At 38.9% G+C, this 71,816-nt stretch overlaps 3 protein-coding genes across 9 annotated transcripts; 2 read left to right on the forward strand and 1 right to left on the reverse strand.

The window, feature by feature from the left end:
• Nucleotides 1–12,243: 12,243 nt before the first annotated feature.
• On the reverse strand, nt 12,244–16,710 carry LIG4 (DNA ligase 4). Of its 3 annotated transcripts, none has more exons than XM_005507810.4 (2): nt 16,415–16,710; nt 12,244–15,848 (listed from the first exon to the last, which is right to left on the reverse strand). In XM_005507810.4, the coding sequence occupies exon 2, from the start codon at nt 15,830–15,832 to the stop codon at nt 13,094–13,096; it is 2,739 nt and encodes a 912-aa protein (XP_005507867.3). In that variant the 5' UTR covers nt 15,833–15,848; nt 16,415–16,710; the 3' UTR covers nt 12,244–13,093. The 3 variants fall into 3 exon arrangements, with proteins under 3 accessions (XP_005507867.3, XP_064914417.1, XP_064914409.1); XM_065058345.1 differs by having other exon boundaries at nt 12,244–15,765; nt 16,415–16,701; XM_065058337.1 differs by having other exon boundaries at nt 12,244–15,808; nt 16,415–16,701.
• A 64-nt stretch (nt 16,711–16,774) lies between these two features.
• On the forward strand, nt 16,775–28,809 carry ABHD13 (abhydrolase domain containing 13). 4 transcript variants are annotated; one of them, XM_065058370.1, is made up of 3 exons: nt 16,849–17,047; nt 18,746–18,781; nt 23,655–28,809. In XM_065058370.1, exon 3 carries the CDS (start codon nt 23,690–23,692, stop codon nt 24,701–24,703), a length of 1,014 nt encoding a protein of 337 aa, XP_064914442.1. In that variant the 5' UTR covers nt 16,849–17,047; nt 18,746–18,781; nt 23,655–23,689; the 3' UTR covers nt 24,704–28,809. The 4 variants fall into 4 exon arrangements, with proteins under 4 accessions (XP_064914451.1, XP_064914432.1, XP_064914442.1 ...); XM_065058379.1 differs by lacking the exon at nt 18,746–18,781 and having other exon boundaries at nt 16,775–16,943; XM_065058360.1 differs by lacking the exon at nt 18,746–18,781 and having other exon boundaries at nt 16,809–17,047.
• Nucleotides 28,810–31,354: 2,545 nt separating this feature from the next.
• On the forward strand, nt 31,355–49,951 carry TNFSF13B (TNF superfamily member 13b). Of its 2 annotated transcripts, none has more exons than XM_021295003.2 (7): nt 31,355–31,555; nt 36,742–37,154; nt 37,239–37,344; nt 45,951–46,007; nt 46,289–46,401; nt 46,499–46,649; nt 48,340–49,951. In XM_021295003.2, exons 2-7 carry the CDS (start codon nt 36,828–36,830, stop codon nt 48,450–48,452), a joined length of 867 nt encoding a protein of 288 aa, XP_021150678.2. In that variant the 5' UTR covers nt 31,355–31,555; nt 36,742–36,827; the 3' UTR covers nt 48,453–49,951. The 2 variants fall into 2 exon arrangements, with proteins under 2 accessions (XP_021150678.2, XP_005507869.2); XM_005507812.3 differs by having other exon boundaries at nt 31,357–31,606.
• Nucleotides 49,952–71,816: the final 21,865 nt, after the last annotated feature.

The following is a 71,816-nucleotide window of genomic DNA, read 5'->3' on the forward strand; positions in this document are numbered from 1 at the left end:
ATGGATTCACAGAGCCTTTTCCTCATAGAGACCATTAATGCTCTCTCTCTCTTCTACTCAAGCACCTATAGCATTGTACCTTACACAGAATAGTGGGCAGAGAGAGGGATATCACTACTCCTTTGTGAAATTTGGTTAGAACTGGCTGCTTAGTTCAGAAGTTATTAGATACAAATAGACATGGACACAGACATCCACACTTCCGTTGCTCAATGCTCTTTCTTTTCAGACAACTTGATTTAAAATGTTAAGGGATGCAGAGGCAACAAGAAAATCATCTGCTTTCTGTGTGAAGAGGTCCGACTCTTAACAAGTTGCAGCTTCCTTCAATTTGACTCTGATTTCTCACTTTATGGTTAACATAAAAATCTCCTATTGAGGGAAGAAAAAAAACAGTTGCGGAAAGCTGATTTTACTACACACAGCACTTAATGCATGAAGCTTTTTTCCGAATTTATTCAAAAAAAGTGGTTGCTTTTCATATTCCGTTAAATATATACATGTTTTATGAATGTAGCCCTTTTTTATCTCCTTCTTTCAACTTTTTCTCCCTCCTTGTAGGATTTCTGCTGTGATTCAAAAATCCAAGGCTTGGTTCTGGTATGGAAACCTGGCTCAGACTTCTGAGGAAATTGCTAAGTTGTGAGAAAGAAATGTGACATCTTTAAAGCAGAGCTGTGTGAGATAAGAACGGTAACATCAACAGTGGAGGTAGAAATATGGGAACTGGTACTATTAGTTAGCTCAAGGATTCATATGAAAACCACCAACATGGAAAAGAAAAAACCTCTAAAGGAAGAACAGGGAGGTGGAAGTGAACAGCTCAGGAAGAGCTGAGACCAGGGAGCAGCAGAGACCAGCCTTTGTGACTTTACTTGACTCAGCATCATCCTGGCAAAACCTCATTACTGACTCCTGCCTGGCTAGCAAGGAGTCTCCAAGTGTCATATGTGAAGGGGCATCCTGGTTTCAGTTAAAACAAGACCAATTCTCTTTTAGTGATCTTCCCTTTCAGCTAGGTTCTTCTAAGTGTGTTTTTCTGAAGGTGGTTGCATGTAAAGAATGGGCATACTAATGTGTAGCCTAATTCTTTATTATGTAGGTTTTTTATGTGCCAAACAATGAATAATTGCTATATAGTTTAAAGCTGTATATATTGTGCTGTCATAGTATCTTTGCGAACAGCTAAAGGTGTCCAAAGTGATCAAAAAAGTTATATCAATTGGTATCAACAGGTATTAACTTAGTCATGCTGAGTTTCTGTGGATGACATCAAAAACAAAAGAGGCCAAAAGCAATCAGTTGAAGATCTTGAAGAGGGAGGGACTTTTGAGGTATAGTTTCTAAGACAAAAGGTGTTAAACAATCTATACTATGCATTGCATCGTCCAGCCTTTGAAATATGGCTGTTAAAAGAGAAATTCTAATTTTAACTGCTCAATAGTGCTAATCTGTGACCAAGGAATGATCTGGTGTAAAGGGCAAGAAGGCCCAGCTGTAAGAAGGGCTCAATACAACACAACACTAGAATGGCCCTCTTGTTCCCATGGAACACTCAGGCAACAGACTGTAAACAAAGTGGATTAAATAAGAGAAGGGTTAAAGCTCTATTAACTGCTCTCCCAAAGTGTGGATCCATGCAGGATTATAAAAGTCATGGGAAAAGAGATGCAAAAAGCCAAAGGGAATCAGATTACACTTTGATCAACTTTTTTGGGACAGATAAAACAGGGTTTCTACTTCTGGATTCCTGGGGTATATGTTGACCATTTTACTAGGAAGCAGTCCTGGGAAGAGGACCCATTTGATCTTAGAAAATATTAATAGAGTGCTAAGTTTACAGCTCCAGCAAACTGCAAGGTACCATGGAAGTGCTTAAATTTTCTGTGCAAGTAACAGGAAACAGGTGGACCTGTTTTCTCCGTGCAGCTTTCCAGAGGCTGCCGAGTGAAGTTAAAGCAGTTCTGCTAAGCAGCCTGATCACCATTTGGAGCTAGATACATGTAATATTGATAGGCCAACATTTAAGCTATAAGGATATATTGGCAGAAATTATTTCTTCCTTGAGATGCTCTTGAAGCTGCTCACAGTACATTCATGGATGTAACACAGGCAATCTACTCTGTTATCCTTGTACACAGAAATTCTTTCACACCATTTTCAGCACATATTGCTTAATGCCAGTGAGCAAACCCCTTTTTTGCATTTAGGTAGCTTCCAAGTCATCCTGACAAATATCTGTTAATCGAAACAGCCTGTCTCCCTTTTCAACAGCATTTAAAACCAGACCTAGAATAGGATTCTACAGGGTACAACCCCACCTAAAGAACATAAGTAGAGGATAAAAGAGAGGGGGGGAGGTGGGGGAGAAAAAAAAGGAAAAAAAAGACAACCCCAAACCACAAACAAGCAAACAAACCCAGGCTAGGCTGACTAGCAATGCAAAGACTGTTTCTGCTTGAATACTGATGAGCCAAGTTATCTGTGCTGGCCACATGCCTATTTGGTTCCTGCCAGTGTTTCATTGCTTGTGCTGATCTTTGGGGAACTGCTATTTTACAAATGTTGCTAAATTATTTTAATCATTATTTTAATTCTTGTTAGCTTTTAATATAATTGTAGAAGATAATTTGTGATTTGTGCGTTTTCTGATTGCTAAAACCTTTGTGAGATAATAAATTAATATTAAAATTCCCTATGGGAATCCTGGAATTTAGTCCAAGGGCAGACAGCTGTGGGTGAAGGTTTATTGAACAGCAGCAAAGCCCTGCCACTGCCTTTGCTCGACATTCACACCAATTGCTTTGGCTGCATCAACATAGTGTTCTTCATCTCTCCTCAACAGACATAAGAGGCAGCTACGGTCTTTTTTTCTTGACCATGGGCACTCATTCTGTTTTGATGTTACCTATAATTGCACAGACAAGAATGAACACTTACAACTCTTTCTATGAGCCAAAATTCCCATAATAGGGCTCTGCCCATGCTGAGGGCCCGTGAAACCCTGCCACCTCCCCATGTTTCCTCTCTGCTCCTGAGCATAACCCGGGGCTTAGCATGGATTTTCCATGGTCCTAGGGCTCCCCTCCATGTCACTCACAGAGCCCAGGCTCAATTCTTCATCCTGGATAGACAGAGCCATGGCACAGACCTGCCACTACCATGCTAATGCTGCCTGTTTGGCCTGGACCAAACAGCATTTTCCAAAATAGTGATGAAGCACCAGCTAGAATGGCCTGGCCAGGGCTAAGGGTGCAGCTTTTACATGATCAGCCTGAGTTGAGAGATGAGAATGTTTACTGTATGAATGAGAAATAGTAGGGTCACCAGGACCAGGGGACAGTTCCTGGCACTTTTTAATTACTAGAGCAGATGTAACCTAGAGGAGACAACAACTACAAGCAGACCTGGTCCTATAAATAACCCCTAGCCTATGTTCTCACCAGGTCTTCATCCCTTGTTTGGTAGCTTGCTGCTTGGTAACTTTCCATCTGGCATTCAGGTTTGAAAGAGCAGTTTCTCTATGTTCCAGTCACACTGGGGCACTCTGAGGGCAGAGCACACTTAGCTGGCAGCTGATGTTACATATTAAAGAGCTCCAACTGAAAACCACTCCTCCTGTTCAGTGTGTAGGCAGAACACAAGAAAGAGCAACCACAAAACCTTAAACAAGACCAGTTATGTTACATGTGTATTGCTGCCTTTTACTTTAATGCACCTATCTATCCACAAATAGGCACACATGACCCATTTATCCACCTGCTGTTGATCAGACGGTTAGTTCATTTACTGCAGGTGTAAGACACAAAGGTTGAAAACACAGATTTGAACAAACACGTTGCCTCTGGTTGCTGGTGTGGCAAAGCCTGCTAAGGGAAGGTGGGCTGTGGGGTATCGGTTGCAGGAGGAAGCTGCCATGTGCAAGAGTATGGAGAAATCCTATGTCTTCCTTCAATCCCTGCTTGCCCACAGGGACTCAAACTATGATTTGGAGTAGTGTTTATGTTTGTAAAGTCTACTATCACGAGAAAGAAGCTGTAACTTAAGCACCTCTGCATCGAGGCTGGGCAATCAGATGAAAGCGGTTACTGGAACATGTTTTCACTTCCAAAACTCATACAACTATGTATCACCTCAAATTGAAAGCAAGCCCTTCTTGTCTCTCAGATATGGCTACTATTTAAACATTTACACACAGTGCTTAGAGAGTTCTTTCCACTAATCATGAGACTTTGAATAACCTTGGTGTTCATGTTCAATATAATTTGATTTGGTGTATGCTTTGGGTTTTTTTTTTTGTTTGGTGGCGGGTTGTTTGGGTTCTTCAGGTTGTTGTTTTGCCTATGGACTCATTAGTTTATCACCAGTTTTACAGTACAGGATTAAATAAATTCTATGTTTTTCCTTCAGCTTAATGGGTAGCTGTTACTATCACACTGATAGAAGTGTTAGCTATACTAATACCTCTTGTACTGCAAACATAAAAAAAAAAAAAGGCATTAAGTTTGCAATGTATAACATGCCACCATTTGACAGTTTGCCGATTCATGAGAATTCATGAGATACCAGAAATTAGACTGAGAAGTTCAGTTCAGACCTGACTCAGAGAATCACACAACAATTGAGGCTGGATGGCACCTCTGGAAATCATGTAGTCCAACTCCTCTGCTCTCAAAGGGCCAGGTAGAACATCTTGCTCAGGACTGTATCCAGTTGGGTTTTGAATGTCTCCAAGAATGGAGACTCTACAACCTTCCTGGGCAACGTGTTCCTGTGTTTGTCACCCTCACAGTAAGGAAGTGTTTTCCTAGTTTTAAACAAAATTCCCCGCTTTTTCATTCTGTGCCCATTGTGTCTTGTCCTATACCTGGCCTGCTGATGACAACTCTTCAAGCCTGGCAATTAAACCAGTTTTCAGTCCACCTCCCTGTCCATTTATCTAGCCCTTACTTCATCAGCTGTGTATGAGAATATCACATATGAGAGTTTCAAAAGCCTTCCTAAAGTTGAGAAAGACATCTAGTGCCTTCCCCTTGTCCTTCAAGCTAGTCTTATACTACAACAAACCCCATAATGCTACACAAATTAAAAAAAACTTAAATCAGAATAGTTCTATGAAATAAAATCCCTTGTATCTGAATCCATCCAAAAAGGCTAATTTAAACTTCAGTAAAGTGATAGTAATATCATAGTTAACCTTTTCTAACTTACTAGTACAATTCTACACAGAACCAGACAGTGTAAATTGGTTCTGTTCTGGGAAAGACTGAGGACAAGAGTGTGGAATATATAACCCCTCACACCATATGAATTCATGTTGTGTGTAACAACCCTTCTTTTTCCGTGGGTCTCTCATTTCTGGTAACTTCTTGAGATTTGAAAGTCCTGAAAATTGCATTTTACTTCATGTATGACACATGACACAGGAGAAAACTGAACTCTGGTTTAATAGATTTACACAGTGCCTCTATCTGCAGTATTAACAGAAGAATGAATTTAAATGTGTTTTGTTACTAACATAGTGACAAACAAATGTGTTGAAATACTCATTATCTCAGTTTTCAGATACAATCACATGCTTAGGTATTCTATGTCTTTTTACATTCTTTTAAGAAAAAATTAAGTACATTAGTGCTTGCAATTTGAACTTGAAATTATCTCTTATATATTATTTCAAAATAATCTTCCCCAAAAATACAAAGAAAGAAAAAGTTACATCTGTTGAAAACATCCCAATAAAATGCTACATATATTTTATCTAAAAGAAAATAATTTCAAGAGAGATGCCTCTTTATATTCCTTGCTTCTCAAAAGTAACATGGAGAAACATTTTAATTATACATACGAACTCCACCATCACTGTTAGGTTTGTACAATAATTCAAACTTACATACTGTTTCCTCATTCCTATCCACTCATCACAAAAAATAGTACAGTAAAATTTTATAAGCCCATCTACTGTTTTGTGGTACAACAGCTGTTATCAGCTGGAGATGCTGTATGCTTGGTTGAACTGACTATGTTAAAAGGCATTTTGCTAGTCACTTTCAAACAAACATTTTTTTTCTCCTTTAAAAGAAATTTTATTACTTACAACTTCAAGACCTTCTTTTGAAATAATTCAAACTGAAATTTCATATGGATTGGAAAGACTGAATGACTGCTGGGTTTTTTTTTAACCAGAAAGACTAAAACTGAACGTTATAAAAAACAGTGCATTAGCCTCACTTGCAAACTAATGAGCTTTAAAAAATCTGTCAACAGATCATTAAATCAGGGCACCATAAGCAGAATAATACACCTTACCTGTCATTTACCATAGCTGACACAGATTTTGACTGATTTCTTTTCATCTGAATAAATGGGCCTTCTGCTTTGTGAAATATTCATGCAGACTCTCTCAAAACATACAGATGTACTATATCAGGGAAGAGTAACTGGAAATTGAGCAATCAGGACTACACAGTTTTTAAGTGTTTCACCAAACAAATGTAAAAATTTATAAGACTCCCACAATTTTTGAATTCGGTCCTGGAAAGAAAATCACATCCAAACTAAACATGAGGTGACTATCAGGGGGACAAGGAAAGAAGGTTCTGTGAGGGGTGAAGATTTCCATAAAGGAGAGAAGTGAGGAAGCTGGGTTTCCTTTATTCAATTCCCTGTGGTATAAAGAGATGCAAGCAGGCTGCTCCACAAGGGGAAGCGTGGTGCAAGCCAAAGGGACAATAAGGTGGGCATGGGACAGTGTCCTCACCAACAAATGGCACAGCTCCACCATACAAGTCCCACCCAAGAAGATGAGCAAAGCAGACCTGGTGATGGCAAGCTTGGTCAGCTAGTGATGGCTAGGTAAGCCCGTAGTGATGAAGCAGGTCCAACATCAAGTCAGTGGGTGAGGACTGGGACCAGGGAGGTACAGAGCCAAGCACAGCTGCAAGATAGTTGTGGTGAGGACTAAGACCAGGGCCTGAACTTAAACACAGCTTCCAAGTTGATGGAAGGAGCGCCCTAACAAGGCTTGTCGCAACTTCTTTTGCACACAGCAATTTTAATAACTATCTGAGCAAGGTAACACAGCTACACCACCAAAGAGGTGGCCCTGAGCACAGGCAGTCATACCCCAGGAGGAGGTGGGTGTACTGAGGGTTTTGAGAGCTCCTTCCCATCTATGAAGTTCTTGTACACTAGAAATCCTATTCCCATTTGTGGTTGAAATAGTTTGGAAGTTATCGTTGTTGGTGTACACCAAATATAAAAATGAATTGATGATATAATTTAGCTAGACAGGCTAAATATGTGAATTACCCTCATTCTTCAAAAAACAAAGAAAATAGAAGCTGATTAACTAAGAGGGGATGGTTTTCAGTAACTGTTTAAATAATAATTATTTTTCATCATATTTTATGCAAAACACTATTTATAGTCTCCTGTCTAATTAAAGCATTAATTTAAACAGTTAGTGATCATTTCATGCAGTTTGTATAAAGACCAGTGTATAAGTAGATAGTGTTTTGTGTTGACTCACTGCAGCTTCCTGCCTTTTCTTTCTCCATTGATTTATCTTCCTAAAAGCAGGAGAGAAATGTAAGAATTTTATTCTGATATTCACTACACTCACAATAGAGCTGCATAAAGAGACCCAAAGCTACCATGATACCACAGTTAAGTTGTAGGAAAAGAGAGTGAAGCTTTTATTCATCCACGCAATTGACTTTCCTCAGTGTTACTATTCACAATATTTTAAATGTGAAATTGCTACGATAATGCATCTTCAGCACAGAGCCAGCAGGTTGCAATCTATTGTATATGCACAGTTACCTTCAGTGTTATTAGCTTTCAGGTCTTCAAAGTATAACTAAATAGTTAATAGTACGCTATTTTGCAAGACTCAGTAGTTTAAATCCTATATGCAGAGTCAAGAATAAGATCTTTTTAGGCCCCTTAAAATAGCAAGAACGTCAATTAATTATTTTCAATGTACAGGCAAAAGCAGAGGCCATGTGAAATAAAGCAAGAGGGTTGATTCAGGTTGTGCTGACATGCAAATGCCTAACAACTCATCACGTTTTTCTGTCTCTCCCATTGGTGCACAAACTACTCACTTTCTAGAAAGCAACCCTACCCTTCCCCTCTCCAGTGAATAATTTTTCTTCTATGTTAAGGTTTCAGCTTATTCACATACTAGTGGTTTGCTTAAGATGGGTACATTCCAAGTGGAATTAGAAGAATTTGGTAAGTTATCCTAGGAATAAACAGCCCTTGCAAATAACATATTCCAGTGCCTTCTGAATGTCAACTACTTATAATTTTGGCTTCTTATATTCTCATATAATGACATATTTTCATCCATCTGCATATAAAAAAGCAATGACAGCACTTGGCACTTACTTCACACCTGGCATAAATGTCTACAGTATTAGCAAGTTATACACTTTCATTTTACATCATTAGATGTGAAACTGACGTGTATATTCTAATGTATGAGCACATCTAAGATTTCACCAGTGTCCTGGTTTTGTTAAAACCAAGTTTCTCTTTTAGTGAATTTGCATGTCAGCTAAAGCCGTCATATTAGCTGCATTTTCCTGGGAAACCAGATACATGTTTTGGTAAACATAGTAATGGAATGTGAAGTTATTGATAAGCATGGATGCACCTCTCGCGAGAGGGCAACAAGAAACAGGTGACCAAGAAACTGACCAACAGAGTATAACATCCCATTCACGTGAATACTTCATATAAAAGTGGGAGATCACGAGGATCTCGTCCCTTTTTCCTTATGGCCGACATTAGGAGAGGACATTGCTAGTCATCCCTGCGAACTGAGGCCTAGTGACAGACTGAATCCAGCTCCGGTTGGCTGCAGAGTCCAATCCAGGACTTTGGGTGCCAGCTCTGCAGTTGCTGAGACTTTCAAGATTGGTTTTGTATATTTTGTATTATTTTCTCTATTCTTATTAGTAGCATTAGTAAAACATTTTTAATTTTTCCAACTCTCTTATCTCTGTCCTTCTTTCCCGCCTAATCACCTGTCCTTAGTGGGAAGGGGGGAAAGGGAAGGGCAAAAGGGGGAAGGGGAGAGGAGATTAACAATACATCTGCCAGTCGACAACCAGCTCTGTATGATTAATACACACTGTGTTCCCACTGACAAGTCAGGGAAATCATTTGAATAAAAAAATATTTCTCCCTGGCAAGATACATGTGATACTGTGTGCAAGCTGCCCACAGGCTTTTAATTCCCCAATTGCATTACACAAGTTTGAGTTTATGCCTTTCAGAGCGGAAAAAAAGCTTGTCATGAGCCTATTTTATTAAACTCTTCAACAAATATAGTGAACCGTGGAACATTTTCACAGGCATCACACAGTTTATTGCCTGTGCAGAATGGCCTTTGTAACTGGCCAAGAATTCAGACCATTATTCCCCATCATACACCTGCAGACAGGATGGGTATGTATGAGATGTTCTGCTACACCAGGTCCTGAAAGTTGCTCTCTGCTTTCCCCATCTCTGGCAGCATTTTTGAAAAGTGCCAGTTAAAAGACAGTGAATGTAAAGAAGACCAAACTTTTCTCTATTTCCCCCAGACTGCAAGGCCTGCAGGCTCTTTTTCTCTCCTTTCTTCACTTCTTCAGGAACATCATCATAAAATAAACTTAAACTAAAAACTTAATATTACTAAGCAAACTGGAAGGCTTGCTCTTAAGACAAGTGTCTATTAAAAAAAAAAAAAAAATCAGCTTTACACAACATGTAAATAAGCTAAGAAACCTTCACCTACAAAAGCTCTATTTTCAAAATCTAAATGTAATCAAGAAAATTAGAGTATTCATTGCAGTAAACAACACAATAGGCTGATGTTTTGTTATCAGAGGGGGTTTTCTGGAACTTAAATATCAGGCTAATGTTTCAGCCTTTTGACTCCAGTTTTTCCTCCGTCTTGAACACTGTTTTTAATGGACTATGATTACCTAATAGTAAGGCTAGTTTTATATGTCAGAACAAAATAGATAAAAGACTTATTTTGGTACACTGTTGATCCACATCAGCTCTTACTTGTCTTATATTGACCCGCTGACATCATGCATGAAATTTTCTGTATACCTCCTGTGCTGGTTTTGCTGGGATAGAGTTCATTTTGTTCATAGTAGCTGATATGAGCCTATGTTCTGGATTTGTGCTGAAACAGTGATCATAACACAAGGATGTTTTAGTTACTACTGAGCAGTGCTCACACAGAGTCAAGGCCTTTTCTGCTCCTCACACCCCCCCACCAGTGAGCAGGCTGCGGGTGCACAAGAATTTGAGAGGGAACAAAGCCAGGACAGCTGACCCCAACTGACCAAAGGGATATTCCACACCATAAGATGCCATTCTTAGCATATAAAGCTTAGGGAAGAAAAAGGAAGCAGGGCACATTCAGAGTGATGGTGTTTGTTGTATTCTAGATACATAGTCCAATAAGAGCAATTTCATCCACAGATCCATGCAGCTGCCATGCAAAGAAACATCCCAAAAAAAAACCCTGACCTTGAATGCCTGTTATTTTTACAGTGTAGTAGTAACTAAAGATTCCTTTTATACACTGACACATGCTGTATGGCATTTCTTATTCAGCATTTTAAAGTACATGTAAATTTTCAAACAGCAACCAAAACAAAAAAATACACGCCAGCTTAGTTACTTGACATTATCCAGTATGCTAATTATCATGTCCCATACAAATATGCATGATTAACAATTAATTACTAGTTCTAACTAGAACTGAGGCAAAATGCAAAATAAAACAAGCTAAAACAGCATACCAAGTCCATGACGGGTCTTTCTGTGATAAAATAAACTTTCAGTTTAAATAAATATAAAAATAAACCTTCAGTGAACTACATACTGAGGAGTCAGTAAAAAGAATAACAATTTTGCTGATAAGTTACTAGTTCTAGTTTCCCCAGCATTGCATAGCTTTGAGAGGACAAAAACACAATGTGGAATTAATGCTTCTTAAATACATCTATTTAAATAACATTTAGATCTCAAAGTAAGATATTTGACAATGTCTCAAGAGTCAGCTGTAATGCATATTTGCCTTTTTGTTTTCACTTTTAACTTTCCTAACCAGGATCACCTAAAACATGTATTTGATTAAAATCCATTTAAGACAAATCTGTGCGAGTAGAAAGACAAACACTCTTCATTTTCTATTTATAAATTTGAATTTATAACATCACATAAACCAATTTAATATTTGAATTATTAGAAGGAAAACAATGCACTGTCTTTCAGTATATACTATTTTATGTATAAAAAATATTGTGCCTTTTAACAATTTATATGGTGGCTTAAGAACAGTGGTTATTACATTTTACCTATATAGTACATGTCAAATAATAAAGGAGTTCCTAATGCTTACACCAACTATAAGAATAAACTTCCAACAATTAGCTTTTCATATAACATTTTCTAATTCTTCTAGAGTAATTTTTTATATGAGCACGACTGTTAGCAAACAGGACGCATAACCACAGACGTAGTTATATGCGGTGCTTTCATTTCAGCGCTGGGAAACCAGGGGTTCGCACCCAAAGCCGGCTTCGACCACTGATTCGAACTCCACTACATTTATACAATTTGGTTACATACATATTCATTAGGGTTACAACTTATGTATTGCATATTCATCAGATTACATTATTATTTCACAATATCAGTTGCAACACCTTGGAACTACTCTAAGCATGCGCAGTGTCCTCTGGTGGTCGTTCAGGGCGTCTTCAGGATGAAGTAAGGAGTCTTCTTCACTCGTGAACTTTTACCTTTTGTCACTGCACATGCGCACTATTCCTATATTCATTATAAAATCATGTAAAATACTTAGGTTTCTTAGATGCGCATCCTCAGCACATTCTATCCGTTCAAGATAAGATAAGGACTTACTGAGAACTAACAGAACTAATTTTCAGTTCTCTACTCTCAAACTAAGAGATAAAAACTTGTATACCACCTGCGAAATTTCAAGATAAGGTGAGAATCTTGGATACAGTTTACAAAAGCAAAATACAGCCAACTATAACATGACCACAGAGAGCACTGAAGAAATAAGTCAGCCAAAACCTGGTTCTGTTTGATACCAGTATTGACATAACAGGAACAGAGGCTTGAACCTTTGTCTCCTCAAAGTTAATGCATAAATCATCTAAAAGTTATTTCCCAAAAAAAAAAAAAAAAAAAAGATACCAGGCAGACTTTAAAAATAGATTTTATTTAGTAATTGAAAAAAATATCCATTGAACTGGATATGTGGAAATTAATATTACATCACTGAAATAGCTTATGAAGCATTTTTTGAGATAAAACTGATAGTTAAGTGTAAAAGCCTAGCTCTGTCGCACTTCATGGTTTAACTGCAATGAGCACAGGAGGTCATTACAGTTTTTAAGGAACTGATTTGTATTTTACAGATATGTAGGTCATTATTAATTCATTAGCACCTCAATCAGAAGTTTAGGTTCTCCTTTACAATGGTTATTTATACAAAGAAACATGGTATCAATGCAATACCCTAAAACCAAAGTGCTACTGCGGCTTGTGGGGCTCTGCTAAAAGCAATGTAAACAAATTAAAATAGTATAGCTAAATTTTATAAATTAATGAATTCTGTAGCATACGGAATATACACAAAATTCTACAAAAACATGAATGTCATTATAAAGTAATAAATAATATGTTAAATAGTAGAATCTCCATAAAATAGTAAATTATTGTCTCCATTTTGAACAACAGAGGCAAGCACCATTAATAGCTAGAAATTCTCTTACATAAAATATTAGATCTCTCCTGACACCTGTTTGTGAAGTAAAAGGCTTTCATTACTTATCTGGTGGTAGTTTTTTCTCCTCCAAATACCTTAGCATGTTCTTCCTTCCACAACAGTGTAACTAAAAGTCTTCCTCTAATTTTAACAATAGATTGTTTCTCTTTAGCCAGAGAAAGCTTTAAACAGGCATGAAAACACACAACTTAAGGCAACCTCATAATATCGAAGTTCAGTCATGCCAACAAGAATGCTTTCACTCCAAGCTTAAAAACCATTTTAGATTAAGTACTGATTTTCATTCTTTAGGACTCCTTCCTCCACTGACTCAGTTACCCACAGCTCAGACACGATTTTAAATTTTATCCCAAATGTTCTTCTGAGTGATTTCATCTCTTTTACCCGGGAACGATCATCTCCTACAACAACATGGGAGATGCCCTCTTCAAGGTGAGAGACTACTATTGCACCATAAAAACGGAGCTCCAAAGCTCTAATTGACAGTGTAGTTCCCTGGATTTTGGTTCTGGGCTCATTAACAACAGCATAACAGTCCACATAAATAGTGTTTCCTCTGAATATACTGAGCCGACAGCTGTTCCACGAATAACGTTCTTCTAACTCTGCGATCATGTCAGAAGGCATCACCTCATTGTCTTTCATTCTTGAGAACACTTCCTTGAGTTGTGCAACATCTGTGTCTGCCGTGTAGCTGTCTCCGTAACAATCATACTCACGAGCAAAATGTTCTTTGGTGTCAGGAGACATGTGAATCATAAAGGCTGGTTGCCAAGGCACAAGCATTTTGGTTTGAAAACACTGAAGAAGCCACTCTGCCCTCACTACATCGTATTTGTTGGAAGCAATAATGTTTTTCACTCTGACATTCTCAGCTCCTACAATAACACAGTAAGTCTCTGGCCCTGGGTTCTGTACAACGCTGCCACCACATTCAGCTATCCTGCTTTCCAGTTCAGACTTTGTGTATTTTCCCATTCCTGTCATAACACAAAACTCAACATCTTCAAACATATTTGAAACCTTGCTTACATTAGAAAGATCAGGAGCTTTGAACTGCTCAGCTATTCCAATTATCTTCCTCACCTTTGATACAGTTTTCCTTTTCTTCTCTTGTGGCTCATCATACTCCTCTATATGAAGGTGTTTAGATGCCAGCTTCCCTTCTGCTTTGCTTCTGAGATCTTCTAACATGGTTGAAGTCATGCACTCATACCATTCTTTGTCCTCTCTTATCTTCTCAATTCGGGGGAATCTCAAAGTACAGTCAGTTCTGTACATATCACTGTTAACAATCTCGGCTGCCTTGATCTGAACTATGACAGAGTTGCAAGGTTCAATGTACATTTCAGGTTTTTCAGTTCCACATAAAATATTACCAGGAGGGTCCCTCCTATGGTAGGGCTTCCAATGTTTAGCCAGTTTCAAACCTAGATCGTATAATTCCTTCATAGTATAGCCAGAGCCAACACGACAAATAGAGTGGAAAATGGTAGGTTTTTCATTTGGAGGAGGCGTCTCTGCAATAGCACACAGAAAATGAGACATCATTCCACCACGAGAGCCTTTCCCCCAGTAACCACCAACAATTAAAAGGTCTAGTTCATCCATCAGCCCATTAACGTATTCTGGCTTGATTTTTAACCAGCCTTCCCCACGTTTGTCAGGCTTGTAGGTGGACATGGGATCTTTCACCATAATCCCTTCCTCTCTGTTATCTATTGCTTCATTTAAAGCATCAATTACTTCTTTTCTTGTTCTGGCGCTTTTTTTGTGTACAACATGTATCCTGCCTGCTAGGGGAGTAAATACGCTACTTAAGATTTCATACCTTTTGGTCAGTATTTCATGAGCCAACTTCTGATCGTTAACCATCAATACGTCAAATACACAGAAGCAGGTCTGCAGATCAGAGTCCTCCACCATTCTTTTTATGTCAAATCTGTTTCCTTTTTGCATAAAGGTTTGCGTCTCAGGATTGTAAGCCATCATTTCACCATCAAGAATGCAGTTTTGTATATTGCTCTTAAATACATTATGAATAAATGGTGTTAACGAACCATCAAGGGGGGAAGCGCCGAACTGCTGAGTATAGTCAAACCCATTTCGGGAAAAATATTTATACACATCTCCATCTTTGTGCAGCTGCATACGTTCACCATCCAGCTTAGTTTCTATGTAGAATATCTGGTTATTCATTTGTTTCTCAATTTGCTGGACATCAGCAATAGCAGCAAGCATTGGTTTAAAGGCAGAAAATAACGTGATAGAAACATCACTAAGAGAGACAGAGGGATCATGCAGTTGCCTGCAAACTTTTTCCAAATCAGTTGTGACGTTGTGTAATTCAAGAGCATCAGGATGAAAAATTGAAAATATAGTTTGTTGACTAATACCAAGCTTCAGATCCTTTATAATCATCCGGATAAGCCATTTTTGTTCCAGTGCTGTGCTCTGGGTAATTAACTGAAGAAGACTTTTCTTTAACAGACCCGTGTTTTTAGCAGCATTGTTATTAGCTATTGTATCTAAGTGTTCATTGACTTGTTCTATTGTCAGTCTGCCTTGTTTTGGGCTCCTAGGTTTTAACACAAAGTATGCAATCATTGCAAAATCTCCAGCATCTCCACGTGAGCCAGCAGGTGTCCTGTAATTTAAAAGCTTTGCAGCATCTTTTCCATCTCTTGGTAAATTAAGCAGTTCAATATACAACTTCGCAAGCATCGTTTCTTTAATTCCATAGGCCATCCTTTCTCTTTCCAGCTGTGGAAGAATAAGTCGCATTGCCGGATAAAAAGAATCTGTGACATCTTTCTCTTTTTGATGAAGAGCATCATGGAACTTTCTCCAGGAATCCAGGAAATCCTTGAAGTACTTGGTTTTATCTGGACGAGATTTACACTTCTGTATTCGCTCCAGAGTAGAACACAGATCTGCAAAAGGCACACGAGAGGCCACTGTCTTTTTAGGAGAAGGCTGCAATGCAGGTGTGGAAGCCATCAGTGTCTGTTTCTCACTAAAAAGTAAAAAATACATATATATACTTGTAGAGAAATAAAAAAAAACACCAGAATGCTGTTCTGTCTCAAAAAAAAAAAAATCTCTAATTAGGATTTACTGATTTCCTCATTTTTCTAATTAGGATTTAACTGTTATCTTTACCTAAAGGTCACTAGCTGGTACCACAGTCCTTAGTTATGGGTGAAACTCAGCAGCCAGACTCTCATACTCTAACACAGTGGTGTAAAACTCATCTTCCCCGGGGGCCACATCAGCCTCGCCATTGCCTTCGAAGGGCCGAATGTAATTTTAAGGCTGTATAAATGCAGGAGTAGTTATATTTACACAGCCCTAAAATTACCTTCGGCCCTTCGAAGGCAACGGCGAGACTGATGTGGCCTCCTGTGAAAATGAGTTTGACAGCCCTGCTCTCACACAAGCATCTCCCAGACGACAGGACTGGAAGACAGGGCAAGGCAGTGCCCACGCCTCCCGCTGCTCAGAGACCGTTTTCCCTCGGAGTACAGGCCGCCCCCAACGCCGCCCCGCTCCCCCCCGGCTCCTGCCGCTGAGGAGACCCACCAGGCCCGCCGCAGGGGCTGCGTGGAAGCGCTGAGAGAGCGGGGTCCTACGTAGCCGGTGCCGCTCCCGCGGGCAGACTCCGAATCCCCACTCCGCGCCGCGACGGCGTTGCCATAGACACGGGTCGGGGGTGAACGGACACCACCCAGGGGGCGCCGGCCGCTCCCTCCCCGGAGCGGACTAGCGAGCAGATAGATGGAGGGAGACAGGCGGGAGGAGACGGTGGCTGAACGCGGACGCTGAACGCGGAGGCAGAGGAACCCGCGGAGCCGGGGTCACACCGGCCGCCCCGGAAGGGGAGGAGCGCCCCGTTGACGCCGCTGCCCGTTGCTCCTCCCCCAGGCGCAATGGTTCCGGCCGCATGGGGAGGCCCCGGCTATCGCGGCGGCGAAACCGTCCGCGCCTGCGCAGTTGCCGCGGCGGCGGAGAAGCGCTGGCGGAACCCGGGGCGGCTGTGCCCGGGGCGGGGTAAAAGAAATAAAAAAAAGCGCGGACGGACCCTGATCCGGAAGCGGAAGCCGTGGCGGGCGTGAGTTCCTGCCTGGAACGGAGCGGTGGTTGAAGTTGCGCGGCGGGGTCCGCGCTGGCCCGAGGCAGCGCCGGCGGCCGCGGCTGCGCGGGAGGATGCGGCGGGTGGGTGTCGCCTCTGCTCGGGCCGGCTGCGCCCCGCGGCGGGGGAAGCTGAGGCGGGTGGCGGGCCGGTCCCGTCCCCGCAAGGCCGCGGCGGAGCGCGTGGGAGACGGGTGCTGCCTGCGGGGGGACAGCGGAGCGGGCAGGCCGGGCTGGAGGCGGCGTGGGGTGGCCGTAAGGTTTGACTTTGATTCGGTTTTGGGGTCTCGCCGTGGCTTGAACGCGGCTCTTCGCTGGGCGGGAGCGGCTGTCAGGCGGGTGCTGTCCCGTGGGCGTGCGTGGCTCCGGCGGCTGCCGTGCGGGACGTGTCTCCCGAGGGACTGCTGCCTTGACAGTGCCGGCAAAAGTTCCTTCGGGTGCCTTGCTGCGAGGTCCCGGGGGAGCTTTTGCATCTTCGCAGCAAGATCTTTCTCTAGTGTTTCGTTTGTTTCTGTTGCCATATGGAACAGTTCTTACAAATGAGGATGCCCGGTGAACGTGGGGCAGATGATAAACTTTAATGTTGCTTAATGTGCCAAATGAATATATTGAAAATGCTGAGCAGGACGTTTCTTTTAGGTAAAAAAGGAAGGCTTGTAATATGATTTGGGAGCTCATGGTCGCTAGAAAGCTAAGGCTCTGATATGATAACTGTCCTTGGTTTGCTGTTGTTTTCTTTTGTTTGTTTTGTTTTTACACAGTACTACTGTCATTCCGTACATGCTTGTGGGGTTCATTAAAGGATGTCAGCTGGGAGGGGAACGATAAGAGTTAAGGGGAAAACACTTTCACTTTCAATTACGAATACATACCACTTGATGCAGAGCTGTGGAAGTTTGTTGTTTGAAATAAATAGGAGAGGTGCCTTGGTGACTTTAAAAGCCAGAGCTCTTAAATGTCTGACATTCAGTACTCTGGTTTTTCTTGGCCAGAAGTAGCTATTTTACTGTTTTAACTTTTGTTGTTGTTTTTAAAAACACAAGAGTATTTATGTAAATTTTTAGCACTAAGAAAGTGTATTTATATTTTTCTTACTGAACTTGTAGGTTTTCTTCCAGATTAGTTCCCTCTCTGAAACTAATTTTAGACAGTGGAAAACTTAGTGTTTTTACTTACATTTATTCTTATTTCTTCAGAAAACTGCTGTAACACTTACCTATGTCTGGAGGAGTATAGCGGAAGGAAGTGCAGCAAAGATAAACTGATGTCCTCAGATATCTCCCTGTTTTTCTTAAAGAGTTACCTCATTTTGTTTATTTGTTCAATTTGAAACCGTGAAATCTGAAGGGCTGCCATGAGTCTTAAAACTAACTTTGCTTGTTAAAGCTTTTTAATGAGAAAGAAGCCATTAAACACCTGAGTGCTCTTCTTAATACTAACTTTAAGGCTGCTCATACACTAAAAGTTAGCTTTAGTGAGGCAATGTAAATCTATTACAACTTTGTAATTATGCACTATGTATGTTTTATACTGAGTGTTGTACATATAAAACACAAGACATTTTGAGGTGATTTTTGAACTTCAGGATGTTTTCAAGTTTATCAGATGTTTCAAAGAGCTAAGCTTGATAGGAGGAGTAGGAACATGATATGCACGGTTTCGTTAGTAAAGCAGATTTAACTTCTAGGGCTATTGGCTTCAAATAACTCTAGACAAACAGTAATTATGTGTGTAATTCAGAAGCAGTTTTACTCAAAGTTCATAAATGGAACTGTATTTCAGGCAGAGATGAACCCTGGGAACTCATCAGATCCAAAGGTAAACGTTTTGTAATGTGGTTATTGTGTAAAAATAGCACCTTTTAATATTAAGAACGTAGACAAAGACAAATAATTCAACAGCATTTGTGGCAAATACAAGAGTAATTTCAGTTACCATTCAAAATGTGTGAAAAAATTTTGCCAAGTACATTAAGTCTGCACTTAAGCTTTTATGATCTAGAGTTGATAATGGCATTAACCATTTAAGAATAGCACTAAGGCAGAGCAGAATATTATTCAAACATCTTGAACATTAAAGACTTTACTTTTTTTCTTCAGAATTTTATTATGAGTGGTTTTTATTTTTCACTAGCTACTTAATTATGGGATTTGTAGCTCATCTGATAGAACACAGAGGTCTGCAATAATTCCTGGACTGTGGATTCAGCAGTGGAGATGTATAGATACAGATCTATGTGTTTCTATCCATTCTCTGTGGCATAAAATTGAAGCTCATAGCTTCCAAATTCCATTTCTGTTTTGAGAGACAATCCAGTTCTGTGACTTTGTTAGCTGAACTGGTCTTTATTGGCCTATAAGCCAAAAGCACAGTTGAATTGGGCTGCATTGCTGTTCTTTTGTGTTAATGGTTTCCATGATAGAACTTTGTATTTAAATATTGTCTTCTACTTGTCTCTTTAACTATGCAATCATAAAAAGCAAAATAACAAAAATAAAAACAAACAACAAACAACAGAGCAAAAAACATACACCCCCCCCCCCAAAAAAAAAAAACAAACACACCACCTGAATTCACAAAGGCTAGCCTTTCTAATGCAGCATTATCAGAGGGACAGAAGGTAGCGTGAAGCACATAAGTGCTAGAGGAAAGAGCTCTGATCATATATGTGACTGAAAAAAACATCATCTTTGAGGAGAGAGCAGCGGAGCTGAGTTTATATAGTCTGAAGAAACTGAGGGTGGGTTACATATTTGGAGGTTAATAAACATTAAACTGGAAGTAGCGAATTTAAGTTAGTCTTTCTTCCTTTTAAGTATTAGGATATACTTTCTGGCAATGAGAGTAGCTAAGAACAAGAGCAGCTTGTGTAGGAATTTTCATTAATATGAGAGTTACCTAGGGAAACGTCTACCAGATAGAGTTGGGTGGGTCTGCTCTTGATGACTGTATACTTGTCATAGCCATTGACTTCATGACAGGTTTAAAGAACAAAAAATCTCCCTTATGCTTGTTTTCATAGTCTATAACTTAGTTTAAATAATGATTGGTTATAAAATACTGTTGCTGTGTATGCTGTAAAATGGGATGTGACTTCCTGTTACAGGAAAGCCTTGTTGTTGGCAGAAGTTATGACAATTACTTTAAATATAGTGCTGGAATATAATGTTCCTTCAAAAACAATAGTGTTTTTTTAGTGAAGTAAGAATTATTTCTAAGTGGTTAATGTTTTATCTAGGAGATCTGAAAAGGAAATCTGTAGAGAAACTTTATTTCTCTGGCTGTAATAGAAGACTTTCCTCTGGCCAACTTGCTCACTTTGGTTGCAGCATCTCCATCTGTAATACAAGGGTGATGTTTCATGCCACTTTTGTGTAGAGCTGTGATACTTCTAACAGTAGAAGGCAGTATAACAGAGGTAATCCTGCTAAACAGTCATCTGTTAAAAAATCTTAACTAGGCATATTTGCAGGTGACAGAAATTGATTAAAATGTTGTGTTTTAGAAGACATAAAAGGGTGCACACTTCTTTCTTTAACTGGGCTGTCAGGCAATTATGGAGCAAGTCAGTAAGTGGTTCTTGTAGTCTAATACTGAAGTAGGGTTGTTTAGGTGAGGGGCTTGTCTAGGTGGTGGGTCCATGCTGTTTCTCAGTTGAACAACTCAAAGTCTAAATACATCTTTCTCCATTTGCTTCCCTGTTCCCCCCTTTTTCTTGATTGACCTGGCATCCTATTAGTCACAAAAGTTAGAGATGCAGGAGAATCAAAACATGTGCTCTTCATAATTCAACATAAAGTGTTTGCATCGTAAGATGTTATATTGTAAACTGTTTGAAAGGTTTATAGCTTCCTATCCAGCACAACAGTAGAGGGGAGTAAAGACCTAGAAGAGATGTAATTGTTTGTTTGTTTGTGTGTGTATGTAATCTTGCAGTATGCTGAGCAGTCTCAAATCTCATGCACTTCAAGCAGTGTTAACAAACACTTTATCTCTCACTGAAAATTAGTATATCAGCTTACTCTTTTTATTTATGTCCTTTACCTGGAAATTTGGTTCTGCTTGTGTCATCTTCTACTGTTCAGATCAAACAAGGTAATGCTTGGAAGGCCTGCTGGTTCGGACTCCATAGAAAGCATAGTTTGTAGCTTTAATGAGAATGAGCTTATATTGACTTGGTTTAGAGTCTCTTCTAGGCCTGTGCACTTGTTTGGGAAACCATCATTTTCCTTTCTAGTGATCTCTCAGTTGGTATTGAAAGGAGGTAGGGAAGAACCTGGGGGAAACTTATATTTTAGTTCTCTAGCTAACAAACCATGCAGTAAGATGTGAAATAGACGTGGTCTGATTCAAGCCTGGAAATGGACAGAGCTAGAATTTTCACGCAGCTGGGAAGAAAAGTATGATAGTCATGTGGTTGTTCATTAGTGCAGAGTAGTCAGCTTTACTTAAACATGTAGGTGAGTATGAAACATTTGTGGCTGTATAGTTTGCTCTTTCTGATAACTAGCAGATGCTGAGTTTTATTTGTAGGATGCATTAGTTTTGTAATTCCAGTAACAGGTTTTATATATACCTTTCTCTATGTATATATATATGTGTAAAGTAATCACACAGCAACAGTGTCTCACTAGTATAGCATTTTGATCATACTGTCCTACTGAAATGAAAATAGAAGCAGTGAATGAAACTAACATGGCTTAGAAAATCAGCTGTATCTGTCTTTGAATAGCAATCCTTAGTGTATATGGGATAGTTATCTGCAAACTTAATCACCTTAAGTAAGATTTGTATTACTTCATTGGTTTTTAGTAGTTGTTTTTAATGACGGGTCTCTTACTCTTTTGTGAATGTCTTATTGAGAAAGTGTCTTTGGAGTCTCTCTTGTTTCATAAGAAAGTCAGCAAAAGTTTGAACAGCATAGATAAGGAAAGTGCTTTTACTGTGTCATTGTCAGGGTTGTTATAGTCTTAAAATGTAATGCAGGATATGTTTGTCAACTTAATTAGGAAGTTCTCTTACAAATTAAGGTATCTACTTTGTGTCTCCTAATTACTGCAACTTATTTACTAGAGAAATGGATCACAATAATTAGTTTTTCATATAGACAATATTTGGGCATGCTTGGATGTGGATATTGAACATGAGCTCATAAATAATACAAGAGAACCAAGCTGGGATAAGTGCTTTCTAAACTACTTTATAGTTTGCTAGTTTTACATGTTTGGAGTAGATACACTATATAAAATCTTAATTTCATGTTGCCTTTTGTTAATATGTGAATCGTAAGATGTAACAGATTTATTTTTATTTCTGATTTATATCTAGTTGTTGCATGAAATGATTACAGGTGGCAGTTTTTCCTGGTCCTATTGGGGGCTTATCGGACTGTGGCTGCAGAGGTCACCTTTTATCACTTGAACCTACTAAGGTGACTGGTGCAGTTGCAGCCCTTTCCAGCAGTACTAGGACATACAGTTTATTTCAGTGTGGGTCCTGTGACTTAACTGAATGTTTGGATGCATCTCTGTGTGTCCAACTCCTTTGGAGTTAATTCAGCTTCTTACTGCACTGCAGCATAACTTTGTGTCTAAACTGTAATTATTATCTGCTACATAATTTACAGTGTTTGTAAACAAGTGCGCTCCTGTTGTCCCTCCCAGGCAGGTTAATCAACTCTGGCAACTGGCTGGTTACTGTAGTTCTGATGTAGGTGTTGCAGGTTTTGCCTACTTCCTTATTACACTAGAATCCAGTAGTGAATAATGTGAGAGATTCTGTTTATGCTGGGAGACATAACTATGTCTTAGGTTTGGAAAGAAGATTTAATCTATTATCATTACCATCACTCTCCTCATTTTATGCTCTGTATGTTTTTGTCATGAGTCTGTTTTCATGTCTGTACTTTCCAGCAGTTGTGGTTTTCATTGATCAGAGAATAATGTAGTTAGCTGACCATTTTCAGTGGTCTTGTATGATGATATGATCTTTCATTCAGCCGTAGACTGAATACAGATTACTGCTCTGGTAGTGGAGATCTATCATTATAAATCAGAACCAATGCAAATATAGCAAAACAGCTGTCATAAATGTAACGACAATGCAGAATCTTACTATAGAGGAGTCTTTTCTGACCTTGTTGCTCTGTAACCACAGTTGATCAAGACTCTGAAAGACAGCTACTAAACAATAGCAGGCCCTGTGTGCATTTTGAGCAGCCGCTGGTTGCAGAGCAAAGTTCATAGGCTTGTTGAGCGCTCCTCTTGGACTTGGAACTTGAAATAAGGACTATTTTTGTTTGTGTTCACTGGATTCTAGAATTACTTACATGAGAACCTTTGACAAACTGGTGATATGGTCTGTATGGTCGTTCTCTTGGTCGGTAGGAAAGGCTGAGGGAAAAATATAAGTTATTATGGTCACAGTCAAACAAATTTCTGCTGCTGCCGATGGACCTTGCCAGCTGAAATAATGATATTTTGAAGAGTTCAAAAGCCTTTTGTTTATGATTGTTTTTCTGCTTGCTTTATGGAGTTGGTTTCCAAAAATTCAAACAGAGTTTGCCACCAAGTTTGATATTTATTCTTTGATATATTGACTTGCCATTAATCTTCTGCACATATGAATGCTTGAATCACTTCCTTTTTCTTTCCCCTATATTGATATATTTATGTTTGGGATTTTTTTACAGGGTTTACTTGGAGTAAAAGACCACTGACTTCTACAATGGAAAAGTCATGGATGCTTTGGACCTTTGTTAAAAGATGGCTACTCGCTTTGGCTTCCTGGTCTTGGAGTCTCTGCCGTATTTGTCTTTTACCCTTGATAGTAACTTTTCACTTGTACGGAGGCATTATACTACTTATATTAATATGTGTATCGATAGCAGGTATATTATATAAATTCCAGGACGTACTGCTTTACTTTCCTGAACAGCCCTCTTCATCACGCCTTTATGTTCCTATGCCTACTGGTATACCACATGAAAACATCTTCATCAAAACCAAAGATGGAGTTCTTCTCAATCTTATTCTGCTGAGATACACAGGGGACAATGCAGCATATTCTCCGACCATCATTTACTTTCATGGGAATGCAGGCAACATTGGCCACAGGTTGCCAAATGCTTTGTTAATGCTGGTAAACCTGAAAGTCAACTTAATTCTTGTCGATTATAGAGGGTATGGGAAAAGTGAAGGAGAAGCAAGTGAAGAAGGTTTGTACTTAGATTCTGAGGCTGTGTTAGACTATGTGATGACTCGATCTGACCTTGATAAAACAAAAATTATTCTTTTTGGCCGTTCCTTGGGGGGAGCAGTAGCTATTCATTTAGCTTCTGAAAATTCCCATAGGATTTCTGCCATCGTGGTGGAGAACACCTTTCTTAGCATCCCATACATGGCCAGCACTTTGTTTTCCTTCTTTCCAATGAGATATCTTCCTTTATGGTGCTACAAAAATAAATTTCTGTCCTACAGAAAAATCTCTCAGTGCAGAATGCCTTCTCTCTTCATCTCGGGGTTGTCTGACCAGTTAATTCCACCAGTTATGATGAAGCAACTTTATGAATTATCCCCAGCTCGGACTAAGAGATTGGCGATATTTCCTGATGGAACTCATAATGACACTTGGCAGTGCCAGGGTTATTTCACTGCACTTGAACAGTTCATCAAAGAAGTAATAAAGAGTCACTCCCCTGAAGAAATGGCGAAAACCTCCTCTAATGTAACAATAATATAAATTGATATTCTTCTATGGGGTGGAGGGTGTACCTGCACTGTACCTTGATTTGTGAAAAGTGGTAAAAGAATGTCCATTTTTTAACCGTATGTCATGTCTGTACTTGACTAAAGAGTGAAATTAAACTTGGAAAGGTCTGATGCTTTATTAAGATGTTCAGATAACTTTTACACTTGCAGCATTGTAAATGAACCATTTTATGTCTTTCTTATACTTTTTTTGGTATCTCTGTCCATATATTCCATTTGTTTGATATGTACAACTGATGCTATTAAAGGAACTTGCTACAAGTAGTACAGAATGTATTAGTTTAAAACAATGGGAGCATCTTCAGTATTCACTGCTGAATGAGTGAACTTTTTGGACAGTCATGCTTAGCACAATGATTTCTTGCTTCTCTTGGAATTCTTTTATTTGAAGTGTGCCATGCATGAGATTAGTGCTTTATTCCTTGAAATTTTATATTATGCAAGATGGGAAGTCTTTAATGTGCTAAATAATATAAAATAACACTAATGGTTGAATATACATGCAGGCATGCCATCCTGGGTTATTACTGGTTTTTTATGATTCTGCATACATATAGATTTCAAACTGCAACTGATGTGGAAAAGACACCTTCCCTGTTTTCATTTTACTGTTTGTATCATAATAGTGCCCAGAAAGTTGTATGTGCCTAAACATCATGGCTTCAGGATTCTGCCCAGGCGATTTCTTCATTAAAAAATAGAAGTAACCTTCAGAAGGGAGCGGTGTCATTTAAGCTCCTTTCTGCACCAAGCTCTCCTCACTAACATACAAACTATTTGTTGATGTTGATCTGCTTGTGCATTCGAGGTGGGATTTCCCAAGGCAGAGTGGGTGGGTGTGATAGAAAAGAATGTCAATACAAGATGAAACTACGTATTTGTCCTCAAATTTCTTTTTTTTTTTTTTTTTTTTTTTTTAGGTTGGTGTAGTTAAATGTCTGTGCCCTTTATTTATACCATCAAAAATCCAAATAATTTCCACTGGTCACATGATAATAGAGATCAATGTATACAGTTGTTACAGTAAGGATAATACAAATGAGCAGTGCATTAAATTCAGTAGACCTGAGCTTACTTAGTCATACCTATTTGCTTGCAAAAAGTATTTTACAGTTCTGTTGTACCTTGAGGAAGTAGCCTAAGCATCAGCAGTTTTCTCTAGCTTTGCTGGGATTTTTGAAGCTAGTGTCACCATTTCAGAGCTGCCAGTACTTAAACTGAGAGAGTTTGATACTGACTGAATTTTAGCATTCTTTTTTGTTTGTTGTTAGGGGTCCCTGTCCTAGATAGTAGTATCGAAGTTGAATGCTGTTAGCATAGTCCATATTAGAATGTGGGGCTGTTTGAATCTCTTCTGCAGGTTTAATTTCTCATTTGCTGCAGATAATAGTTTGCCTCTTCAAAATATTTTTTTATGGAAAGAACAAACTGTGGAAGATTTCCCACACAATCCATACAATTGTCCTTTGGATTGAATTTTTGAAATAAACTTTTCTGCCACATTGTCCTGATTCAGAAAAGCATCTCAGCACACGCAATCTGTTTCCTGGTGGGCAGTGGTATTTTAAGCTTGTGTTTAAATTCTCTGGTTGAATAAAACTGCTTTCTTGAACTGGTGCCTTAATGGTTATGCCTCCTAAAGTTTATTACATAGAATTACAAGTCTTATGTACACATCGGTAATAGTTGTCAGCAATTTACAGATAGGGTGATACATCTTTACTTTTTTTTTTTAAATAAGCATGCCTACCAGAAGTTGCTTTCTCTGGTAACTATCTTTTGTCACACCATTATTAAGGTTTTCTTAGAGGTGATTGGAAAAGCTATAACCTTTTTTGGATCTGTAGTCCTAAAATCATTATAGATGTAGCGTAGTTTCAAATCTGAATTAAGCCAAAACTATCTCATCAGTGGTGGTATTTTTTGGGGGACAGGCAGGTAGGGAACGTATATTGGTAAAGTTAGGCTGAGGTGCAGTGTTTATATAACAGAAGGGTGTTAATAGGCATAAATTCCCTTTCCCTGATGTGTTCTAAAATAACAATGTGAGCTGCTTGCATAGATTGTTTCACCTGGTTCACATTATTTTAGAATTGAGGGAGAGAAGGAAAATAAGAGGGCAAATACTGTTTTTTCTAAATATATGTTGATAAGACCAAAAAAATAGGTTGATTGCTGGAGACAGAATGAAGAGAAACTAAATGTTTTAGAAGTTGTCATAACTTGCCATTAAATACTTTCTTGTTTTTTTAAAATAAGATGTTGATTTCTAAAGTAACAGAATTCCCTTCGCTATGTGACACCTCCATACAAAAGAAGTATTTTTGTTTGGGCACACAGTTGCTAAGTCAGAGCCAAATGTGTGGCATTAGTTTATGGCAATCTGGAGCTGTTTAAAGCGGACTGTATCTAAACATTGCTTTTAATTGTCAAGCCAGATCTTTTCACTATATTGGTTGCATGACATAAAGATTAAACTTTGTCTGATTTTCTGAGTATTTGGTATGAGAAGATACAATTGTAATATATGCATTCTTTCCACTTCATGTGTTTTCTTCCACAAATGCACATTTTTGCTTCTCCTGTAATGGGTTGGCCGCGTACACTTGTGAATGAATGTCCATATTGCTCTCTTTCATTGCATTGGCTATGAAATACACAGAAAGAAAATAAGACGGAAATTATTTTTTATGCAAATATTCCACTGCTGTACACATAATCTTTTAAGGGAAAGAGAAGAGGAAAGAAGCTTGTTCTGACAAGTCAGGAATTCTTTTATGGTTTGTGTGATGGAAGCTCGGTTGTCTGCTGCTAAAAAGTGAACTGCAAGCAACACAATAGTAATAACTTCAAATTGCCAAAAGGTATATTGTGATACTGTTGCATTTATTCCACATAATACCATTTTATGTTTTCCCTTAACAGTTCTTCATTTGCTTATGTGATAGATGTTTCCTAAGTATTTGTCCTGCATATATAAATCTCTAGTTTGGGAAGAGGAAGTTGAGTTACTTTCATGGGTTTGTAAGAAAGCCTCATAGTTTAAATATGCTTGTTAAAGGAATTTTCTCTTTTACAAGAGGAACTTTGAACAACAAAAAAAAAGGGCATGGAGAGGGTCAGGAGATGAACTGGAACAGTTTTAGCACCAGAGTCCTTGTAAGGAAGTGTCCAGTGTAAGACCTTGTGTGTGCACATGTGTGTGTGGTTTTAATTAGTGGAAATACTTGAGGCTTCCTGCTAATGCAAGTTTACATTCCCAATATTTGTTTTTGAACTGTGAAATGTGGAGAGAGAAGATAAGCTTTCCTCTGAAAAAAACTTTTAAGTGGTGTAGCTGCCCTCATGTCCATTTCTCAGGTAAAATTAGAGATAGAGCACAAATAGATTTGGTAAGCTACGGACAATCTCTCGGTTGAAGGGCAGGTGGATTAACTATTAATACAAAATATGCATCTCAGCATCTCTGAGCTGATCATTTGCATCACGTGGGGTGTTCACAGTGAAGACTGCAAGGCCGAATTGAGAGTTCAAGGTATGGTCTCTTCTATTAGTAGAAAGATGCAGACATACCTCCATTCATATTTCATAATTCAATACTTGAGAAGTACATTTTTATTTTTGTTAATGACAAGTGATTTTGCTAGGGGCACTTCTGCCAAATATAAAATTGGTGCCTCTTGCATGTAGTGGGATCAGCCTGATGTATCCCGTTACGAATAATTTACAGTGCCATCCTGCTTGTATAATGTAGAGTTGAACCCTGCAGAAGTGTAAATACAAATAGCATATTGAAATTCTAAATAACACTTGTGTTTTGAATTCAGAAACAGTCATTGAATATATGATGCAAGCTTATAATTTGTTTTTTCTTTTATTTATAGTTAAAGCAAAAATGTCTTATAAAGTATTCTTAAGTTTTGTAGACAAAGCGTAAACGTTACTGTATATGTGCTAATTGTGGCAAAGTTTTACATTCTCATTCTAGTCTGGTTTTTAAAATAAAATTATTTTACGAAAAACACTTTTCTATTTTTATGTACTGACATATGCAATAAATTGATACATTAAAAGTGCTGTTAATGTCTTGTTCTAGTTTGTGGCCTGTCTTCAGAATGTACAGGGGTATTTTTGTATGCATGGTAACTCATCAACCTCAAGATACCATTTTCAGTTACTTACTAAAACCAGAGCACATGCAATAGACATCTGCATCATTAGATGCAGTGTTTGTGGAAAGCTATTACAGCAGGAAAAAACTATATTACAAGTATCTCTTTCTAAGCTCTGTCACGTATCCTCACTTTCAGGAAGTGTTAATAAGTAAAATGATAATGTGGTAGCTTTCCATCACTTTTAACACATTCTGCATTTCAAAGTTCCTCTGTTTTCTGGGGGACTGAGGGGTGATCTACATATTATGTCACTTGGGAAATATTTTTTAAGCGTGTCTGACTAGTTTTGACACCTTTTGCTGGTAATATTTTAAATGTTAATTTTAAATGCTATAATGCCACTGTTGTAGGTTTATACTCCATGTAGCTGCAGAAGGATACTCGAGCTGAAGCAATTTCTACTTTCTTACAGAGAAATGCATAGCTGAGCTTATATCACCTCTGCTCCCATCCTGCATGGTTAATGTGAAATACGTAGAAAATAAAGATTTACTGCTGTCTTTTCTAAAGCTGCAAAATGTGTGTCCTCTCTTGGATTACTGCAAGGCTTATAGTTCAGTTTTAATCCAATAACTAGGAAACAGGTAGGGAAGTGGTATATTTTTGACACTTTATTCAAGATAACTATTAATTTTTAATTGAAAAAAGTATTTTTAATTCTTGAAAAGGAAGCAATTAAAGGAGCAACTCAGATTCGGGTACTTCATGTGAATACTGCCCTTGAATGAAAAGCACTTTGCTGTTTTGGGAAGCACATCACTAAACTTTACTTGCACAGCATTACTCTGAAAAATGCAAATCCTGCATTTTCTTTTTCTTATTTGAACATCGATAAGCAGCTGGGCTACAATGTGCAACATAACCTGTGTCCTGAAGTGTCTCATGACGTTATAATAATTTCCTTAGTAGATATGCTGGAAAGCAGCTTTGCAGAGAAGAACTTGGGAGTTCTAATCAACAACACGTTGACCATGAGTCAACAATATGCCCTTGTGGCCAAGAAAGCCAGTGATATCCTGGGATGCATTAAGAAGAGTGTGATCAGCAGGTGGAGGGAGGTTCTCCTCCCCCTCTACTGTGCCCTGGTGAGGCTGCATCTGGAGAACTGCATCCAGTTCTGTGCTCCCCAGTTTAAGAAAAACAAGGATTTACTGGAGGAAATCTAGTGGAGAGCTACAAAGATGATCAGGGGTCTGGAGCATCTTTCTTATGAGGAAAGGCTGAGAGAGCTGGGTCTGTTCAGCCAGGAGAACAGAAGGCTGAGAGGTGATCTCATCAATGTTTATATACATCTCAAGGGTGGGTGTCAAGAGAATGGGACCAGACTCCTTGCAGTGGTGCCGAACAATACGATGAGGGGCCACGGGCACAGACTGAAGCACAGGAGGTTCCATCTAAGCATAAGGAAGAAACTTCTTTGAGGGTGCCAGAGCGCTGGAACGGGCTGCCCAGAGAGCTTGTGGAGTCTCCTTCTCTGGAGACATTCCTGTGTGATCTGCTCTAGGTGAACTTGCTTTAGCAGGTGGATTGGACTAGATGATCTCCAGCGGTCCTTTCCAGCCCCAACCATTCTGTGATTCTATATAGGCCTTCATATCAGATAGGTAAAATATAGTGGTTTCATTTCTCTCACTATTTTTAAGTACTGCTTAGATCACAGTAAACATATATGAACATCTGAACTAAAATGCTAGAAATGAAACCTAAACCAGCGGCAGAGAACTTGCTGTCAGTTAAAAAGATCAAGTAGAGGTAGGTAAGTTTTGAGAAAATACTGAACCATCAGCTAAACAAAAATTGTTTGGTCTGAAGATCTGAAACATGCCTGAGCTTTAAAACTTTTGTTGGACCCTATTCAGGGTCTTCATTTTAGAATTTTTGCAGAGTTCTTTCTCTGTAAACAGATAAGGAAAATATTTCTGGACATGTTTTGAAAATCTTAATGTGATTAATTTGTTATGCTTCAGCTTGTGTGGAGGCAGAATAACTCTCCTGTGTCTTGAAAAACAGTAATTTTTCTTTCTCTGAAAGGCAATACAGATTAAGAGCAGACCTAGTTTAAATGTATTACAGAACATGGTGCCACTCTTAATAATTGGAGATGTACCTTTAATAATCTTAGGCAATGAGCTAAATAATGCACAACTGGAAGGCTCCTGATGTAAAATGTATGTTCACATACCAAGTTTGAAGAGATGTTGCCACTAGTTTTGATGCGCAAATAAGGAACGGATTTTGCTCTTACAGATGCAAAGAAAGGAAATTCTACAGCTGTTTTGCACGATGCTTACATCTGGTCTGGGCTAATTATTTACAAAAATTCAAAGGAAAAGGTCAGGCAGAGAACCATTCCCTTTCTGTCATTGAGGGCTCAGGGGGAGTGTAGCAATTAGATACAGCTATGAAGAAATAACGCAATGATTTGAAAATGCTTGGATCCCAGGCCTGTGCCCTCTATTAAAAGGTCCACCGGCTGTAGCAGCAGAAGAGTGGCCACTCCCACATGAAGAGCCATGGCTCCTTGTTTATTTTATTCCCATACAAATGCTTTTTTAGCCCATCTGTGCAAAATCTGTGAAGTTGTACGGTGTCGAAGAGGTGAAGAAGTGCGATACTCTGTGTTGCTGGATAGCAAGGCCAGTGAGACTGTAAGAGAAGTGAGCTACAGCTGGATGACAGAGCTCCTTTTCCCCTGTGCAGTAAGAGGGAATTGCTATAACGTCATGGTGGAGAATGGGGCCGGGGGGGGCGGGGGGAGAGGAGACTGGCAGTATGTTGCTGCGGTATATAAATCTTATGTTTTATTTGTATCTTTTATATGTTTTAAAAATTATTTTGTATTTCTTGTTGGTTCTGCTGCATACTTTGGGACACACCTATAATAATTGCTTTTCCTTCCTGTGCTTTTTCCTATTCTTTTTGAATGCACTGTGGTAAATACATAAAAAGTAATGATGGCTGCAAGTCAGCTGCATGTTTACTTTCTGTGGTATGTTTGCCAGATTTGGACCTGAATTGTCTAGATGTCTAGAGAAATAAGTTCTTTAGCAAGGAATAAATCAAGCATGGGAAATCGAAATATCTAAAATGTGCAGAGACATTCATGTTACCCTGGCAATTTAGAAACTGAGAGGCAAAGAGAAAATAATATCTATTTCGCTTTAGAAAAATCTCATAGAATCTTTATTTTTCTTTCCTTTTAACAAGGTAATATATCAAACATGTCTTTAACTGTTTGTAAAATACGTAAAAAAGGGATTCAACAGCTCCCTAAAATTTAAGATGATAGGAACACAGTATCCACAAAGAGAATGATTTTTTTATCTATATATGACGCAGGAACATATCTACTTTTGCTACTTCATAATTTGCAGTTAATGGCTAAAAGAACTAATTAAATGTCCTTGAAAGGAATGTGTACTGTTTCAGAGAGCTATCTGTGAATAGTCTTAATGCAGATACCTGTAATAGCAGAAAACTGTCATACAGGATTTATTCCTTTATGTCTTCCAAAATAGTCTATCCATGTTGTCCATCTTCAGAAAGGACTTGAAACTAAGTGTGTTTAAAATTGAATCTTTGCTTATTCTTTGCTCCTCTATCAGTTATACACTGTCCAGTGTGGTAAGGCAAGCTGTTGTGGTCTCTTCCTTTTTGTGATAACCACAGGGACCAGTTACATTTTGTGGTTACTTCAGAAGTTATGCGAAGTTGGACCTTTACCACTGGAAGCGTACTTTTAGCGTGGCTGTCGATATTTGTCTGGATCTCTGGGCTGCAGAAACTGCACAACCTTTGTTTTTAAGTAAACTTTTACATTTCTTCGGTAAATTGGGTTTTTACCCAAGTCTTCATATTCAAATAATCTGCTTCTCTTTTGTACGTTAAACTTCATTATGGGATTTTCCTCCCCCTCAAAGAGGATGCTTTTGTGGTTAAAGTACAGTACTGGATTTCAGGAAATCAAGAGTTCAGTTTCTGGTTCAACCACAAATTTCCTGTGTGATTGCTTACTATCTCTGCCTTGGTTCCCCGCAGATGTAGTGATGATGTGTTATAAATTTGCAGTTTAGCAGCGCCCATCTTGATCATTTAATCTGACATACTGCATAACAGAAATTAAAAATTTGCAGAAATTAAAGGGTTTGTTTCTGCTGTAACATCTTGGAAGGCTTAACCAGCCTTGATTTTGTTCAGGAATCCATTTCCCTTCGTGAAAACATTCTCACTGTTGAGAGTCTTCAGTGGTACTGGGTTTGGTTTGGTTTGTTTTCTTCTTATTTGGAGTTTTACCTGGAAGTTTGCTCTTTTTACCAAAAGTAAAACACTTGGTTTAAAAAAACTTTAGACTATCCAAGGCATTTCTCAATAGTTTCCCGTGGCTAAATTAACGAGATCTGTTAGTCAGTCAACCTGAGAGTTCAACATAGCTCATTCTTTGGATTAAGGAGGCACTAAATGGTTGGATTCACTGTGTGCATTGATCAACTGTACTGTGCATGCAAAATAGGACCATATTTTCAGAATATTTTATTATAAGCATTTATTCTTATTTGCTTCTAGAATTAGATGGCCAGGACTAGGTTTCCGCAGTTTAATGCAGTAGCATTTTCTTTTCTAGAAATAGTTTGGAAAACATTGCTTTGAACTGGACTTGCAGTGATTCCTTGTTGCCCCACAGTTTTACTGCAAGCATGTGTAGCATAGCATCTTGAGCCAAAAGCAGTTAATATAGTATAAACTTTTGCAAAACAGTTTTCAGATAAGCTGGCCAGTAGAGGCAGGCTGCTAACCACAAACTGAATGCCCTTTCCATGACGAGTTCTCTAGGCCTCTTATATTCGTTCTAGATTTTTGTTCTGAACCTTTTCACTGTTTGGTTTTGGCAGTCATAATTATATGCAAATAGTTTTGTCGATATAAAAGCAGAATTACTGCTACCTTTAATTTCACTTAATATTTTGCTCCTGTATATATATATCCAAATGTTGTACTTCTGTTTCTACAAGAATGTTCCACTGAGAGCTCATGTTCAGCAGGAGTCAACACCCTCCTCTGTCTGCTAATGGAAGGCTAATCTGAGCACTCCTTAGTCCATTTCAGTTGTACCTTAGTTAGAAACACAGAAGAAACTGCACGTGTGTTAATCTTATTGACTTTGCTTTAAGCAGGTTAAGGACAACTTTGCAGCTCTGCCAACAAGAGGAATCTCAAGGACAGTATGTTATGACAAGACATAGTGGCAAGCATCGAGGCACTGACTCCATGCTCTGGGCTCTGCAACTAATTTTTTGTTTGTTTGTTTGTTTGTTTCTTTTTTTGGGTTTTTTAAAGTAATTTTTCTGAGTTTTAACTTTAATGTAATTAGTAGTCTGCAATTTCCTGAAGCTTCATTTGATTGTGTTAAAATGGAAGCTTTTCAACTAAGTAAATTTCTAGGTAGTTCATGTTGTTTTTCATGATTGATCTCTCACTGTCAATATTTAGTGTTCCGCTGTGTTTTTGTCATCATAAAAGTTGTCTAAAAATGTTTTTTTCTTCAAATCATTTAACTGGTCATGGAACTACAGAACAGCGCAAGGTTGCAAACAGAGCAATCCCTTTGATACTCAGCTAGAAATACCTGTTGAATTTAACAATTTGCTGTGTGGGGCTGTTCTGATTTTCTGCATTTCCCCTTTGAAATCCACACTTATCAGAATGATAAGCAGGACAAAACCAGATGTCTTACAGAAGTCCTCTGTGCCACCACAGTTATTTTGTCAGACCAAATAATGACTGCATTTAAAGAAGGTGTGGAGTCTGGGAACAGCCTATTTTCTCTGGAAGCAGCTACAGTGATGCTAATTATATACCTGTCTGTTATTTTCTTATGTGTTAATGACAGCAGAGACCTCAGAGGCCAATTGTTTCTCAGTGTTCCTGGATAGCTAGTTATAACTTTCATTCGCTCACTTGGTTTCATTTTCTTAAATAGCACTTCATTTCCAACTGTCGTACTATTTTATTTTTGGAACAGTCAGTACTAGGCTGATAATGTTCTGATGTCTAGTGATGCTTCAAGGCATGTCTGCTTAGTTTTAATAATTGCTTATTCTGTTCCAAAAAATCTATCTTAGTGCATCTTAAATTTCTTTCAAAATGCAGCCCCATTTACACCTTAACTTAGCTTTAAAAACGTACAGAAACAAAAACCTTTAAAATATGCAGAAACTGTATGGTATTCTGCTCTTATTCTACACTGCACTGATTTCTGTATGGTTTGTCGCAGTATATACGTGCCTTCTAGGGGCATGCTAAGATACGTGGTATCGTTATTTTTCTTCTGCATTTAGGAAAATAATTACTTGCCTGTGCAGGATATTGGGTAGTTGCTAGAGACGGCAAAGTCAGGAAAGGACTATCTTGCATCACAACAGAAGATAAAGCTTATAACAGCCCTCAGTTTCTCATAGACTTAAGAAATAGGAGAGGAAGAGGCTACAGAAGTTGTTACTCTGTTGTTGCTCCTTCTACCTTCTCCTTCCCAACAGAATCAACTTGATCTGAATTACTCTGATGGGTGTTGCCATCAGGATTCATTACACAATATTCAGACAGACCTGTAGAAGTTCTCTGTCCTGCAAAGATAAAGTTTATTTACACGGTAAAAAAAAAAAAAAAAAAAAGGATTCCAGTGTGGAGGGTTGACCTGTTGGTTTTAACCCTATTTCTGATGCTTTTTGGTCTTTTTTTTTTCTGTTCTGGGCCACTGAAACCTTTAACAAATGTGTAAGACTTTAATTTTGTGTAAGAAGACACTACAAAAAGTATAGGAACACATCTAGGATATTTAGGTAGCCTTGCCACTGCAAAGAGGAAATTAATTCATAATGCAGAGTTTAAAGATAAAAGGACTAGTAAAATCTTAAAAATATGAGCTTAAGCCAGACACTCAGGATTCACCTGAAAAACTTAAGCATACATATTTAAAGTTCAGGGGGTCATTTCTGTTTTGTGGTGGGTTTTTGTTGTTGTTGTTTGGGGTTTGTTGTTGTGGGGTTTTTTGTTTTGTTTTGTTTTTTTAAATTCTCTAAATGTCATTTTCCTTCTACACCCCTCTACCCTATTATTTTCCCCCCCTTCTCTGTGTCCCCTTTTGCACTAATCCAGGTCCTTGAATTCTCTAGAGAAACTATATTTATTAGATAAGTTTAATAAAATGTCATACTTTTTCAAGTTAGTGTGATGAACTGAATCTGCAACTTCAGACAGTTGAGAGACCAGCAGTTTGTTACACATACCTTGGAATATATTTCACTCTTATGTTTAGGAAACCACAAAAATTTTTATTTGAATAGGTTGTCCCCTCTATAGGCATATAGGCATTTTAGATACTAGTATATATATATAAATATATATGATATAGTGTATATACACAGTACATCTATATACCTACACACACATACAAAGGCCCACACATTGTCATATACGTATGTCCCTTAAGTAGCACTGGATGATAGGCTGCCAGGAAACTTTACATCATTTCTGCATTTCTAGATAAGACTCTAAATTACTGGTGGTACCAGCTGTGCCTAAATGGAAAGATAATGGGAAACAGTAATAGCAAGCTGCCGCAAAAATAAATAGTTGAAAGTGAAAGGAGGAAGGTAGATTGAGCAAGCGGTTCATGAGAAGGCATTCATTGCCAAAATGCTGCACAGAAAGAAGAAAACTAAAAGGAGACTGAATCTTAGACGTTCACTCTGTACATTAAGTTTAATGGTTCTATCAAGAGCTTCATATGACAGGAAATGATCTGAGCGTTTTGTTCACTTATTCTGGATGCCCTTAGTTTCAGAGAGCAACGGGTAAGATGGATTGCACCTCGGAGGGGGACAGCTGAACTCTCCCTCTGGCTTTAGTGAGGAAAGAGCAGCGATGAAATCCGTGGACTGTTTGCACGTCATCCAACAGAAGGATACCGCCTCTTCTCCCTCTGCCCCCCCCGGTGCTGCCTCGGGCACCACGGGACCTTTTTCTATCACATTCCTGTGGCTTGCAATGCTCCTGTCCTCTTGTCTTGCAGCAGTGTCTCTTTACCATGTTATCACCCTGAAAACAGAACTAGAAGCTCTGCGCAGCGAGCTGATCTACAGGGTCCAGGCAAGGTCTCCGCTAGACCAGCCACCCGTGTCCCCTGACAAAAATAAAGTGGGTACCTCTGTTTCTTCCTTCCTGCAAGTGTCTGCAGCTGGCACCAGGCAGGTAAGCGGGAGGGGTGATTTTCAGCTTGCAGGGGATGAGCAAACATGAGGCTGTTTTCACTGATTTGATGCTTCTCCCCATTAGGAAAACAGGCTTCCTGGTCATGGCCCAGCTGAGAACTTCCAAAACGAAACCTGGAATGGGACCAGAAACAGGGTGAGAAGGTCTGTTGTCCACACAGAAGAAACAGGTAAATATCAGTCGGTGGAGTGGGTTGGAATGCGCTAGTTGGATACTGGCTTGAGAAAAGCAGTGATGTTTGACTCTTATCTTCTCCTGTCTGCCGATCCATGCTACCAGAGCCTGTTAAGCTTTTTACAATTGTTGCTGAAAGAATGGTGTTAATTATAGGCATATTCTCTTAATGGTTACCATACTGTTTAAGGTGCCAGACATTCATGCTATCTGCAGGTTGAACTTGGAACATTAGATCCCAAATCTACTTCTTGTAACAGAGATGTTTCTCCATTATGTGGTAGAGTTGAGTAAGGCAACTTTAAATTACTCAAATTGTAAAGTGCTCAATTCTAAATCCATTGTTCTTGGTTCAGCATAATGACTAACTTGTTGCTTTCTGATTAATATTAGAGAGGGAAAGCTATTATTAAAAATGCCAAGTCATTTTTCTGAGAAAACGTGTCCATCTTAAAAGAGAGAAGAAACAAGAAAACTCAACTTCAGCGAAATAAGAGCTTTCAAAGAGAAATGCTGGCCTGTGCCTGTCAAAAAAGTTAGGCTATAAGGAATTCAGAAGTTTGGCATGATTTCTGTATTAAAACAATATATTAATATAATTAGGAAAATTAATAAAGGAATGCCTGTCCAGTAAGATTTTTTTATCATGACCTTTCTAAAAGGTGAGAACACTGAAGACTGTACTCAATAAAAGACATCTGGTGTGTATTATAATGTTGGAGTATAAATGGAATATAATTGTTTCCTCTGGGGATAAAATGCCTGCATCTTTTTTCCTTTTCTAAAACACAATGCTACCTGAAAGGATGCAATGCAAAATTTTATAATAACAATTTGGGTACATGCTCTAATTGCACCAAGTAACTAAAAACATTCCTGAGTTGCTAAATCAGTTCAGTCACCTTACAGATACTTTTATATTGTTTTAACTGATGAAAGCTGATATCTTAAGTTATGAATATATGAAGTTAAAATAGAGTAATTTGTAGGTAAAGGCTAAATCAGGTTTTGCTTAAAATGTGTTTTTGATTGACTAATTAATGTGAAATGTATTTCACTTAAGCTTCAGCAAGCTAAATGAAAATGAAGCTCTGGAGTTCTCGAGTTTAAGTTCAAGTACTATACTTACCTCCAAGTCTCTCAAAAGAGAGCATTCATTTAGGATATCACCCAAGATCCATACATTTAAATGGGTATTATTCTATTTCATTAGTTATCTTTAGTTCAGGGTCTTGGCTAAGAGGGATTTCACAAACAAATCTAAAGAGAAGATTGCTTAAATCATATTTCTTGTAGCCTGTGTCCTACCATGGGAGCCACAGAGCTTCCCTGCTCTCCCCACCCCAGCATCTCCCAAATAAAAACTAGTGATCTTCTACACCTAAAGCACAAGTATCTTAAAAAATGAGGCATTTTTTTGGTGTGGTTTTTGTTGGTTTTGTTTTTTTTTTTGTTAATGTTATAGCATCAATACTCTGCAAGTTATTCACTTTCATTCACAGTGGCTTTCATCTTTATTCTTATTGCTATTTGAGCGTATATGGGGGAGAGGAGGATTTTGGGCTCCTCAGCTGTGCTTCTGGCAGATGTAAGATTCTTCTCATCAGGTAGCCACCTCTGGTTATAACAATTTATCTTTCCTCACATGAATTTCTAACTAAGATACTAATTTCTCTAAGCTTTTAAAGTTTTTTTAAAGTTGTGGGTTTTTTTTTTTAAGTTTTCAAAGTTGGCTTGAAAATTTTTTAGCATGGATAACAGAAAGCATTCGTTTAAAATGGAAAAGCTACATAACTTACTAAAAAATGTGTTATAACACGTCTACCATATTTTTGTATATAAAAAAAGGAAAAAAAAGTAAATTACAATTTTTGCATTAATATAAAAGGTCATCTGTTAGACAGGATTACCTTTCTGCCTGCTCTAATTACAACAAATTAAACTTGTGAAAGTTCAGTAAGATGTTACATTTCCTCAGATTAGACTTCACTGATTACCGTGAACCCACTAATGAGTGCAGAATTTTGTTTTAGGAGAGTAAGTGAAATAAGAGAACATGGTGTTGTTCATGGTGCTGAATCCTGTGTTACTTGGTCATGCTCACACAATCACTAGCTCTGCATTTTTATCTTCTCTCACACATTTCTGGGTACCAGAATCCCAGTAGCCTCCAAATTGCCCTGCAGATGCACTGCACTTATTTGGGTGTGATGGCAGATTAATTACAATATTGAGAGAGTTGTCTTGTTCTTGTCCTATTTCTATTTGCCTCAACAAGGTCTCAAATTAGAGTCCAATCGCACAATTAATTGCTCACTTATAATTTCACTTTAACAAGGACTAATTCCTTAGAAAGTGAATACTTGAAAATGTCAATGATATACAACTGTTTCTCATCAGAGAACAGAAGTAAAATATAAAACCATTATTTTGTTTATAAATAAAGCTATGGTTCATTTCTGTTTTCTTTTTAAACTTCCATTATTAATTTCCAGAAATGGATGCCCCATGATTTCTTTTAGGCCCAGCACAGCCCTTCTTGAACACATGGAATTCCTTTTATTTTTTTATTTTTTTTTTCTGTTTGCTTGATGTTGCATGCATAAAACTGTCCAGAAATTGCAATTGTAATTTAAATGACAATTAGAGGAATACGGATCTAATACAATGTCATTATTTCATACTTTTAGGGGCTATACATTTGTCTGTGTTCATGGCTAAAACTATTAGTCATCAGTAGTCGCATGTACATTTTGTGTCTTGGGAAAATTTCCAGCTCAAGTAGGTTGAAGAGATGGCTTTCAAGCATCTGTTCCAAATAAAGCTGTACAGTTAGCAGTCAGAACCAGAGTTCTTGATACAATGAGTAGGAGTTAATGGGTGATTTTGAAAGGCACGTATTATTAATATGTAGGCAGACTGATCATCTAACCACTTATGGTAAATATCATATCAGGACATATAAGAACAGATATGATTTTTCTTATTTGTCTTTCTTTTTATAAATTTTGCCTGTAGGGAAAAGTTGCTACACAGCAAAAACCTCTCCTGAAGTTTACACCCTGGTTAGAATTATTGATTGCCTTCCTTGCTTTTTTCTCTTGAAGATGTACATGTGCTTGAGTCCAGGAACAAGAGGATCCATTACCTAAGCCAGTTCAGTATACAACTGTCATGTTTCATTTGCATGGTCTCTGTGCCTCATTCTGGTTATTATTGTGGGATTTTTATTTCCATTGCTGACTAGGGAGGTGAGCGTCTGGCCTTCTAGAAACTCAGATTCAGGTGATGTCCTGCTGTGATCAGATTGAAGCACCCATGGACTATATTTACTTTGGTGTACTGAGGTTATCCATCTCAACCAGCCTTACTGTGTGTATGGAGGGAACTGAAGAGAAATTCTAAGTAATTCCACAAAGCAGTGAAACAGGTTAACGTGGCTTTTGACTAGGCAATTTTTTTTGGTAGCACTTTCCAATTTCTAGCCCAATATCTGTTGTGTCCATAGGACAAAACTATTGCCATGCAAGTATGGTGTATAGGGCAACCAAGATGATTAAGGGAGTGGAGCACCTCCCTTATGAGGAAAGACTGAGGGAGCTGGGTCTCTTTAGTTTGGAGGAGACTGAGGGGTGACATTATTAATGTTTATAAATATACAAAGGGTGAGTGTCACGAGGATGGAGCCAGGCTCTTCTCGGTGACAAACAATGGTAGGACAAGGGGTAATGGGTTTAAACTGGAACATAAGAGGTTCCACTTAAACTTGAGAAGAAACTTCTTCTCAGTGAGGATAACAGAGCACTGGAACAGGCTGCCCAGGGGGATTGTGGAGTCTCCTTCTCTTGAGACATTCAAAACCCGCCTGGACGCATTCCTCTGTAGCTTCATCTGGGTGTTCCTGCTCCGGCAGGCGTATTGGGCTAGATGATCTTTCGAGGTCCCTTCCAATCCCTAGCATTCTATGATTCTATGATTCTATGATAGGTTGTGAGAATTTTGCCATTGTTCTTGGTATAATCGCCTTGCTGGCAAATTGATTTATTTGTTGGTTAGAAATGTTTTTGGATGTTGTAGTTTTAGATCTCTGTGACAGAGGGATAGCAAGAACTTTTACAAGTGGAACTTGACTGTGGCAATATTTTAATGAAGAAACCTAACCTTTTCTTACTAGTCTAAACAAATACCACATGTAAAATTCCCTCACCAAGTGTTCAAAGTACTTCTTATTTTATTATTTGAAGAGGGGAAATATCAGAGTTCTCTTATGTATTTTTTTAAGGCCTACTTCTTGAAAAGAGATGTTATTCTTTTTTGGTTTTGCTGACAACAGGACAGCTCAAAAGGAAGTAGGCCTTTCTATACGAAAGGATAGAAAATTACTTGATACAGTGCTTCCAATTTTACACGAGGAATTCCACTTATTGAATGAATGAATCACTGTTGTGTGTTATGCAGAACTCACTGCAATCGAAGATACACAATATAGGCTCTAGTTTTGAAAAACAATATTCTGCTTTATACTGTATAATAGAAATCTACATAAAGTATTCTTAAATCTTAGTAAATCATTTCCTTGTTATTCTGAGTGTACCATGTTACTCATAATTCTGTTAAGGTCAAAATAATGCTAGCAATACTTTCAAGAGGTTTGTTAGATCTGAGCCGTATCTGTAACTTTGACCAAGCCACTTTAATGCAGGGGCTTATTTAATTCATTATTAATGCCATATAAAGATTTCTTAATTGAAAAGCACCAAAATAACCAGTCTATAAAAATACACAAACAAAAAGTAAAGTAAGATCTCTTCTGATGAGAAATGAAGAAGTTAAGGGAAGAACTGCAAATTGTTCAAGAGCATGAATATAATTTATAAACATAATTATCTATAGTGTTTAAGTATGTTTCAGGAAGTCTACAGAGAACAGATCTAGACCAAAGAAGGAACCTAAACAAGCAGATCTGTTTTTTAAAGTTCAGGTTTTTTGCTTGTTTTTATTTCAGCAAAAATTGAGATAAATATCTCAGGCCTCAGATACCGAAACTTAAAAAAATGTGCATGAATTCACAGATAAAAAACTTAAAAATTCATTTGGATGGAGGTTAAATTGCAAAATATTGAAGTTATTATGCAAGTTAAATAATACAAAAGCTTGTATGGGAGGGCAAATTAGATTTTACCAGTATCAGGTCTTAATTCATACAGATATGCAGAAGGCTGCATTCATATCCCTCTGTAAAAGCTAGTGCTATTTTTTTTTTTATTGTGGTTACATTGCTCAACCGGTGGAGAACACATCCCTTCGTGTTCTCGCTGTGGTTTATAAAGGCATCTGGAGTCACTAATTTCTTCAGAATTGGCTGTTCTGTTCATGGAAGAAGAGAGATTCTGAAATGTTCTTCTCCCCCACACACCCTGCAGAGCAGTTAAAATCAGAAAAAAAAAAAAAGCCTCTTGTCAAATTAAAGCCATTATACGAAGTCACAAGAGGACAAGAGATGCTTTCTTGTTCTATATACCTTCTGTTTTGTACAGCTAGACCTCATGATGACACTCAGTCTAGATATTTTTACATATTTTTAAGATATACTTTAGGAATCCTGCATTCTGCATGCATGAATTATTTAAAAATACTTTAGGCTACAAACCTGATGCTCAGGTTTCATTTCCACTGAGCTGAAGGGCATTCAGGTAGAGCTTTTGATTTATTCTGCTCTGTACTGATAGTAACTATTCAACCCACATTTTGTAGTGCATGTATTCTTGATGTTGTACTTCAGGTAATATTTGGGTCCTTAGAATAGAATTGCTAACATTTCTTAGTAATATTAACTTTTTACTGAAAATCTCTATTAATTTATCCAGAAAACATACTCTGTATATCCATATATTCTCCTCAATAGTAGAGTTGTTTAGTCTGAATTTGTTTCAATGAATTATTTAATTTACAGCATGAATGTAGTTCCACTGTGGTCAAAGTGAAGTGCTTGCATATGCTGGAAATAGTTATGTGTCAGTCTTGGCTTCTGGACATTTTTTGAAGTATGCAGTTCAATTCCTCAAATACTTTTTTAGATACTATTTGTCCTTTGTGGCTTTCAGTAAAATGGCCACAGTGCTAATTTATGTTCTCTTTATTGTCATGAATGACACTGCTGTGTCCATAATTTTCTATGAAGAACAAGCTTACTCTCTTCTGTGGAGCCTTAATTCTATCTGCATACACTAAAAAAACAAATAGTGAGATTTTATAGAGAATATATGTAGATTTGATATCTGTAGAATAACGGAGAGTTGGTTTGTGTTTTAAAGAGATGGAACAGGTCTCAGACTGTACTGAACTTGTTGAGTTCAATTACTGTGTGGCAGTTATCAGCAATGATGACTAGTATTCCAATGCTGCAAACAAGTGAAGTATAAATCCAGACTTGCAAACTGTGAACTGGGATAGTTTTAAGAATGTCAATCAGGTTTGCAGAGCAGGTTAAACAAGAGTTGCTGAAGTAGCTGTAACTCTCACTGCTTGTGGGCACTGCTTGTTGGTATGCATCTGGATAGCAGCTGGTTAGTGTGAATCATGACAAATTCTCTCTTGTTTGGATAGTGGAAAATCCAGTGGTCACACCAGTGAGTTCTTTTAAAAGCAGTAATTAAAATATTGGTTTAGCTTACTAAAATACTAGGGAATCAGCAAATTCTATTCACTAGGAAAGCACTTCGCTCCAAAGGAGACCGAATGAATAGAATCTCTTATGAAATAAGTTGCCTGATGTGCTTTATTGTGAGATTTCAGAAAATCACAGTTTGATTTTATTTGGAATCTTCTTTTCCAGAAAACTCTGTCACTTCCATGAGAGAAAAATGACTGAATGACTGATTTTGTGATGGCTTGGTTTTTCTATTTCTTATCAGAAGATAGGGAATTCAGGTGCCTTTAAATTCTTGGTTTGAGAATCTATAGATTTTGGCACATTATTGATTGATGTTAATAGAACTCAAGAACAGCGAAGGAGACAGAAGCTTGCAGGATAGCATTCCCATTAATGTAAGTAGGGCTCACAGGCTGTGTGATCACTGTGACATTGAAGCATTCCCTGACGTGTGCTTGAATCTTTAGCTGCTGCCAGTTGGCACCACTAAGTTCTGGTGAGCATCCAGCCCCGTTCTGGCATTTTCAGGCAGGCACCCTTGGAAAAGAGACTTAGATACTGACAGCAGCCGCTTTCTACTCAAATCCTCTCACTACCTGCCATGCAGCAAGAGGTTTGTGCTGCTGAGCACTTGGTTGCACATGTGGATACCACTGGCAGATGTAGAAACAGGATCCCATGGAGCCAGGCACTGCTCATTACAGTGAGAGTGGCCAAATCTGACACACAACCTTCTTACCTGAAAAGGGATAAACAAAAATGGGGATTCAGAAATTCAAGGCAGAATTTTCTTCTCCTGACTCTTAGTAAATTCATTTCTTTCAAGTGCAGTAGATGTTACTGCTCTGTTTTCCAACCTTCAAAGTAGCATAAGAACCAGATGTTTCCATTAAAATCTGCTCTCAGCAAATGCAACTGTTCTAGTTTTCTTTCTTCTCTCTTCTTTTCTTCTCTCTTCTTTTCTTTTCTTTTCTTTTCTTTTCTTTTCTTTTCTTTTCTTTTCTTTTCTTTTCTTTTCTTTTCTTTTCTTTTCTTTTCTTTTCTTTTCTTTTCTTTTCTTTTCTTTTCTTTTCTTTTCTTTTCTTTTCTTTTCTTTTCTTTTCTTTTCTTTTCTTTTCTTTTCTTTTCTTTTCTTTTCTTTTCTTTCTTCTGTTCCCTGACATTTAGGCTTAGCAGATTTTTTTAGGGTATTTGTTTCACTTGTAAGCCTATATTTTAGCATACCGCAATATTTTTTGCTGATCAAACTCCTAGTTTCTCATTAGTGTTGCCAGTCTTTACAGTTTTGAGTAATCCATCAGTTTTGACAGACACTAAACTATTTGTTATGTGTGCATTAGTTTGCTAACAGTCATCTCTGTATCTTCCTTCTTAATCTCAGAATAGGTTGATTGAGTGTGGGTATCTGAAAACATATTGAAAGTGCATATATATGGATTTCGAGAATTTATTTTGAAAGTACCGTGTAACCAGTATATATGACTAATATTTCACAGCAACTATGCCTGGAAACTAATTTCTTTAAATGATACAGTAAACATCACTAGAAAATCTGAAATCTGTCATACCTGGCAGGGTTGGGGTATTTTTTGAGCTTTTGCTTAGAAAATGAAAAAGCTAATTGATCTGATGATTCCTAGCTTATTTGACTTACTGCTACATTTTTCAATTATATTAGGGCCAGAGATTACAACAAGCATTACTGGTGCAGCTATCTGGGACATCCTGCTTAGCTGCATGATCTCCGAAATTTATCTAGTACATGTTGTGGTATGAATTTTGTTTGGACACATTTGAGTAAGATCTGTGTTAAAATCAATAGATTACATTTCCAAATAAGAGACTGAGAGAATTTTTTTTTTCATATCTTCTTTTTTTAAAGTTGTTTCAAAAGCTTATTCTATTACTGATTCCTATTTCTTTGGTTTCAAAACTCTTTCATCTTGCAGTGCTGCAGGCCTGCTTGCAACTGATTGCTGACAGCAAAAGTGATATCCAACAGAAAGGTAAGAATATGTTCCACAATTTATAGCTAACGTGTCCACGTATTAGCTCTTCCATCCAATTTTATCTAACTTCAAAGCAGTAATTGAGTTATGGTATTGTATTTAAAACAAACAAACAAAACGCACCAGCTGGACAGTTCTTGCAAATATCCTCTTTTCAGTGGGGAAATCCAGCTAGTGAGACTGGAAGTCTTGACTCGAAGTCAGCTTTATTAATTTTTGGCAGATGAAAATGAAGCAAGTTACTTTTCTGATTACCCAAATAATATTGTTCCTTTTAGATGATTCAAGCATTGTCCCTTGGCTTCTGAGCTTTAAACGTGGAACGGCTCTGGAAGAACAAGGAAATAAAATAGTGATCAAAGAAACAGGCTATTTTTTCATATATGGCCAGGTGAGAATGCTCAATTTACTTCAGCATCTGATGTGTTAAAGGATTTTTAATGTCTCCAATACAGTATCTTTGAAGTCTGCATCTCTTCATTTGGTAGGTTTTATATACCGATACAACATTTGCTATGGGACACCTAATACAGAGGAAGAAGGCCCACGTGTTTGGTGATGATCTCAGCTTGGTGACATTGTTTCGTTGCATCCAAAATATGCCACAGTCTTATCCGAATAATTCTTGCTACACGGCTGGTAAACATCTAAGTTTTTCTTTTCTTTGTTTGAAAATACACTGTGTCAAATAGAATGTCTAGTGTTGGGTGATGGAGTATTGTGGCAGTTGCAAAGAAAATGGCCTACATTCATGGATCTAATTATTTGCAAAATTACAGAATACTTTAAAAAAATATGGTTTTATAGAAGGTATTGGCAGTTGGAGGATATATATCTAGCTTAGGTCATCTGAACAATTCTTCTCTCTCCACTGACTACATAATGGGGATGGATACTTTGCTTTCAGTCAGATGCCTGAAGCAGACGAAAGCAGCACGTACTGTCCTCACTGAAGAACTTAGGGACTAAATTTTACACTTAGTTAACCCAATAAAATATTTAGGAGCTATGTTCTGCTTTAAAAGGTCACATATTAATTTTAGCGACCCAGCTTTTGAATACCTTACTGTGGGATTTCCAAAGGTGTTTCTCAACAGCTTAATTCTCTGCTCTTTATTATGGCTACTGCAGTTTTACTCTTTGGTTAGATGAAAAATCATTGACTTCTATAAGTAAATCTTTCTGACTGCAAAAATTAGAAGCACCACAAGAAAGACCAATTGAAATATTTAGTGTTAGTCTAGCAGCCTCAGTGCTCAATATATATGTGTATTCCTGCAGCAGCATTTGAGGAATTATTGTCAAGGCCTATTAAACCTCATTTGGTAGCTCTTATCTGTGTGTCTTTTCCCCTTAATGGTGGATTTGAGAGTTTTCTCTTTTGCTATTTTTCCAGCAAGATCTGTGTGAATAGGGCTCACAGGTTGTGTGATCAATGCCTTACAAATGCCTTACACTGAGTGGTGGAGTTGACTGTTGGCAAGTAATGGCATTAAACAAATGGGATGGGGAAGGAAGGTTTTTTCTAAATAAAAATAAATTATTTACTTCCTTCTGGCAACTGAGGCAGTCCAAACATTTTCTTTAACTTTCTGCCACCCCTGCCACACATTCTGGCATTGTAACAACCTTCAATTTTGTCTGTCTTCTTATTTTACTCTTATATTACTCCCTTTCCTAACAAGGGTCTCTACTCCATCCTGCCACTTCATGGTTCCTGCTTCCCAGACTCCCACTTTCCTGCTTTCGCCTGGAACCCCAAATCTCACTGCAATGCCTCATGCTGTTGAGCATGTGTCACAGCAGATGTTAGATGTGCTCTCAGCTCAGCGACTGCAACTTGAAGGCGAGGTGCTTTTGGTTGTCATGTCAGCTGATGTGTGGCTGGCAGGAAGCACTTTTCTGCTCTGCAGTTGCAAGGGATCAGCTGATGTCTGGTAGCTTTATTGGGTTGGTAAAGTTCATGAGACCTCCACCAGAAACGTGGGAACACAGTGGTGTAGGACCAGCAATACGCTGACCTTGACTGTCTCATCATCATAACATGAGGAATTTGGGTACACCGCTGTTATGATTTTTTGCAGTGTTTGCTTGAGCGAACTGTGATGTGCTGAGTGCAGAGGGGAAAGTGGGTCCAGCTCCACAGAGGATGTTAAGTGTCAGCTTTGGGTAGGCTGCAAGTTGTAAGACTGTGCATAAAGACAAAAAAAGTCACAAGAACAAGCCATGCTTAAAGTTATAAGATGATGTGTAATGACTTTTTGCATAAAATTTATGAAAATAATGTACTTGAAATATTAACTAAAAATTATTCCAAATATTTTGCCAGGCATTGCAAAGTTAGAAGAAGGGGATGAACTTCAACTTACAATACCACGGAGAAGGGCCAAAATATCCTTGGATGGAGATGGTACTTTTTTTGGTGCAGTTAGACTCCTCTGAAGCCATTAATTTCTGTTTTTATGCATAATGTCTTTTTATTCTTTTCCTTGCTTTTGTCAGAAAAAATATTGAATTGTAATGAAGCTGCCAATTCAGTCTCTCCCCATCCACTACCAGCTTCTGAGAACTTCTTTTCAGTTTAATAAGGGAACCCAAAACAGGAAACACACCAGAGATATAACCGTCATGTGATTACCAGAAAGCAAAATTATTTTAGACAAAGGGAGACTCTAAATAACAACTGTAAAGTAATGGTTTATTGGCTTTGAAATTATTTCTTGCCCATAAGGCAAATCAAAGAAGGAGTCGCCTCTAAAGTATAGCATAAACAGGACCATTGACTATCAAATTATTATCCATAATTGAAAAGGAAAACTAAAACACATCTTAGATTTGCTTTGTTTAATCAATAATATATTTTAAGTATAAAGTATGGAGAAGAAACATCGAACAGGAGATTCCCCATCACAAAATGGAGATGTCAGGTGTTTTTGGCCTTTTTTTTTTAGTTTTTGTTCTTTGACAGCAAGATTTTGAGGAAAGAAAAACATGTAAATCCATGGGATAATGAAAACAAACTTTTCAGAAATAAACAGAATAGTAGCCACCAGCTTGCTTGCTTCTGTGAACAAAAGGTGTATTAATTACTAAAATCTATTAGTATTTACTAATTAGGAGTAGTTTCAATAGAAAAAGAACATATAAGATGCATCAACAGCTTGATTTCAAAGTATTGCTACTCATCATGGAACATGTATGCTTCTGTGTAAGCAAGGCAGGGATAGAAAGAAACATGGTGAGATTCAACAAAATACAGTGGGTGGAATTGGTTTTCTGGTTTCATAATTTCTGTAGTCAAATAAAGATATTGTGTATGTATGTATATATATGAAAATATGGAAACACATGTATAAGCCTTTGACTTTTGGGCATAGAATTTTATCTTCTTCTGAATAGTGTATCCAATGGAAATATTTCATATCTTTTTTTATTTGTCTTGCTTTTTTCTATTCTATGCAATGTAGTAAAAAGAAAAAGTCAATAAGCCTGGAACCAGCCATACAACTAACAAACTATTTGTATTCCAGACATCTGGGCTCAACCCATAGGTTAACTATAGACTTTTTCTGCAGTTTTGAACTCTGTTTTACAAAAAAATCAAACCTGTAGAAAGACTAGACAGATGTCTTTTTTCTTTTATGTTGTCTGTGTGCTTAGTTCAGTAGATAAGATCTGTGTCTTTTTTACTCCAAGAATCCATGTGTATTGTGTAGTCAAAGAAATAGTGCAGTAGGCATGTGGCTGCGACTTCGAGGAGCTATTGTAATTCAAACATTGAATACTTATTCCAATGATCTTCAAAGAAGTATCGAACTGCTACTGGAATAGATAAAATAAGAAAATCCACAGTAATGAACTGTATTTAATTTGAAAATATTTTTAGGAGTTAAGAATTGTGTCATATAAGCTGATTTAGTAAAGCAACAACATTTTGTGTATTGCAGTCTCCTTGTCTATTTTTATAAATCGTGCTGACTTGATTATGTTCTCATGGTGATAGAGAATAAATAAAAGAAATTTGAAGCTAGGAGTTATAGACTATGGTAAAATAATTAAATAATTCATCCATCTTCTCTGGGCCACAAGAAGATATTTCATCAACAAGCATATGTGTGTTGGATTACCACACTGAGATGTTTATGAGGTTTAACTACAGTTTCAAATTGTCTAGAAGTCCTCCTTGTACAAATTTATTTATTTATGTGTCCTGGATCTGAAGCTGCCACTGCTGCTGCTTTTCATTATTATTATTATTATTATTATTATTATTATTATTATCATCATTATTACTCTATTATTATTTAACTTTGATGTGCTAAGTTTACCAAAAGGGCATTTTAAATCCTCTACAGGAACCAAAGGTTTAGCCAAAGGTAGACATGTAGAAGCTGCATGTAGATAAAACAGTTATTAGCATGCAGTGAGTTGTCTGTTATTACTGACATATATTAAAGAGATGCCTAGAATCTCTAATTAGAAGCTTGTTGATTTTAGTGTTGTCTGGTTATGGAAAAATGTGTTGTTACTGTTTCTTTCCCAGAGACTTGATGGCTTAACTTGCAAATTTAACTTTTGGTACATAGGTTTCCCCAGTGGTTTCAGTGGGCTCGTGTGTGCTTAGCTTAAGCTAATTCTGAAGGTACTTGGCACCTTAGAATGTGTAGCATCGACATAAATAGACACAGTGTAATATTTTGAACACACAGCACATAGCAAAAATTCTGTGAAGCTAGATCACTTGTCATCGCTGTCCCTTTTCCTTGCCCTATTTCTTCCTTCTGCTGCTGGCAAATGTGGACGGTGCAGAACTTTGGAAAGTGTTTGGGATATGGTGTGGCTTGGAGGAAATATTTCCTCTTCTCAGTGAAAAGATTTCAGAAGTATTCCCTTCCTGTATTAGGATGAAACTGAACCTCAAGTTTCTTCACAAAAAACGTGAACTGTGACAACTCCCACATGTGTTCAGAGACTGCAAGTCAACAGGCTCTTCAGATATTTCTACTAACAAAGCTGGGAATTTTGTTGTTATTGGGTTAGTTTTCTCCTGCCTTCATGAGAAAACTTGTCTGCTTGAACTCAGTCTGCTTCTGCACAAAGTTGAGTTTTAACAAATCAGCATTTTCTGACCAAAGCAGGAAGAAAAGGAGAATACCTCATTCCTGATGGTTCTGCTAACAAACTGGTGATACATGAGTGTGCAAAGTGCATCCAGACCACAATCGCACTTATGCCTCAGTGGGAGCTTCTGAGCCTTTCTGCATTTGATAGACATTATGTAGATAAGTGCGATAGATAACAAGTAGTATCTAGTTGGTTCATACCATATTTTACATTTTTATCAAGGACATCTAGCATTTAAGGTAGGTTTCTGCAAATGCATCAAACTGTGTGAATACTTTGGTTCCTTTTCATGTGGTGTTTCTTAAACAGCATCACGGGAAACATAAGGGACTTGAATATTTTCTTTCCAGTACATTTTCACAGAAAGTGTGAGCTTGTATGATTTTTTTCCTTTTTAATAATGTGCAGTTGGCAGATATATAGCTGCTTTGAAACATGTAATTTGTATCTTAAGAATTAATATATGCCCATTATACAACATGCAATCACACACCCTATAGACATACAGAGTAGACTCATTATATGGCTCTCCTGCCTCTGACTGTTTCTCAAATTGCATATGCCATTGTAAGACCTTAATTTCAATTGTCCCATAGTTTTGCCAAGCTTACACTGCTGGAGTTGAGATTGTCTGTATCTCTGGTTTATGTCTTAGTTTGAATTGTCTTGGATAACTGCAGCCCTCAAAGTTCTACTCTTCTAAAGATAAGGGTAGGAAAAATGCATTGTTTGGATTTTATTTTAATGACTTGGCTACTTTGTATTTGGAAAGGAGTAGAGAGTGAATACTTTGAAAGAAGAAATGTGTATAAAGTGGGGTTTGCTCTGTTTTAATCAGGGCTGCTTTTCCTTTTCCCTTTCTTTTTCTCTTTCCCTTTCCTCTTCCCTTTCCCTTTTCTTTTCCTTTTATCTTTCCCTTTCCCTTTCCCTTTCCCTTCTTTCTCCTGTGCACACATACTTTGACAAGGTGTATGTTTTTGAATAATATTTTTTTTTCCTCATGTTAAGCATATTCTATCTCTATGGAGCTTTCAGAAGGGAGAAGAGAATGTTCCCAGCAGTTCTGTCTCTTGTCTGAGTCCATGGATTACTACCATTAGTGAGATCTAAGCTTGTTCTCCAAGGTCAGTCCAAGGAGCAGTGAGAAGGAAGTTGATGAAAACATAGGAAAGAGGGAAGGTAAATGTTTAATGTAGAAGGGATCTCATGGAGTTTGCAGGTTGTGTAAAGCTTAGAGGTGATGGGGAAAACAAGCCAGATTTGGAGCTAGACTGCAGACATTGGAGAGACCCTAATTAGGATTTGTTTGTTTGTGAGTTGGGCAGAAATGCAAAGGCATGAAATGGACTGGCTGTGAAAAGCCTAGGGAATAAGTGAGATTAGACAAAGACAGCAGCTTGGGGAAAAGGGCCAAGGGTTCCTGGGGAAAATCAAGCTAAACACAAGTCTGTAGTGAGCCCTGTCAGAGACGAAGGCGAACAGCACACTGCTCTGTATTAACAGGAGTATCACCAGTAGCTTAAGGGAAGGGGTTACTCCCCTTTCCTTGGCACCTTTCAGACCATATTTGGGATCTAGCATCCATGTTTGGATGCACTACACCTCAAATATGAGAGTGAAAGTGAGAAATTTGAGGGAGTCCATTTGTCATACAAAGGGATGGTAAGGATGGAGCACACACCTCCCCTTCAAGGAAAGCCTGAGGGAAATGGTTTTGTCTAGCCTGGTAAGGAGGCTCAGTGGGGGGTCCTAATAGCAGCCTTCCAATATCAGGTAGGAGATTGTCAAGAAAACAGAATCATACCCTTTGAAGTGTGGGAAGAGACAACGGGCACAAATCAAGTTGGGAAGTTCATACTTGACATAAGGAAAAAATGTATTTAACATGGTGTTGTGGTCCATTTGGATCTCTCAAATTTACAGGTCAATGTACTCTTTAAATTAAACTTCATTTTATCAGCTCATTAGGAAAGAAAACAAACATGAGAAACAAGGGTTCAATCCCCTTTGTCCAGACGTGTCTAACATGAATTCACTAATTCATAACTTAAGTCATGAGGTTTATAACTCAGAAGTTAATTCATAACTTGCATTTCATAATTTGTAATTCATGCACCTATGGGCAAAAGAGTTACCTAGATGATGGAGAGAGCACTGATCAATCTTCCTTCTCCATCATGGTGCAGGTGTCCCCTGTATCATACTGGGAAGCGTGAAAGCCTCAGCTGTCCAGCTGCTGTTGAACCTGTTTCTGAAACTTTTGGGCTAAGTGGACATATTTCTACCCTTCCATCTTGGAAGCTGGGTCAATACCATTCCCGCGAATTAGCAGTTTATGAAGAAACTTACAGACAGCAGATACGGAAGGATGATAGCTGCAGGAAACAGCAAGCTGCAGGTGATACTGGCTGCATAATGACTTTTAGCCCTTTCTGACCACCATGTCTCACCTATGTGTTGCTTTCATTTTGACCTAATGGTGCTGATCCCAGCATACATCAAGCCTTAGCATGAGCTGTGTTTCAGCCAAAATCTAAGCAGGAATTCAAGAATCACACCGTGGGGACAGTCAACCAGTGAAGTAGGTTGTCCAGATGACCGTGAAAAATGTGTTCCTACAGATTTACAACACCTCAATGCTTAATGCCCTGAGCAATATGATCTGAATTCAGCGTTGAGCCGTCTGGAGTACAGACCTCCTAAATGATCCCTTTCCCCTGGCTGATTCTGTGATAAGAAACCAGGACATGTGGGGGCCAGCAAAAGGACTGAGGCTGCTGGAAACAGGTCAGAAAGGCTCCTGCTGGGGAAGGAAGGGTGCTCATTTCCTGAATGCAAAGGAAACATGGGTTCCCCAGTCTGTGCTTCAACAGTATCAACAAACATTTAAATAATGCACAGGTTCCAGTTAAGCACAGCAAGCTGCTAGCAGTTATCAGGTACTGCATAATCCAAAACTCAAGAGTGTAAATTGAATCGAACCACGCGACCAAGTAATCATTTTCATTTGCTCCCATTAAGGTTTCCTGTTGCTTTTTTAGCCCCCTTCATTCAGTGATGGGAGAGACACTTAGTTCATCCTATGGAAAATGGGATATTGATGGAAAGTGTTTTCAGCTGGGACCCAAACTAATTTTCAGAAATATTGGAAGGAAGTAGTATTGAGGCAAATCATGCAAGAAGAGAGATTATTATGTCCTATTTAAATCAGAATTGTATTGCTTTTCTGTCTGTGAGAGCTGGCTGAAAGGCCATGTTTACTTTCCGGATATTTTGATATTTTTTTTCTTTCTTTAAATCTGAGTTGGTTTAATTTTGACGTAAAACTATTTCTCCCAAAACTTTTTTGGTGGACATAACTTCTTCAGATCATATCTCTGATCCTGATGAATGCTTGTTATTCTGCAGGAAATCCTATATATCAACATGCAGGTGAGTTCTCCTTCCAGACTGAGCTCAGGGTACTCACCTTCCAGAGCTTCTTAGCATAGGAAAGAGTGACAGTATGATAGAATAGTTTGGGTTGGAAGGGACCTTCAAAGTTCATCTAGTCCAACCCCTCTGCAATAAGAAGGGACATCTTCAACTAGATCAGGTTGCACAGAACCCTGTCCAGCCTGGCCTGGAATGTCTCCAGGGATGGCGCATCTACCACCCCTCTGGGCAACCTGGGCCAGTGTTTCACCACCCTCATTGTAAAAAAATTTTCCTTATATCTTGTCTAAATCTCCCCTCTTTTAGTTTAAAACATTACTCCTTGTCCTATCATAACAGCCCCTGCTAAAAAGTCTGTCCCCATCTTACAGGCCCCTTTTAAGTACAGAAAGGCTGAAATAAGGTCTCCCTGGAGCCCTCTCTTCTCCAGACTGAACAACCCCAACTCCCTCAGCCTGTCCTCACAGCAGAGCTGTTCCATCCCTCTGATCGTTTATGTGGTCTCCTCTGGCCCCTCTCCAACAGGCCCATGTCTTTCCTGCACTGAGGGCTCCAGAGCTGGACACAGGACTCCAGGTGAGGTCTCACCAGAGTGGAGCAGAGGGGCAGAATTACCTCCCTTGACCTTCTGGCCACACTCCTTTTGATGTAGCCCAAGATACAATTAGCCTGGGCTGCAAGTGCACACTGCCAGCTCATGCTAAATCTTTCAACCACCAATCTTTCATCTTGATGAGCTCCTTTGTATCTGGAGACTGCCATTTTCAGTTTCCCCGGCTCAGTACCCAACAGCTCTTTCAGAATTCTAAGCTGAGTTCCCTCCAGACACCACTTTCAATTTGTTAACAGGTCCTTCAGTCTGAAATATTTTAAACAGCACATACTGGACTCCACAAATTGGTGGTTTTGGCAGAGCTCTATGTTGTCTGAAAATTTCCAAGCTGCCCAAGTCTTTACTGTATAGTTCCTTAAACTGTATTTTTCACAGGTGGTCACTGATTGAATGTTCCTCATTTTCTGGCTGACTGACTGATGTCCTTGTGGTGTCGTTTGCAGAAGTGCTGAAACTCACAGCTGCAACTGAAATTAGCAGGAGCTGTGCTTTGAAATATGGAGGGCTATATAATTCTGCTTAGAAATATTACAGCAACAAGTATTCTGGAAAAGCCTTTGGAGAAATAAATTCTGATCTGTAGGCAGACTTACTTAGGAGGGTGCAGTCAGCCAAGAACTGTGCTTTGGAAAAAGCAGGAGGAAAATTTCTTGAATCTGTGCTGGACATTGTGTGTGCTCGGTATGATAGGAATCTTAATGGGGAGGGCAATGTGAGGTTATATTAAGTAACTTCTGTTACAGGTGCAAGGAAGTAGGACTGAGATTATGAAGAAAATTTTGGCCTATCTTCACTGTGAGCATTTAACTTTGCACTGAAAGACTTGGTGGGGGTTAGGGACAAAGGACCTCCAGGGGCCTGTTTCTATTTCCCCTGGTAGAAGAGAAGTTCCACTCCCCACAGACTTCATAGAAACTGCTACATGTAGCTGTGGAAGGGGTGGTAACACTTCTACCTGTGCTTAGACATCATTTGCCTCCCCATTAAAGGAAATAGAAGGCAATGGCTTCATAGCTCCTGACACCACTGGAGAACAAACCTTGCACTTTTAAAGGAGGAAGAGTAAGGGGAAAGTTTTGCCAGAGGACAGCAGATAAGCAGCATCTGGTGGCAGACTGCTGGCTCAGGGTTTTTTACATATTTTCTTTTATTGTCCTCTGAATGAGAAAGTCACAAGGATGACAGAGATTTGAAAAGATGTACAACTCTGTTTCACCATAATCACTATTGATTTTTTTTTCCTCAAAGAGGAATTCACCGCCTCCTCCTGCTCAAACAAGAGGACACTAAGAACAAAGAGAGTGAATGGGGTGAAGTAGCACATCAGGTGATGTGGCAGGTGGGAGAGGTAGCTGAGAAGTATCTGTGTGGGAGTGGGGAATAAAGCCAAGGCAACAGCAAGACTGCTGTGCCGCTGCTTGTTTTCTCCTGATGTCTCAGTTGCTCCATGACACCTTTCAGCCCTGTGCTAATCTAGCATTTAATCACAACTGGCAATTTTTTTGAGAGCAAGTTTACGATGGGTCATACTTACGTCTCTGTTCAATTATCAGTTGTCTGCTGGTTTTGTTTGGATCAAGATAATTTTCTTCATAGTTGTTAGAATATTTTCTTTTTAGTAGCTAGCACATTCTTTCATTTTGGATTTAGTGTGATCACAGGTTCACAAAATGGTTAGAGATCATGTAATCCCACCCACCTACTAAGGCAGGTTCACCTAGAGCAGATCACACAGGAATGTGTCCAGGAGGGTTTTGAATGTCTCCAGAGAAGGAGACTCCACAGCCTCTCTGGGCAGCCTGTTCCAGTGCTCTGGCACCCCCAAAGTAAAGAAGTTTCTCCTCATATTCAGATGGAACCTCCTGTGTTTCAATCTGTGCCTGTGGCCCCTCATCTTATCATTGTGCACAACTAAAAGGAGTCTGGTCCCATCCTCTTGACATCCACCCTTGAGATATTCATAAATATTGATGAGATCCCCTCTCAGCCTTCTGTTCTCCAGGCTGAACAGACCCAGCTCTCTCATAATAACACACTGAACTTCCCTGGGACAGAGTTAATGTTTTCTTTCCAGTAGCTAGGCTGTGTTTTGGAGTTGTTATGAAAAGAATGTGGGAACTCATTAATGGTTTGGCAGTTAGCAAGGACTTTCTCAGCTTTCCAGCGCAGGTGCACATAGTATCACAGTATGTTTGGGATCGGAAGGGACCTCAAAAGTTCATCTAGTCCAGTCCCCCTGCTGGAGCAGGAACGCCCAGGTGAGGTCACACAGGAACATGTCCTGGCGGGTTTTGAATGTCTCCAGCGAAGGAGACTCCACAACCTCCCTGGGCAGCCTGTTCCAGTGCTCTGTCACCCTTACTGAGAAGAAGTTTCTTCTAAAATTTAAGTGGAACCTCTTGTGTTCCAGCTTGATCCCGTTACCCCTTGTCCTTTCATTGTTTGCCACCGAGAAGAGCCTGGCTCCATCCTCGTGGCACTCACCCTTAATATATTTATAAACATTAATGAGGTCACCCCTCAGTCTCCTCTTCTCCAAACTAAAGAGACCCAGCTGCCTCAGCCTTTCTTCATAAGGGAGGTGCTCCACTCCCTTAATCATCTTTGTTGCCCTACGCTGGACCCTCTCCAGCCGTTCCCTGTCCTTCTTGAACCGAGGGGCAGCTGGGTCAGGGCACAGACAGGACAGCATCTAGTTTGTCATCCAGACTGGCCAATGAGATTTTCCCTACCATTAGAACTATGCTTGGTATATAGCTAGAATCACCTTTTCCGGCTCATTAGTTTTTGGCCTTTTCACTCTCTTTCTGAGATCAGCTGTTTGGGACTGAGATGCTCTGTTTTCCAGGACTGGCTGTTTTACATGATCTTGTTTGAGTGCAAACTGCTGTCCAGATCTCTACTCCTCAAAGACGTGCTGTACAGGACCAGTGTTCATGAGCAATTGCCTTGTGCATCACTTCTTTTATATGCATATATATATATGTTGTTGCTATTGGTAGTACTATATCATTATTGTTGTTACTATTACTATCATTTTCCCCTTTATTTGCTGTCTTATTAAACTGCTCTTGTCTCAACCCACAAGTTTCTCCCTTACCTTTTGATGCTCTTTCACACCCCGCTTGGCAGGGGGAGTGACCAAGAGGCTGTCTGGTGCTTGGTTGCCATCTGGCTTTAAACCACGACAAGTTACGATTACCAGCCAAAATGCCAGTGCCCAACCTGTAGAAGAATACTGTCGATGCTCTCTTGAGATGTTACACTGGAAGTGTGAGGCAGAGCTGATGCAGAAAAGCTGAGTAGGTTGATGAGAAATGAGGTTGAGGCCAGCATTCTTCATCTGTAAAACAACGATGGTATATCTTTGTCAAGGGTTTTGATTGCGGGCTGACAATAAAACTGTGGCAGATGTATTGTTAACCTCCTCTGTCACCCTTCCCCTTTCAGCCCCTCCCTCTCCACCCTTCCCACTACGGACAGGTGATTGGGAGGGAAAGAAGGACAGAGAGAAGAGAGTTGGAAAAATTAAAAATGTTTTACTAATGCTACTAATAAGAATAGAGAAAATAATACAAAATTTATAAAACCAATCTTGAAAATCTCAGCAACTGCAGAGCCTTCACCCCAAGTCCGGGATTGGACTCTGCAGCCAACCGGAGCTGGATTCAGTCTGTCACTAGGCCTCAGTTCGCAGGGACGACTAGCAAGGTCCTCTCCTAATGTCGGCCATAAGGAAAAGGGAAAAGGGATGAGATCCTTGTGATCTCCCACTTTTATATGAAGTATTCAAGTGAACGGAATTTTATACACAGTTGGTCAGTTTCTTGGTCACCTGTTTCTCGTTGCTGCTCTTGTGAGATGTCCATCCATGCTTATCAACAACTTCTCATTCCATTGCTATGCTTACCAAAACATTTATCTGGTTCTCCAGGAAAATGCAGCTAATATGAAAGCTTTAGCTGACAGGCAAATTCACTAAAAGAGAAACTTGTTTTTAACAAAACCAGGACAATCTTCCTATCTGTTAGGCTGCCAGAAACATCTCTTCCACCATCAGTGGAAGCAGCAAGCAGTGGAAACAGGAGAAGTACACAGTCTGTTACTTTTTCCATCACTTGTTTCCTTTCTATCTTTACTTGTTGTATCCAAAATCCCTTTTTAATAGCTTTCTTTGGCCTTGGTCTCACATTCATCACCACCACAGTCACAACAACAACAAAAGTAAATAGATAAATAAGTAGAATAACCAAGAGTTTTTAAAGAAAAGTAGCTAATTTGGATTATCTTCGTTGTTCATTTTTGGTGGACAACTGCAGACAATCATCATCATCATCATCTTCCCGGTTTTTAGGGAGCCTGATGGTACCGCCGGCCTGTCCCCGCCGGAGGGCAGCAGCGCACAGACGCCGAAAGGCTGCGTGTCCTGGACACCGTCACCTGGGAACGAAACGAGCTGGTGGTAAAAATCCTTTCCCCTTTAAACTCACTGTATCGCTTCTGGCACTGTAAGTCAAAAAATAGAAAAAGAAAAGGGTAAAAAGAAAAAGGAAAAGACAAAAAGAAAGAAAAAGCTCCTGGAGCACTGATGCCAATGAAGTAGTCGTTTATGCCTGTGAATTAGTACATAGCAGAGCCACTTGTAAACTCAGTGAAGAGCACTTCTTTACTATCTGCCTTTTGTAATGATGCTGATATAATAATGAATTAAATATGGTTCTATATAAAATCTGAAGTATTGAGACATTAATATCATTTTCCACAGCCTTCCAAGTGCTACACTGTTACACTTGTGCCAAATAAATTAATGAAGAACTGCTAGAATCAGGTGCAGGTACACACATTAGGAAGAGCTGAAAGAAGATCTGTTTAAGGGGAGGGTGAACAGAACTACAAAAAATTAACTCAAGGTTTTCATCTGAGTAGCTGGTTTTGCTTGTGTGAAGTTATGTGATTGTTATTCATGCTTGACTCTTAAAATTCACATCTAAATGCATACACCCAACAATGACTGTTATTTGGATGTTAATTTGGATGGAGAAAGACTATACATGCACTGACTTTGAACTGAACTAAGTGCAGTTACTCGGTTCATGAGTCTTTTGCAGGGTGTTTGCATCTTCTGTATTAAGCTACTTTGAGTGGCTACTGAATTGCAGGTCAGGAAATGGAAGATGCTAAGGCTGGATCTTGGCAGCCTGAAAGAACCTCACAGTCAGCTGCTGTGGCTCTGGTGCTGTGTCTGGTGCTGCTCAGACCACCTCTCATCATTAACACAAAATAGCAAATTGCTTTCTCTTTGTTGTTGTTGCTATTTTGTTTTGTTGTTGAGGCAGTCTTCTGTCAGCCAGGTAAGCATGAAGTGACTTGGCTTGTAAAATCCATGGAGAGAAGATTTCTCCTGTGCTTGATGCACATGCCTAAGCTTGATGCTTAGTATATGAATGGTGTGCCATAACATATGTACTCTGTGCCTAGCAATATTTAAAAATCAGATAACATCTACTGCACATTACTAAACATAATTGCATTTTCTATTCTATGTCATGCCATATATAACAAGAGGCCAAGAGCCTCCCTCCATCTCTGTGTCTTTGTTTCAGGCTGCATGAAGGTAACTGATTAATAAACTTCTGTATATACACAGTTCTAGAAGGCTAATGTTTTATTAAAGCCAGACACTGAATCTTTCCACTGTTTCTTACTGTGAATTCTACAGTTATTCATCCAAAGGTGATCCAGAATGTCTGTTGTCTCTGACTATGGTGTAACAGACCATCCTAGGAAGAATAAATCACAGGAGACATTATAATATTCAGTTCTATAGACAGTTCCTGAATTTAAAGCATATACATCAATTATACTAGAAGTAGAATACTCCTCTAAAACAAGTTTCCAAAACCACCACAACTCTAAGGGTTGTTTTCCCAACAAAAATACTCAGATGCTCCAGGGAAAATGCTGTTCAACTCAGGTACTTTAAATAAAGTCAGGATCAGAGCAATTTAGTGGTTTATTAAAACCCTATAATAAACTAGACAACTTTTTTTTCTTTCTGGGTTAATATTAACAATGCAGCACACAACTCACAGTAGCAGACACTTACAAAATGTCAGCTCTTACCTTCAAATTTCTAGATACCATTTACAACTCATCCCAAGGAGTTCTAATCCTCCTCTCAGTGACAGTCCCCACCAACCATGGGGGCCACAAGGTCACCCCCCACCCCAGGAGTGGCTCCCCCTTGCCCACACCTGTTTGCTGGGGCAGGTGGGTCCCCTGGTGTTGTGCAGTTCCCCATGCTTCACCCTGCACCTCTGACCCACCCAGCAGTGACAGAGCTGATGTGAGGCCCCCTACACCCCAGTGAGAGGGTTGACCTGCCACCCCTCTCTAGCTCAGCCACCCCCCACCCCCAACTTTCCCACCTCCCCATACAAATTTTCATGGTTCTTCTATATATACCATTTTGCAAGCTAGCTGCTGCTACGTCAAAAATATCTGGAGGTTGCTGATTGCTTTTTGATTTGGCTGATGACGACTGTTTTCCTCTTTAACATAACTGGACAGATTTGGGTGTTGTTTCACTCCTCCCTGTCCCCCCACCTCCCCATGGTTGACATTTACTCTCTTGTTGTATCAGCTTCTGTTACCCAGGCCATTTTATAAAGAGGGGAAGCATGCAAGAACTCTCAACTACTTGTACAGTAGTTTACATATGAAAATTAGTTTGAGTGTCTCCATAATTTTAAATACTGGACTAGTTCGACTGGTGCAATAGCTTCTTTTCTTTATCTTTTTGTTTTGTTTTGTTTTGATTTGTTTTGTTTTGTTGTTTTGTTTTTAGCTCATTTTATTCATGTATTTTTTCTGGACAAACTCACAAATCCCAGTCATGTCAGACATGCAAGGATAATTACAGTATTGCTTTACTGTGACTTTGCAGATGAACAGGGCCTTTTCTTCTGCTTAACAAGAAAGGTACAGGTCTCAAGTGCAGCTTGGTGATATGCTCAGCAGTGGCACTGGCGAGTTCTGCCTCTGTGCCTGTCTAGTCGAACTTGCCATAGAAGGTAACACCCTCTTCTTCAGTCCTGCTACAGAATCCTTTCACCTGCCAAATAAAGACTCCAGCTGCATCCCACTTAGTTGGGCTGTTATGCATTTATTCAAACCACAGACTCAAATCTAACTTCAACTACTCCCTCACCCAGTTAAAAAGAACTTCCCTGGGATCAGGCTAGGATCAATGCCTCCATAGGCCATTAGGAACTGCACCTGCATGCTCTCTGAACTGGCTGTGTTACCCCAAAAAGCACTGAACTCCTTTCATGAACTTCTGTGTACAGAGGTCCACAAGCATTACAAAAACTGAACATGAGGCCAAGGTACAGAAAGCCACCAAAAGTATGATTCAGGTGAAATGCAAGTAATTTCAGTCACAGTCAATGATTTATCTTAACTCCACATAAATATTTAGGCAGCCTAAACAGTAGCTGTGTCTGTAGGCTTTCAAATCCCCATGGCTAAAGCTCTTTCATATAAAACGTTCTGCCAATGCACATACCCCAGAGCAGCTAAATGGCATGTTCAGTACTTATCTCAAGCTTAAATCTGTTTGACATTCATAAACTAGTCACCCCTATTGATGAAAGCCCAGAGCATGACACAGTTTCATTCCAAAACCTGGCCACAAGAGGAGGAAGTGGTGGCCTGACCTTATATACAATAGCTTGATGGTTAGTGCACTTGCTGAAGAAGTAGGGCACCTGGAGTTCAGTGCTCTCATGCCTGGGAGGGGAATCAGATGCATACCTCAGCTCTCCTCTCTCATCATGCCTGTTCTGTATGGAAGGAGCAAGACAGTCCCTCAGGGCTGAAGGAAGGCCTTAGCTGTGGATGTGCAGACAGAGGTTGGGACGGTGAAACTCAGTCTTATTTGAACAGCTAAGCCAATGATATAGAGACATGGTGAAGGCCTGATTGATACTTCCCAATTTTATGGTAATGCCTATGGGCAAGATTAACTGTTACTGCTGGCTGCTGTGAACCCCACTGCACTGTGCCTACCTGTGTCTATCAGTGTTTTGTGGAGAAGCTGAATTTCTTTTAGGTGCAGTTAGTAAGGTTGTAAGATACTTTTAGTATGATTTGCTTTATCTTTCAACATTAGAATAAAAATATTTCATATAATTTCTTAATTCAGTCAAAGCAAAATTCAGGGAGATGATTATTTCAAGGAAATTCACAGACTTCCCGATGTCCAAATGCTTGAACTGGTAAAGCTACTACTGGCTAGCAGCTAAACTAAGGAGAAGAAATGGAGAGCATGTTTGCATTCTATATATAAGAAATAACTCTTATCTAGTAGTGGAGACATTTGGTTATCATTGGGAATCTCGAATTCTTAACTAAGTTGCACTTGTGATGGGCTTGGCTTCTTTCAAAAACTGATCTCCTTGTCTTTGGATAGTAAACCATCAGAGAAATAATATTTTCCAGTAAAATCAGTTTCATGTAAATTCCAGAAATCCTTTTCACTGTAACTGTATTTTCATTGCTCTGTTTAGCATAGATATCCACATATTCACATTCAGACATAGAATCATAGAATCATTTATGTTGGAAAGACCCATAAAATCTTTGAGTCCAACTGTAAACCTGACACTGCCAAGTCCGCCACAAAATCATGTCCCTAAGCACCACATCTACATGTCTTTCAAACACCTTCAGGGTTGATGACTCAGCCACTTCTCTGGGCAGCATGTTCCACTGCTTCACAACCCTTTTGGTGAAAAATTTTTTCCTAATATTGAACCAAAAGGTCCCCTGGTGCAACTTGAGGCTGTTTCCTCTTGTCCTATCAACTGCTATTTGAGAGACGAGCCCAACCCCCTTCATGCTACAACCTCCTTTCAGGTGGTTGCAGAGAGAGATAAGGTCTCCCCTCAGCCTCCTTTTCTCCGGGCTGAGCAACCCCACCACATGCCAGTCTCCTGTTTTTTTCTTATTTTCATGGGGTTTTTTTAGTGTATTTAATGCATTACTTCACAGCAATCAAAAGTTCCATCTTAAAACCTACTTGGAAAGCTACACTGGTCATCTCATTGACAGATGCACTGTCACAGACCTCTCTCTTAGGCAACAGCCCAACATCTGTCCTACCCATCCAAAGAAGGTAATAAGGAAACTGTAAGACAAAAAGAAAATGAGCATTTATCAGGAGGATTGTAAACAAAGATGAACAAGAGATTAGGTTGGCAGATATATCTTGACTAAGAGATATAAGTTACTTTATAGAGAAATTAATGACATTTCCTCAAGTCCCTGTCAGGTTTATGAAGGATAAGACAGGTCTTCCTGGAGCCATATGTCTGAGATTTTCTAATAGTGGTGTTAGCCAGAAAAATCAGTTTCTATAGGAAAATGAGAAAGACTCAACGTGGAATGAGTTTGTGGGAGTTAACAAATTCATTGTAATGGTTCCCTTTTTCTGTGAAACAGAAAAAAAAAACATGACTGTATGGGTTTCATAAATGAATTATCTAATGAAGCATTATTATTTCTGGAGTTTCACCTGTATTTAGTGTATTATAATCACATTGCCTCAAATGCTGCCCTGTATTGTGCCTGCTCAGAATGAGGTTACATCCAGAAAACAGCTGAGGATGACAAAATCCACATAAATGCAAAGGAAGAACAGGGAAAATATCGAAATAATGTGGTGTAGAAAGGCATGGAGAGAAGCATCTCTCCCTCAGTTTCTGGTCCTACTTGTTTCTCTTTTTGGTAACACTTTCTAGATGTGGAAATATATTTATCCCTTCTGTGTGCACATACGCAGGCACATCGCAAGAAGAGCCAGAGGCCACAAACGCATATGCAAAGAGCAATTTTAATTTTAGTTACCTCTCTACTAGGGGATCTCCGAAGTAGCACCTAAGCTCCCAGGCAGTGGTGACACCAGTGGGGACACAGGCGCTGGTCAGTTCAGCCCTGCTGGAAGATCACCAGGCCCACTGAGCTCACCTGCATTTCAAGGCTTCAGGCAGGCACAGCCTCCTGCTCTTTCTCAAAACAAAGCAGGAATCTCAGACACAGTGACAAGGTGCTTAGAGTTTCTCACAGGCCTATGTTATCTAACACAGAGGTTCTATTCATCGAGCACACAAGGTCTGTAAACCGATTAGTATGATCTATGTGCTTTTTCTACAGACAGGTACAAGTCACTTGAGTGTATTTACATTTAACTAACCTCCTTGCCAAATCTTTTGATATATTCCCACACACCTGCTGCTACAGGTGTTACACATTAGTCAGGCCCTTGGGGTTCACGTGGGTCCACAGCTAGCTGATCTTTTCCCCTCTGGTTTTACCCCAGGTAAACTCAGACCTTCCAAAGCTCATCACACTTTTCTAGATACTTTCCAGTCTGGTCTGATTCACTCAGAATCTGCCCTGAGTTAGATGTTTGTCTTCAGAAGTATTTGGAGAGAGGATGGCTATGGAGAAGGGATAAGCCCTGGCTTGCCTGGGGGGATCAATTTTGTGCAGGTGACATAGTCAATGAAGTGAAAAGACATGCTTAAGCCAGTAAGTGAAAATATGTGGTCAGCACTGACACATAAAACAAGCAAGATGGGCCTGTAAACAATATCTTTAACTGTCTATGAATTTTTACAATATAATGTCTGTGGGGCAGAGTTCATTTATATTTGGTATGTTGTGGGAATTACATTATTACTGGATTTCCAATGTGCTTTTCAGCTTCGAGTTCATATTCCACTAAGAAGTGACAAAGAGTGGATACCATCTAGTCAAGATGTTAGCAGCTCACATGGAATGGGATTGCTCGTCTCAGTCCAGTCCTTCACCTATCTCCACAGCTGGCAGCCTTTGGCAAATGTCAAAGGCCAAACACAGACTGGTACTCAGAAAATGAGATATCTTTCCATTCCTGAATAAGATCTTGTCATATCAGTGTAAGCTATACCACCAGGTAAGCATGAGAAATATTTGATGTCTCATATTGTCTCTTCTATTACTTCAATTTACGGTTCTTCAGCTAAACACAAACAGTAACTTCCCTTATTACAAACCCTACAGTAACAATGTTGATTCCCACATGTCTTTTTAAAAGTGATTTATGACAGAACAATATGAGGGAACAGATGAGCATCCTGCCTCTAGGTTCAACTGCCATCTAATAATGACAGTCAATATACCCTTGTTTTAATACTCCACATCATGTCCAAAACAGAGTGCTTTGCTGTAAGCCACGTGCAGACCATGCAGGATTAAATGAGGCTTCTAGTGTGATACATATAACAACCTCTTAAATGGTTAGGGCACCTGTTGATATTAATATAGAAGCATGCATAGAAACAAGTGTGCCACATTTGTATATATGTACACAAATATACAGAAGATTATAAAAAATGCTCAAATGGATAGAGTGGCATTTAACACAAACTTGTCTAGAAGCTAAGCAGAATGAACATAATATACACAGAGCTGATTCCTTAGACAGCTTTTTTTCAGTATAAATGTCTCTATACAAGCAGGTCATTTGCTGACATTTAAAATTTCTGTTCAATATATACCTTTGTTTGGGATGTGCTTCTAATTCATAACCATTTTCATGCAGGGAAAAGTAATGAAATTCAATAGACAGCACCCTTGCTTTGTAGCTGCCCTGGATTTAGAGCCACAAGGAGAAGAAATTAAAGTCTGGCAGTCAAGAATTCAAACTGAAGTTATACAGTGATTTTTTTTTTGTTAAAGGAAATTTTCTCTGTAAATGGATTTGGACTGTCAGATCTGATTGGATTCAAAGCTATAGAAATTTCCTTCTTTGAGAAATCTTCTCTTGAAGCAAAATTTAAAAAAAGAAAAATGGGGTTTCCCCTGAAATGAAGATAAATATCAAACATTTAGGATATTTTCAGTCCTCTGAACCAGCTTCCAGAAAAAGAGCTTGTTCTTCTCAGCAAAGTGCTGAACGGAAAATTGAAGCATGAAAGGAAGACACCTGCATATCTATTTATTTGCTGGCAGGTCAGCTCATCAGCAGCCTAGGATATAGATTCATTAGGGGAAGGAATTTCTTTGCACTGAAAGGTACTATAAATGTTGTTTAAAGCTGTCAGGGTTTTTCAGACCAGCAAGATGCACAAATTATGATTTCACTTTTGTGATTTTACTAGAATGCCATAATTGGTGCCAAACATCATTCTACCTATTTATAAATATTTTTAGGAGTTTCCTATAAGAGATCAGAAAAGTTTCAGTTGAAAAAAGATCTGCTTCCAATGCAGCCGTTATTCAGAAAAACAAACTGATAATTCAGTTAATACTAACAGAGAGGTAAAATTGTCTTAATCTTCACCAAGTCTTGGAGATATTTGTACTTATTGTCGTGCATGTATTTTGCAGTACATGCTTTTTTTTTTTCTGAGGGAATAAATGCTCTTGGTCTCTTTACAGGGACACACTCATGGCCCATGACCTGTGGATCAGACTCCGTAAATTGATAGTCCTCAGTTAAGGAGAAGCCACACTGATCATATCCAGGAAAGCACCCCGCATAAGGTCACTTACTGGGAAAATGTATTATTATATCACTGGCCACTGTGAGGTAGCTGGGGGCAGACGTGTTGGAAATGGCAAGCTCTACATGTCTGAAATGACTTCCTGAGCAGTGGTGACCAGCCTATAAAAGGGGAAAAGGCAAACAGTGCCGAGGAGCTGCTCTGGGGAGCCATCAACTCTGTGAAGAAGGTTTGACCCCAATATTTTGGTTGTTCCAGCTGTGATATTTGACAACAGGTCTGGGTTATTGAAGGCAGGTGTCACAGGTGACAGTGTCCCAACGTCTGTTCTTACAGCAATTGTTGGTCACTCAAAAGTCAAACCTACAATGCTGAGAACTGGACACAAAGAATGTCACACTGGAGAAGAAACTCAGTCTGAAAGAGAGATCGTGTCTTTGAATTGTCCAATTGACTGTGAGCATAGTTGCCTGCCAGGGTGATACAGAAAGGATCTAGAGACACGTCTATAAGTATGAGCTGAGAATCAAAGCCAGTGAAAAAATACTTGATTTATAGTAAGTGATTTTATAGCTTACTAAAGAAAGGTTCCTCGTGCATTGGGTTGAAGAAACACTCCTTGTTCAGAACATTTTTGCTATCCAAGGTGTTTGTTTTAATTCTAGAAATGTGTTGATCCCTGCTAGAACTGAAAACACTTTGTCAGACTCTTAAACACCTGAGAACAAGGCACCTCCATCCCATGTCCATGGGGGATGGCTCCTTGTCATTTGCCATAAAATTCCAAAGGGTGGAGGAGACATCTGATGGAGAAACAGAGGTCTCAGGGGTATTGCTGACCCTTCACCACAGCACTGCAGATCTCCTGTAGCAGCCCTGGCGGAGCTCAGAGGGCAATACATTTCTAATTTATTTTTTTTTTCTAACAAAATGAAAACAAGTTGATCTGGCTGTTAAAGCAGAGCTCTCGGACCTAGAAAATCTCTGTGCTATCAGCAGCCTTGACATGTGATTTGCTATGTCACATCATTTAAAACGTTGCCTCTCTTTGTCCATCTGTGAGATTTCACTAATATTCTAGCACAAGGACTATGTGAGACTACATTTAGATAACTTAATATAAAGTTAATTAAAATTTATAAATTTATCAGAGAGCACAAGGTGAAAGGTAGCTAGTTTGGATTTTTTCTTAGAGGACTCCTGAACAAATGTCTTGATGTCAGGCATCTAAGAGAAAGTGGAGGTATTGGTCTCTAGCTGACACTGATTCTTTTTTTGGGAAAAGCTGAATACGTTAAGAGAAAGTGTTATTCCTCTATCTCATCACCAATAGCCAGAGAAAGTGACAAAATAATCCTGCAAATATTTGCTTGAATTACTAAGCAAATCTGCCTTGCTGAGCTCAAATTTTACAAATAATTCCCTCAAATAAGCTTAGCTAGGGTAAATATCAAGACTAACTTATTGGATTTCCAAAGTGAACTATGAAATTCGTAACAAAGGTGTGAATTTTCTGTAATGAAATTTGCGTTCAAATAAATAACTTGAAAATTAGGCATTCACAGTGATCGCCTCTATCCACACCTGCAAATTCAAGCACTACATCCAGATAGGCAATAGAAATCTCATAATGATTTGTGAAACTAATTAGCACTATGATTTATATATTGTTCAAAAATCACTTGAAGAAAACCCTTAAGATATACCTGAGAATTTCCTGAATTTGTTCCAGATCAACATGAAAATAGGAAAAGAGCTGAAATTTGGCTTGTAATTATTCAATACAGTGTCTGGCTATTTTCATTCAACTCTGGAGATGAATCTTCAAACTCATCGATTCCTTCTGTGGCCTTGGGACTGATTCATCATCTGTCACCTCCTCTTGCTTCCCTTTGAAGAATCACAACACTCTTCTCTTTTTCTACAAGATATTTGCATTGATCTGAAAGGAGACACATCTAACTTGGTGCTCAGCTGTTCAAGCCCTGGAGCACTTCCTCAGCAAGGCAAGTGGAAAAATATAAAGGGCTGAAAGACCCAGCTGTGAAGGATGTGGGCAGCAGAGTGGAGGGTGACTTGTTGATGACTCCAGGAGTAACTACAAGACCTGCCTAACTTCATTTTCCCCAATCATCAGAGTGAAAGCATAAAGCAAAGACTCTGGAGTAAAACATGTAGCTTTCCTGCTCCACTTCAGCCCTAAGGCTTGAGAAAGTTGAGATATATATTACTCCATCAGGTCAATGCAAGAGTTCAGAGCACTTTCAGAGCTGTTATGAAATCAGTATGAGCAATCTTGGATCTTTATTACAGTGTGTTACCTTTTAGCAGCCCACGGGAAATGTGTAAAGAAGTGAGGTACGGCTGTAAACAGTGTAAATATTTTACAGCTCACTGACTTCTGTATGAGGAGACATCTGCAGTAACTTAAGTGTTTAGACTCCTGCTCCAATAATCTAATGCAAATAAAAAATGGAAAAACAAAAAAAAAAAGCATACTGGAAAGCAGAGGGAACTTGAGCAAACAGTGCAACCCAAGGTTGTGGTCAGGAAGGAGAAAAGTAAAGAGCATGACAACTCCATAAACTCAGATGCAGACACAAAACGTGCTTGCGGAGTGACACCTAGCAGGGCTCTGTGTGTGCTTTCAATGAGATTTCACCCTTGCAGAACAAGATATTGCCTGATGTAATTCAGGATTACTTCATCAATACCAAACTTGTTTTATATTAAGAGACCTGGTTCAGCTCCTCCAGGGTGAAAATTATTGAACAAGCTATTGTTACAGGTATGCAACACCCACAGTGCTGGTTTGGCCTGGCTATTTCCATTTACCTCTTAGACACTACTTTTCTCAAGGGCACACAACAAGACAGCAGAAGTTGGCACATGTTCCATGACTCTAAACTTTATATCAGCCTCTTCAATCTCTTAATCACCTGGTGCTTCCACCACTGGAAATTCATGGCTTCATTTATGTTTCATTTTTCCTTTGAAGGAGTCTGAGATCTTAATAATTTTGGACCTTTTTCACTTGGCCCTAACGCCATAGAAAATCAATTGCAGGAATCCTTTCTCTCATGTATTACCACCTATGTGTCCTCTGGATACACAGAGGACTAAAATCGTAAATGCCTGAGATTCTAGCCTCGGGAAAGCAACACTAGTCTGGTGAATATGGGACTGGTTGAAGGGATTAAAGGGGCCTGACTTAATTCCTAGATTTACTGGTGTTATGTTGTGGAATTAAAAGTTTAATCTTAGGCCTAGTGGTTCCCACTTATAAACACTCTTCTTTTGTTCCATCGTTTACTTGTTCTTCAAGTTATTTGGGGTAAGTGCTGTCTCTGGCTTTAAGCGCATGTATCAGTGCAAAGATATGGGACAGGATCAGGAACACAAAATAATTTGAGAAGTTTGTGCTGGAATTACATAAAAGTCTCAGTCTTATTAATGTTTATAAATATGTAAAGGGTAAGTGTCATGAGGATGGAGCCAGGCTCTTCTTGATGATAACCAATGATAGAACAAGGGGGAATTGGTACAAACTGGAACACAGGAGATTCCACTTAAATATGAGAAGAAACTTCTTCACAGTGAGGGTGACAGATACTGGGAACAGGCTGCCCAGGGGGTTCTTCTACTCTGGAGACATTCAAAACCTGCCTGGATACCTTCCTGTGTAACCTCATGTAGGTGTTCCTGCTCCAGCGGCGGGATTGGACTAGATGATCTTTCGAGGTCCCTTCTAATCCCTAATGTTCTGTGATTCTGTGATTCTGTGCTCCTAGTAATTTTCCCCCTCTCCTCAAGTCTCATTTAAGATTCACCAGCTCTTTTTTTTTCTTTTAAATATCAAAAAAGTTATCATTTTGCACTTTCTCCATTCCCTGTGAATTTAAAGGTTTTATTGGTATGCAGTAATGTCAGCCTGGGACAATGAACATTGATTACCCAAAACTCATCACCCTGCCCATATTTGATTGTGAGCTCTTGAGAAGTGTACAATAGCTCTTGCTTTCTTCCTCTCTTCCTTGTTATCCTATGCACAATAAAAAGGCTGCATTAGAATATACACTAGGC

The sequence above is a fragment of the Columba livia genome, chromosome 1 (assembly GCF_036013475.1).
Source record: "Columba livia isolate bColLiv1 breed racing homer chromosome 1, bColLiv1.pat.W.v2, whole genome shotgun sequence".
NCBI lineage: Eukaryota > Metazoa > Chordata > Aves > Columbiformes > Columbidae > Columba > Columba livia.

Bases quoted from the DNA above. Each gene is read 5' to 3' on its own strand.
- LIG4 (XM_005507810.4), bottom strand. From the start codon at position 15,832: ATGGCTTCCACACCTGCATTGCAGCCTTCTCCTAAAAAGACAGTGGCC.
- ABHD13 (XM_065058379.1), top strand. From the start codon at position 23,690: ATGGAAAAGTCATGGATGCTTTGGACCTTTGTTAAAAGATGGCTACTC.
- TNFSF13B (XM_021295003.2), top strand. From the start codon at position 36,828: ATGAAATCCGTGGACTGTTTGCACGTCATCCAACAGAAGGATACCGCC. The intron at 46,008-46,288 runs GTAAGAATATGT...TGTTCCTTTTAG, and splicing joins AAGTGATATCCAACAGAAAG to ATGATTCAAGCATTGTCCCT. The intron at 46,650-48,339 runs GTAAACATCTAA...ATATTTTGCCAG, and splicing joins TAATTCTTGCTACACGGCTG to GCATTGCAAAGTTAGAAGAA.